The sequence below is a fragment of the Dermochelys coriacea genome, chromosome 28, assembly GCF_009764565.3.
Source record: "Dermochelys coriacea isolate rDerCor1 chromosome 28, rDerCor1.pri.v4, whole genome shotgun sequence".
NCBI classification, from domain to species: Eukaryota; Metazoa; Chordata; order Testudines; family Dermochelyidae; genus Dermochelys; species Dermochelys coriacea.
In genome coordinates, this window is record NC_050095.1 from 1,564,705 (window position 1) to 1,632,194 (window position 67,490).

The 67,490-nt window shown below is 59.0% G+C and overlaps 5 protein-coding genes across 5 annotated transcripts in view; 2 read left to right on the forward strand and 3 right to left on the reverse strand.

Moving 5' to 3' along the window:
- Positions 1–311: 311 nt before the first annotated feature.
- Positions 312–6,670, reverse strand: LOC119849278 (thialysine N-epsilon-acetyltransferase-like). The gene is made up of 6 exons (XM_038386140.2): positions 6,540–6,670; positions 6,169–6,220; positions 5,826–5,909; positions 5,241–5,339; positions 3,366–3,406; positions 312–638 (listed from the first exon to the last, which is right to left on the reverse strand). Exons 1-6 carry the CDS (start codon positions 6,600–6,602, stop codon positions 465–467), a joined length of 513 nt encoding a protein of 170 aa, XP_038242068.1. The 5' UTR covers positions 6,603–6,670; the 3' UTR covers positions 312–464.
- Positions 6,671–15,014: 8,344 nt separating this feature from the next.
- LOC119849276 (thialysine N-epsilon-acetyltransferase-like) lies at positions 15,015–20,042 on the reverse strand. The gene is made up of 6 exons (XM_043503903.1): positions 19,587–20,042; positions 18,493–18,544; positions 18,149–18,232; positions 17,565–17,663; positions 16,876–16,916; positions 15,015–15,313 (listed from the first exon to the last, which is right to left on the reverse strand). The coding sequence occupies exons 1-6, from the start codon at positions 19,647–19,649 to the stop codon at positions 15,140–15,142; spliced, it is 513 nt and encodes a 170-aa protein (XP_043359838.1). The 5' UTR covers positions 19,650–20,042; the 3' UTR covers positions 15,015–15,139.
- A 357-nt stretch (positions 20,043–20,399) lies between these two features.
- On the forward strand, positions 20,400–34,389 carry TP53 (tumor protein p53). Its single transcript, XM_038386130.2, has 11 exons — positions 20,400–20,555; positions 27,443–27,528; positions 27,799–27,850; positions 28,287–28,505; positions 28,768–28,954; positions 29,157–29,269; positions 29,426–29,535; positions 29,885–30,036; positions 31,339–31,418; positions 31,694–31,806; positions 33,980–34,389. The coding sequence occupies exons 1-11, from the start codon at positions 20,415–20,417 to the stop codon at positions 34,065–34,067; spliced, it is 1,341 nt and encodes a 446-aa protein (XP_038242058.2). The 5' UTR covers positions 20,400–20,414; the 3' UTR covers positions 34,068–34,389.
- A 7,720-nt stretch (positions 34,390–42,109) lies between these two features.
- ATP1B2 (ATPase Na+/K+ transporting subunit beta 2) lies at positions 42,110–53,220 on the reverse strand. Its single transcript, XM_038386139.1, has 7 exons — positions 52,829–53,220; positions 47,388–47,516; positions 46,895–46,999; positions 45,902–46,107; positions 45,736–45,792; positions 44,726–44,824; positions 42,110–44,221 (listed from the first exon to the last, which is right to left on the reverse strand). Exons 1-7 carry the CDS (start codon positions 53,211–53,213, stop codon positions 44,057–44,059), a joined length of 1,146 nt encoding a protein of 381 aa, XP_038242067.1. The 5' UTR covers positions 53,214–53,220; the 3' UTR covers positions 42,110–44,056.
- Positions 53,221–62,226: 9,006 nt separating this feature from the next.
- The window catches only part of GRK1 (G protein-coupled receptor kinase 1), a 14,974-nt gene continuing 9,710 nt past the window's right edge, over positions 62,227–67,490 (forward strand). Inside the window, exons 1-2 of the mRNA XM_038386122.2 lie at positions 62,227–62,536; positions 65,032–65,746. Of these exons, the coding sequence (XP_038242050.1) occupies positions 65,048–65,746 (699 nt within the window). The 5' untranslated portion in view covers positions 62,227–62,536; positions 65,032–65,047. The remainder of the gene's footprint in view (positions 62,537–65,031; positions 65,747–67,490) is intronic.

Genomic DNA, 67,490 nt, shown 5'->3' on the forward strand with positions numbered 1-67,490 from the left:
TGGAGAGCTGTGGGGGATGGATGGAGGGATGGAAGGAGAGATGGATGGAGGGCTGTGGGGGATGGAGGGAGGGATGGATAGATGGAGAGCTGTGGGGGATGGAGGGATGGATGGAGGGCTGTGTGGGATGCAAGGATGGATAGAGGGCTATGGGGGATGGAAGGAGGGATGGAGGGCTGTGGGGGATGGAGGGATGGAAGGAGAGATGGATGGAGGGATGGAAGGAGAGATGGATGGAGGGCTGTGGGGGATGGAGGGAGGGATGGATAGATGGATGGATGGAGAGCTGTGGGGGATGGAGGGATGGATGGAGGGCTGTGTGGGATGCAAGGATGGATAGAGGGCTATGGGGGATGGAAGGAGGGATGGAGGGCTGTGGGGGGCAGACGCAGGACACCGTGAGGCCTGGAGGACTCTGGCTGGTTTAGCTCCGAGGCCCCAGCCCGGCTGCCCATGGCCCCGAATCACCGTCCATCCCCTGCCAGCCTGCGCAGGGCCTCGGGCCCCAGCTCGAAGCAGTGCCAGTCATTTGCCTCCGTCTTGTCCTGGGCCCCGAGGTGCCGGTACCACGCCAGGGCCTGGCTGTTCCACGCTGCCACCGTGAACTTCATCTCAGTGCAGCCGCGGGCCAGCACCACCTGCAGTGATGGGGGTGGGGCGGGTTACTGACCGGGGGAGGAGACGGGGGGGCTGGCTCTTGTTCAGAGGGAAGGCGCATCCATGCATGGACTAATCCCACCTTCCTAATCCAGTCCCAGACAATCCCAATCCAGACCAGAATAGAAAAATTCTCATAAATCAGTCCCTCCTAATCCTAGTCCAAATCCAGATAATCCTAATCACAGCCAGCATATATGCTTTCTCATAATCCAGTCCTCTCTAGTCCTAATCCAGACTCCCAATCCATTTCTAGACTCTAATCTCACTGTAATCCTTATCCAGATGTCCCAGTTCCCGCACTCAACCTGTCCTAGTTGATTCTACCCTCTAATCCTAATTCAGACTCATTGTCTCCTTGCCCTAATCCAGATTCCACAGTCTAAACCTAATCCTCACTTGACCTCTAACCCTAATCCAGATTCCACCCTTTCCACCTGATGGTGACTCCTCCTCTAACCCTAATCCAGATTCCCCCATCTCCACTTTATCCAGATTCCCCCAGATAACACTAGCCTTAATCCACTCTCCACTTAATCCACTCTCTATCCCTTATACCAATCCAGATTAGTTTCCTAATGAGCCCTGTCATCTGAATCACGACTACAGCTTGTGACGAAATTGGGGATTTTTGGAGCGCCTCAGTTTCCCTGTGAGCTGCCTGTTAACAAGGTTGTGAGAAAGGGTATGTGTTACTGGGACCCCCAGACAACAGCCTAGAGATGGGGGTTGCTAGGCCCGAGGGCCCTGTGCTGGGTTCAGACGCTCAATAAACCCTCCTGTTTTTCGGTGGCTGGGAGTCCAACGCAACATCAAGGATCTACAACCTATCCTGAAGGATGACCCATCCCTCTCACAGATCTTGGGGAACAGGCCAGTCCTTGCCCCCCAACCTGAAGCAAATACTCGCCAGCAACCACACACTGCACAATAGAACCACTAACGCAGGAACCTATCCTTGCAACAAAGCCCGTTGCCAACTCTGCCCACATATCTATTCAGGGGATACCATCATAGGGCCTAATCTCATCAGCCACACCATCAGAGGCTCGTTCACCTGCGCATCTACCAATGTGATCTATGCCATCGTGTGCCAGCAATGCCCCTCTGCCATGTACATTGGCCAAACTGGACAGTCTCTACGTAAAAGAATGAATGGACACAAATCAGACGTCAAGAATTATAACATTCAAAAACCAGTCGGAGAACACTTCAATCTCTCCGGTCACACGATTACAGACCTAAAAGTGGCTATCCTTCAACAAAAAAACTTCAAAAACAGACTCCAGCGAGAGACTGCTGAATTGGAATTAATTTGCAAACTGGATGCAATTAATTTAGGCTTGAATAGAGACTGGGAATGGATGGGTCATTACACAAAGTAAAACTATTTCCCCCTCCAACCCCCCCCCCCCCCGTTCCTCAGACGTTCTTGTCAACTGCTGGAAATGGCCCACCTTGATTATCACCACAAAAGGTTTTCCTCCTTCCCCCCCTTCCTGCTGGAGATGGCTCATTTTAAGTGATCACTCTCCTTACAGTGTGTATGATAAACCCATTGTTTCATGTTCTCTGTGTGTGTATATCAATCTCCCCACTGTATTTTCCACCGAATGCATCCAATGAAGTGAGCTGTAGCTCACAAAAGCTTATGCTCAAATAAATTTTAGTCTCTAAGGTGCCACAAGTCCTCCTTTTCTTTTAATCCAGATAGTGTTTATCTAAACCTAACCCCAATTCTAATTCAATCCATTTTATTTAACCCGACATTATCTAGCCCAAATCCCAAACCAGACCGTTTACTCTATCCACAATCTACCCCTAACATCAATCCAGACTGTTTAATCAATCATGGTCTGACTCATATCCCAATCCAGACTCCACAATCCCAATCCAGACTCCTCAATCTATCCCCAGTCTACCACAATCCAGAATGTTTAATCTATTCCCATTCAACTCCTAATCCCTTTCCAGATGGTTTAATCTCTCCCCAATCTATCCCTAATCCCAACCTTGACTGATTAATATATCACCAATCTACCCCTAATCTCAATCCAGACTGATTAATCTATTCCCAATCAACCCATAATCTCAGTACAGACTTTTAATCTATACCCAATCTACCCCATTACCGATCCAGATTGATTAATCTATCCCCAATCTATCCTCATTCCCAATCCATATTAATTAATCTATCACAACGCATGCTTCAATCCCAATCCAAAATGATTAATCTAACCCCTAATCCCAATACAGGCTCTTTAATATATCACCAATCTACCCCTACTCCCAGTACTCACCGCTTAATCTATACCAGTCTGCCCCAATCCCAATCCATACCACTTAATCTATCCCCAACCTACCTTCAATCCCAATCCAGACTGCTTACTCTACACCAATACAGGGTAACTCTATTTGCCCCTAATCCAAATACAGACATATTAATCCATCCCAGACTCCCTTAATCCAGATCTACTGAGAGTGGCACCTTGATTGTATGTCCCCTAGGGCCCCCTGCTGATCCCAGTGGGGGCCCGCCCCACCCCTCTGGGATGGGGTGGGTGGGGTAAAGGAGAAGGGGGCGGGGTTTGTGCCTAATCACCTGACACTCCAGCCCAAATCCCGTGTGCCAATCCCTTCCCCTCATGGGGGTGGGCTGGGGGGAGAACCTCGGAGGTGGAGCAGAGAGAGAGGGGGTAAAATCTTACCTTAGCCATTTCACTCAGCAGCTTCTTCCCGATCCCCCGGCCTAGGGAGCCAAAGCCCGGCAAAGGGGGGTTACAGCTTGTTTGGGTCCAGATGGGCACTGCCCTCCCCCCCACAATCAGCATCCATAGTCTCCTCCCCTTCTCTCCCTCCTCAAAACTGGGGTGAATGAGAAGGGAACCAGCCCTGTGAACGCCAGCGGAGTGACTCCTGATTGACTCTGGATTGAACGAGTGGGGAACCGGCCCTGTGAACGCCAGGGGAGTGACTCCTGATTGACTCTGGATTGAACGAGAGGGGAACCGGCCCTGTGAACGCCAGCGGAGCGACTCCGGATTGACAGCTTTAGTTCACATTAAGAGGACACAGCTATCATAGAATCTTAGAAGATCAGGGTTGGAAGGGACCTCAGGAGGTGTCTAGTCCAACCCCCTGCTCAAAGCAGGACCGACCCCAACTAAATCACCCCAGCCAGGGCTTTGTCAAGCCTGACCTTAAAAACCTCTAAGGAAGGAGATTCCACCACCTCCCTGGGGAACCCATTGGGGTTCACCACCCTCCTCGTGAAATAGTGTTTCCTAATATCCAACCTAGACCCCCCCCCCACTGCAATGTGAGACCATTGCTCCTTGTTCTGTCATCTGCCACCACTGAGACCAGCCGAGCTCCAGCCTCTTTGGGACCCCCCTTCAGATAGTTGAAGGCTGCGATCAAATCCCCCCTCACTCTTCTCTTCTGCAGACGAAACAACCCCAGATCCCTCAGCCTCTCCTCGTAAGTCCTGTGCCCCAGCCCACTAATCATTTTCGTTGCCCTCAGCTGAACTCGCTCCAATTTTTCCACATCCTTCTTGTAGTGGGGGGCCCCAAACTGGACGCAGTACTCCAGATGAGGCCTCACCAGTGCCGAATAGAGGGGAACGATCACGTCCCTCGATCTGCTGGCAATGCCCCTACTTATACAGCCCAAAATGCCGTTGGCCTTCTTGGCAACAAGGGCACACTGCTGACTCCTAGCCAGCTTCTCGTCCACTGTAACCCCTAGGTCCTTTTCTGCAGAACTGCTGCCGAGCCGTTCGGTCCCTAGTCTGTAGCGGTGCATGGGATTCTTCCATCCTAAATGCAGGACTCTGCACTTGTTCTTGTTGAACCTCATCAGATTTCTTTTGGCCCAATCCTCCAATTTGTCTAGGGCCCTCTGTATCCTATCCCTACCCTCCGGCGTATCTACCTCTCCTCCCAGTTTAGTGTCATCTGTGAACTTGCTGAGGGTGCAATTCACACCATCCTCCAGATCATTAATGAAGATATTGAACAAAACCGGCCCCAGGTCTGATCTCTGGGTCACTCTGCTTGATACCGGCTGCCAACTAGACATGGAGCCATTGATCACTCCCCGTTGAGCCCGACAATCTAGCCAGCTTCCTATCCACCTTATCGTCCATTCATCCAGCCCAGACTTCTTTAACTGGGCGACGTCATATTCCCCCCGCTTTGTTTTCCACATCCCTGTCGCCTGGCTCGTTAACCATTGACAGACTCGGCGGTGCAGATTATCACCATGATCTGAACAGACGGGGTGAAGCCTTCTGGGGCCGTCATCCTGAGCAGGCGGCCTTGACCCTTGGCTGAGCAATCCTTGCTTCTGGAACAAACAGTTACGAAACTCACCGGCAGAAGTTCTTCCTTCTCTCTTGACTGCAAGGCTGACTCCTGCTCTACACTCCACTCTGGAGTAAATCAGGAATCACTCTGGAGTCAATCAGGAGTCACTCCACTGGAGTCACACTGGGGCTGATTTTGTCTCTCACTCCCCCTGCTCCCCATCCTCTCCCCCAGCGCGGCTCTTTCCCCAAAGGACGCAGCATGGCACCCTACCTCTGAACTCAGAGACCACATATAGATTCTCCAAGTAGACGATGCGGCCGGTGTTCACACTATAGCCAAAGAAGAATAAGGCGTAGCCAATTAGGTGACCTGGGGAGAGAGAAGGATCAAACAGGGGCCAGCCACTGTGGGGTAGGGATGGACTTGGGGGAAGGGGGGCACCACACAGGAGCTGGGGTCCAGGTCTGGATCCAGCAAGAGAGGCGGGTTTGGATCTGGGTTAAGATGGGGATAAAGCCGCAGACTCAGAACTATTCTGGGTTCACACCAGTTCAGGATCCAGATCGCTGGCTCCAATGGAGTGACTCTTGATTAACCTGGGAGTGAATGAGACGGGAATTGTCCCCATGGACTCCACTGGAGTGACTCCTGATAGATACCAGAGTGAGCAAGAGGGGAATCGGACCTATTGACTCCAGCCTGACAACTGAGTGAGCAAGAGGGAAAATAGCCGTGTGAACTACAGTAGAATGACTCCTGATTGACACCGGAGTGAGCTAGAGGGGAAGCAGTCCTGTGCACTCCAGTAGAGTGACTCCTGATTGACACCGGAGCGAGGATTATGAATTTATGTACCTTGCTTGTCTTCTTGCTTCGGGGCCAATTCTGCTACGAGACATTGGTAGAAGGGGTCCCCTCCAAACCCGTCAGCCCTCAACACTACAGGGAGAAATGGAGCAGACAGACAACAGGTGTGGGAAGGAGTTTGGGGTGGTGGTGGGAAGGATGGGGAGGGTCAGAGGGCTTGGGGAAAACTGGGAGTTCGGGGGAAGTTTGAGGGGAAGGTCAGGAGGGGTCTAGAGGGGTGAATTTGGGGGAGATTTCTGGGGAAGGTTGGGAGGTCAAAGTGAGTGGGGGGGATCAGGCTGAGTTTGGGGGTGTCCCCTCCCCATGCCCAGCCCCCCACTGTCTGGCTCACCCTGGGAGTTGATTGTCACCTCATCCAGCAGGTTATGATACTCGGCAATCTCCTGGGGGGAACAAACAGAGTCAGAGACCCCGGGAACGAGCGAGACTCAGGGTGGGTGGGGGAAACCCCAACACTGTGGAGCTAGATAGACAGACTGTGGGGTGTGTCTGGGGATGGAGAGATAAGATTAGCCATGTAGGAAAGGACGGATGGGGAAGGCATTGATGAATTAACAGAACATGGATTGTTCTCCACCTCTGGGGAAACTGAGGCACAGAATGTTTCCGGGGGGGGCAAAGTCACTCAGGAAGGGAACCCCGGCTTCCTGATGCCCCCAGCAGCCCCCAGCCAGCCCCCGCCCCTGCCCCTCGGCAGCTCACACGGATCATGCCCATGACGTGGTCGCAGTCGGTGCTCTGGGCCGGGCGGACGACGCACTCCATGGCTACCCGGGGCCGGCGGGCGATGGGGCTGGGTGTGGCCTTCCGGCCTGCCACCTACGATTTATATAGCGCAGGGATTTACAGCTGTCCACGCCCCCCCCGCCCGCTCCCCAGCTGGGCGGGATCTGGCTGCCGAGTCGGATCGGGACGGGGGGGGGGGCGGGAATTCCCAAGTCTGGGAAGCCGGCGGCTCGGATCAAACCACACGCTGCGGGATGGGAAGACAAGCGAGCTGGGCACCGAGCCAGGGGTGAAAGATCCCATGTGAAGCCCTTATTTCCGCCCCCTGCCGCCGGGTCCCGAGAAGTCACTGGCAGCTGGGGTGGTAACGGGGGCACCCACCCCTCACACCGGGGAATCAGAGCTCTGAGAGCTACCTCCAGCCTGGGGATAATTCCCACTGGGGTGGGGGAGTCCCAGCCACGCCCTGTTCTAACCACCAGGCCAGACTCCCCTCCCAGAGCCGGGGAGAGAACCAGGAATCCTGGCTTCCAGCACCCCCCCCCATTGTCGTTCTGGGAGAGGAGTGGGGGCTGGTGGGTTAAAGCGGGGGGCGGGCTAGGAGCCAGGACTCCTGGGTTCTCTCCCCAGCTTTGAGTGGGGTTTCGCGGGGCCCTTTATGGAACCAACTTTGCTCTCTCCCTCCCTGTGATGAAATGGGAATGTTCTTAATGGTTTCTCTGAATACTGGGTGGGTGCCTCAGTTTCCCCTAGGCAGTTCTTAAGTATCTAGGTGGTGGGATAAGGGTGTATGATTGTCGCAGAGCCCTAGAAGGCAGGTGGGTGCAGGGGTCTGGACACAGAGAATGGCCGACACCCTATTTCCTGGCCACTGATGGCCTGGGCTCTTCCCCCCTGCAAGGTGAGAGCTAAAGGGTTGGAGAACAAAGGGATCAGGTGGCCTCCTGGCCCGGGAAAGAGACAAAGGCTGGAGGAGGAGCCGGGGGAGACAGCTGCAGAGAGTTGGAGTGGAGGGCGGACTGGGGAAACGGTGGGAGGGCCAGATGGGGCTCTGGCCTCCCCATCCCCCAAAGATGGACCTGACTTGGGGTCCTCATCTCTGCACCTACAAGCTCTGTGTTAGACTATGTCCCTGTCGTCTAATAAACCAACCTTCTGTGTTACTGGCTGGCTGAGAGTCAACGTCTGACTGTGGAGTTGGGGGTTGTTAGGATATAGATATTCAGGCCTGTCTGCTTCAGAGTAGCAGCCGTGTTAGTCTGTATTCGCAAAAAAAGAAAAGGAGGACTTGTGGCACCTTAGAGACTAACAAATTTATTTGAGCATAAGCTTTCGTGAGCGACCTTGCATCCGATGAAGTGAGCTGTAGCTCGCGAAAGCTTATGCTCAAATAAATTTGTTAGTCTCTAAGGTGCCACAAGTCCCTCCTTTTCTTTTTTTGCGAATCCAGACTTACTCGGCTGCTACTCCGAAACCTGTTATCGCTTTGTCGTTATAATCTCTCTCTGGTTCTGTGATTGTTCCTGTCTGCTGTATAATTAATTTTGCTGGGTGTAAACTAATTAAGGTGGTGGCATATAATTGGTTACATAATCATGTTACAATATGTTAGGATTGGTTAGTTAAATTTCAGGAAACTGATTGATTAAGTAAAGGAGTACTTGTGGCACCTTAGAGACTAACAAATTTATTAGAGCATAAGCTTTCGTGAGCTACAGCTCACTTGAAGTGAGCTGTAGCTCACGAAAGCTTATGCTCTAATAAATTTGTTAGTCTCTAAGGTGCCACAAGTCCTCCTTTTCTTTTTGCGAATACGGACTAACACGGCTGCTACTCTGAAACCTGATTGATTAAGGTATAGCTAAGCAGAACTCAAGTGTTACTATATAGTCTGCCGTCAATCAGGAAGTGGGTGGGTGGGAAATGGGAACAGGGAATGGGGGTGGGGAAATTGGAATCATGTTTTGCTAAGTGGGGGGCAAGGGGAACAGGGACACAGGTAAGGCTGTGTGGTGTCAGAGCTGGGAAGGGGGACACTAAGGAAGGAAACTGGAATCATGCTTGCTGGAAGTTCATCCCAATAAACATTGAATTGTTTGCACCTTTGGACTTCGGGTATTGTTGCTCTCTGTTCATGCGAGAAGGACCAGGGAAGTAAGTGGGTGAAGGAATAAGCCCCCTAACGGGGGGGGGGGGGCAGGGCCTCTGGCTTCCCCAGGACCCTCGCTGTGGGAAGTGCACAGAGGGGTAGAGGAAGCTGGATGCTTCAAGGTCACACCCAGGAAGGTGGAAGCTGGGTGAGCTTTTTTGCCCTGGAGACAGGCTGCTCAGAGAGAGGAGGCTCCCGCAGAGTCCTGTCTGGCTTCGTAGGGAGCAGTTCCAGAGCATCGCCTGGGGACTCCGTGACAACTGGTGGCAGCGGTGGGATATACTGCATCCCGTGGACAGAGCATCCAGCAGTAAGCGACTGGGGAGCAGTAAAACGAAGGGGGGCCTACGAGAACCAGTGTGCTGAAGGCTCAGAGTGGGGCGGTTTCAGGGGGCAAAGGAGCTACGCTTAACCCCTGGGAGTGTGTGACCAGCGAGAAGGACTGTTGCAGTAATGGGATCCCCCTGGGGACTGCGGTGAGCAGTCTCGGGGCGGAGGAGTCTGTGGCTCAATCCTGGCAAAGAGGTGGTGACCTCGAGCAGGGCTGGCACACGAGGGGTTCTCCCTGGAAACCGTGGGGAGCTGAGAGCACACAGGCCTGTGAGTCCACAACAACCTGGGAACAGCGGAGTGAGGGCCTGTCACCATCTCCTTAAGAAGGACATTGTCACCCTGAGCAAAAAGAGAGGGTTGGGCATTGGAAAGTTCACCAAGGCACAGTTAATCGTGCAGCTGGAGGAGGAGGATCGCTCTAAAGACCAGATTCCTGACCCCAAATGGGGCTACAGCAGGATCTGGGAGCAGCTGGAGTAGTAGCCAGGCATCCCCAAGACTCCTGTCCCCGACCAGATGGGGGTCTTCACGATCGGGTTCCCCATCGGGGTATCGGAGACGGACGGGATTGGAGCTGAGTCCGAGAGAGCGAGAGGACTGTGAGAGACAGCGAGAGCCCGAGAAGGAGCTGTGGAAGCAGCAGCAGCATGAACTGGCGATGGTGGAGCGGAGAGGCAGAGGGGACCTCCCAGGGGTGAGTGGGGCTAGACCCCGGGGTGCCAGTTCCGCAGGGAACCTCGAGACCAAATTGCTGCCCCTGGTTAAGGAGGGGGGGATGTGGATGCCCCCTCACTGCCTTTGAGCAGGTTGGAGATTTGAACCAGGGGGACGCTGCGGAAAAGCCCCAGTGTCCAGCTCCCTTGCTAGGTCCCAAGGCCATAGATGCCCTCAGCCAGATGGGTGGGGAGGTGGACAGGCTCCCATTCCTGACCCCAACCTATATCTCTGTGTGGAGTCTCCTGGGCTCAGGCCCCTTGGACCCCCAGTGGGAGCGGAAGGTGATGGTCGATGGGGAGACATTCGCGAGACCCTGGGACAGAGAGAACGGTTGTCAGGCCCCGGATGGTGCAGCCCCACCAGATGCTGAGGGGCTGTGTGAGCTGGGTGAGGGTCCCAGGGATGAAGCCCCTCGCCCTGCCTCTGGCCCAGATCCCTGTGCAGACCCAGGTGGGGTCGGGCTGGCTGGTCGTTGGGGTTCTCCAGGCTGAGACCCTGTTGGGGGGTGACTGTGTCTCTTTGGGACAGGATCCAGGCCTTGCTCCTGTAACGGCCGAGGGTTTGAATTTGAATCCAGGGAAGAAATGAGCTGAGATGGAAACGGTCAGTGAAAATGCAGATGACCAGGCTGGCAGGGGGGAGAAGCTGAGGGAACTTGCTGGCCACAGCGCTGCAAACCCCCTTAGGGAAGGCTGCAGGAACAGATTCCCATGGGAGAAGGGGTTCCTGTACCAGGAATGGGTTCCCCAAGGGGAAGCAGAACTGTGGGGGATCAGGAGGCGTCTGATGGTGCCCCAGAAGTATCACCGCCGGCTGTCGTACCTGGCCCATGATGTCCCTCTCTCGGGACACCAGGGGATCCAGCGAACTTTGACTGGCCCAGAGTCTGTGATGCAGCCCGGCAGGACTGCGGGTCCGGCGACCCCGGCCTGAGGGTGGGGGAGTCCCGGGATAAGGCCTAAGCCCCCTTGAGACCCCTGCCCATCATAGAGGACCCTTTCCAGAAGGTGGCTGTGGACACAGTGGGGCCCCTCAGCCAGGAAATACGTGGTGGTGGTGATGGATCTTGCTACCCAGAGGTGGGGGCTCTGTCCTCCACTGAGGCAGACACCGTGACAGGGGGTCCCCAGCGAGGTCCTTACAGAGCAGGGGTCCACTGTCCTATCAGCCGGGCTCCGGGGCTGGTGGGAGAAATGGGGGGTCTGTCCCAGCTGGGCCTCGGCAGGTCACCCTCCGTCCCACGGGCTGGTGGAGAGTCTGATGATGCTAAGGATTTATCCGCAGGACGGGGACAAGGACCTGCCCACCTGCGGTACGGGGAAGTGCCCCAGGAATCCACCGGGTTCTTCCCTTTGGAGCTGCTGGATGGGAGGAGAGTGAAGGGACCCCCGGACCTGGTAAGGGACGGTTGAGAGGAGAACGGGGAAGACCCCCCTGGTGGGTCTCTCCCCGAAGCGGGAGCCAATCCTCCCATCAGGTGTCCCCCGTTCAGAGTCACTTGGAAAACAGCCCAGAACCTGGAGAGGTAGGTCAAGGTCATGCTGGCTTTAGAGGTGATCCAGCCATTCCACAGCCCATGTGCCTCACCCGTGGGGCTGGTCCCCAAGAAAGACGGGTCGATCCGATTCTGTGGGGACTATCGGAAGCTTAATGCCATCACCATGTCCATGCCTAGGCCCGGTGAGGTTCTAGACAAGCTGAGGGGGGTGGAGAACTTGGCCCTGGCGACTATTGATGACGTCTGGGTCTTTAGCCCGACCTGGGAGGAACACGTGTCCCCGGTGAAGAGGGTGCTGGGCTGCCCCAAGGAGGCAGGACCGATGGTAAAAGCTGGAAGGTGCAAGGTGGGGATGGCAGAGGCGTTGTACTTGGGCCACAAGGTGGGGAGCGAGCCAAAGCCCAGAGCTGGCCCAGGTCTCTTAACCAAGAGAGCCCGAATTGCAGCCCTCCAGGCTGGAGCGCTGGGAGAAGACCCGATCTCAGTTTGAACCCCAGGGGTTTTGGGGTGGCAAAAGGGCACCGGCCGCATCGACCTTCCCACGTGCGGCCTGCAAGTGCCATCGGGCACAGCCGACCTAAGGGAGGGCGTGAAACAGGAAGGGCCTGGTGTAACTCCCACCAAGGAATGGGAGACATGCTGGGGCATCCATGGTGGGTTCGAACTTCCCCAGGACACCGGCTGAAGTGACCCCGCTCAGTTCGGTCTCGAAGGGGGGACAGATGTGATGAAGCGGGGCTGTTCTTAATGTTTCCTCTGAATGTTCTAGGGGTGCCTCAGTTTCCCCTAGGCACTTCTTAAGTCTCTAGGAGGTGGGATAAGGGGGTGTGATTGTTGCAGAGCCGTAGAGGGCCAGTGTGAGCTGTAGTGGCAGAGAACAGCCGAGGCCCTGTCTCCTGATGGCCTGGGCCCCTCCTCTGCAAAGGTGCCAACTGAAGGGGTTGGAGAACAAAGGGATCAGGTGGCCTCCTGGCCCAGCTGGAGAAGGAGCCGGCGGGGGGAGACGGCTGGAGAGAGTTGGGGTGGAGAGCAGCCTGGGGAAATGGAGGGAGGGCCAGATGGGGCTCTGGCCTCCTGGCCCCCCGAAGATGGACCTGACTGAGGGGTCCTAGTCTCTGCACCTACAAGCTCTGTTTTGGACCGTGTCCCTGTCGTCTAATAAGCCTTCTGTTTTACTAGCCGGCTGAGAGTCACGTCTGACCGCGGAGTTGGGGGGCAGGGCCCCCCAAGGAGCCCCACCCGGGGCAGCCTCGCTGCGGGAAGTGCACGGCGGGGCAGGGGAGGCTGGATGCTCTGAGATCAGCTCCAGGAAGGTGGAAGCGTCTTGCCCCGGGGACAGTCGGGTCCCCACAGTCCTGCCTGGCTTCGTAGGGAGCACTTCCAGGGCATGGCCCGGGCAGTCCGTGACACGCCCCAATGGCGGGTGACCCCTCACTGCCCCCCCCTTCAACACCCTCAATTCTGGTGCTGGGAGGGTTAACGGGCCTCGGCCCAGCCGGGGGCTCCCCCCCCACCCCCCTGACCTTTCAGCTGTTGACTATTAAACATGATGAGTTTTTCCTTAATTTCTCTGGGGGGTCTGGGAGCCAGGACTCCTGGGTTCTCTCCCCAGCTGTGGGAGGGAAGTGGGATCTAGTGGTTAGAACAGGGGGCTGGGAGCCAGGACTCCTGGGTTCTCTCCCTGGCTCTGGGAGGGGAGTGGCGTGGGGGCCCTGATCAATAGGCGGGAGAGGGGGCCCTCCCCGGCGCTGGAGAAAGGAAAAGATGTGCAGAGGAGAGAGATGCAAGGCTCCCCCCTTCACCCTTCCCCCCCCAACCCAGCAATGATGGATCAGAGCTGGCACCTGTGACCTGCTCACACCAGAAACTGGAGAGTGGCTGCAGGCAGGGGGGCTGTGGACTCCCCCCCAACACACTGTCAGAGCTCAGCACCAGCTGTGCCCCCCACCACTGCTCCCACTGCCCCCCACTGCTAATGGGTCTTCCAGCCACCCTCCCTGCAGGGACTGAGTCACACCAGCAACAATGGGACTGGGGGCTGGGAGCCAGGACTCCTGGGTTCTCTCCCCGGCTCTGGGAGGGGAGTGGGGGCTAGTGGTTAGTTTCAGGTTCCCCATCTCACACAGGGAGCTGATGACACTCCCCGCAGGTGACCATGGTCGTCCCCCCGTCTGGCCCGTGTTTATTGGTGTCGCGAGCCACTTCGTCGCGTGGTTGTACTGGGGCTGCAGGGCGGGGTATGGAGGGATGGAGGGCACTTGGGAGAAATAGATGGATGGCTGGAGGAAGGACTGTGTGGGATGGAGGGAGGGAGGGAGAGAAGAAGGGATATGGGAGATGGATGGACGGAGGAAGGGCTGTGTGGGATGGATGGATGGAGAGAGGGAGGGATATGGGATAGGGATGGATGTGGGAGATGAATGGATGGAGGGCTGTGTGGGATGGATGGATGGATGAGGGAGGGAGGGAGCGATGAATGGATAGAGGAAGGATGGGCTGTGGGGGATGGATGGAGGGCTGTGGGGCTATGGGGGATGGAAGGAGGGATGGATAGATGGAGGGCTGTGTGGGATGGAAGGAGGGATGGATAGAGGGAGGGCTGTGTGGGATGGAGGCATGGATGGAGGAAGGGCTGTGTGGGATGGAGAGGGGGGGATATGGGAGAGGGATGGATGTGGGAGATGAATGGCTGGAGGGCTGTGTGGGATGGATGAGGGAGGGAGGGAGCGATGAATGGATAGAGGAAGGATGGGCTGTGGGGGATGGATGGAGGACTGTGGGGGAAGGAGAGATGGATGGAGGGCTGTAAGGGAAGGAGGGATGAATGGAGGGCTGTGGGGCTATGGGGGATGGAAGGAGGGATGGATAGATGGAGGGCTGTAGGGCTATGGGGGATGGAAGGAGGGATGGATAGATGGAGGGCTGTGTGGGATGGAAGGAGGGATGGATGGATGGAGGGCTGTGTGGGATGGAAGGAGGGATGGATGGAGGGAGGGCTGTGTGGGATGGAGGCATGGATGGAGGAAGGGCTGTGTGGGATGGAGGGATGGAGAGGGGGGATATGGGAGAGGGATGGATGTGGGAGATGAATGGCTGGAGGGCTGTGTGGGATGGATGAGGGAGGGAGGGAGCGATGAATGGATAGAGGAAGGATGGGCTGTGGGGGATGGATGGAGGACTGTGGGGGAAGGAGAGATGGATGGAGGGCTGTAAGGGAAGGAGGGATGAATGGAGGGCTGTGGGGCTATGGGGGATGGAAGGAGGGATGGATAGATGGAGGGCTGTAGGGCTATGGGGGATGGAAGGAGGGATGGATAGATGGAGGGCTGTGTGGGATGGAAGGAGGGATGGATGGATGGAGGGCTGTGTGGGATGGAAGGAGGGATGGATGGAGGGAGGGCTGTGTGGGATGGAGGCATGGATGGAGGAAGGGCTGTGTGGGATGGAGGGATGGAGAGGGGGGATATGGGAGAGGGATGGATGTGGGAGATGAATGGCTGGAGGGCTGTGTGGGATGGATGAGGGAGGGAGGGAGCGATGAATGGATAGAGGAAGGATGGGCTATGGGGGATGGATGGAGGACTGTGGGGGAAGGAGAGATGGATGGAGGGCTGTAAGGGAAGGAGAGATGAATGGAGGGCTGTGGGGCTATGGGGGATGGAAGGAGGGATGGATAGATGGAGGGCTGTAGGGCTATGGGGGATGGAAGGAGGGATGGATAGATGGAGGGCTGTGTGGGATGAAAGGAGGGATGGATGGAGGGCGGTGGGGTGCAGATGCAGGACTCCATGGGGCCCGGAGGGCTCCAGCTGGTTTAGCTCCGTGGCCTCTGCCCCTGGACCGGTGGCCGCATCCAGCCCGGCTTCCCATGGCCCCAGATCACTGTCCGTCCCCTGCCAGCCTGCGCAAGGCCTTGGCCCCCAGCTCGAAGCCATGCCAGTCGCTCGCCTCCATCTTGTCCTGGGCTCCGAGGTGCCGGTACCACGCCAGGGCCTGGCTGTTCCACGCCGCCACCATGAACTTCATCTCGGTGCAGACCCGGGCCAGCACCGCCTGCAGCGACGGGGGAGGGGCAGGTCACCGCACGGGGGAGGAGACAGGTCAGAGGGAGGACGCATCCATGCATGGACAAATCTCACCAACCTAATCCATCCCCATATAATCCTAATCCCAATCCAGGCCCGCCTAGTCCAAATCTAGATACCAATCTAACCCTAATCCTAATACAGATCTACAAAGTCCGACACTCAACCAAGATCAAATGATTCTGCTCTCTAATCCTAATCCAGACTCATTGTGTTTTTATCCTAGTCCAGATTCCACCATCTAAACCTAATCCTTACTCAACCTCTAACACTAATCCAGATTCCACCCTCTCCACTTGATGCTGACTTTTCCTCTAACCCTAATCCAGATTCCCCCATCTCCACCTAATCCAGATTCCCCCAGATAACACTAGCCTTAATCCACTCTCCACTTAATCCACTCTCTGTCTCTTATACCTATTGAGCCCCATCATCCAAATCCCGACTACAGCTTGTGACGAAATAGGGGATTTTTGGAGTGCCTGTGTGTTGCCTGTTTAATAAGATGGTGGGAAATGCGGGAGGACCACATGTGACCTCCCCTGTGAGCCGGGACCCCCAGACAACAGCCTAGAGATGGGGGTTGCTAGGCCCGAGGGCCCTGCGCTGGGTTCAGACGCTCAATAAACCCTCCTGTTTTACGCCAGCTAAGAGTCGCTCCGGTCCAGAGAACAGGGTTTGGGTGTGGAGGTCCCAGGGTCCAGAGTGAGGGGACTCCCTGAGGGGGCCCACAGCGAGAGACAGGTATGCTAAGGTTCAGAGAGGTGTGGTTCCAGGAGGTGGAGGGGCTTAACCCCGAGAGAGAGTGGATCCCCAAGAAGGGTTGTCCCAGGGACTATGCGGGGCCAAGAGTGGGCGCGACATTTGAATCCATGACACGGCCATATAAATATATTCCAAAACCAGGGTACCTTTATCTAACTATCCATAATCCAAATCAAGAAAAAAAAATCACGTCCTAATATTAATCCAGATTGTGTTTATCTAAACCTAACCCCAATTCTAATTCAGTCCATTTTATTTAACCCGACATTATCTAGCCTGATTCCCAAACCAGACCTCTTAATCTGACCCTAAACCCAATCCAGACTCTTTAATCTGTCCCCAATCTACCCCAATCCCAAACCAGACATCTTAATCTATATCTAATCTGCCCCAATCCAAATCCAGGCTCTTTTATATATCTGCAATCTACTATAATCCAAATCCAGATTGCTTAATCTATACATGTCTGTCCCTAATCCCAATCCATACCTCATAATTATTCCCCAACCTAACATTAATCCCAATCCAGACTACTTAATCTACACCAATACAGGGTAACTCATTTGCCCCAATCCCAATCCAGACATATTAATCCATCCTAGTCGCCCCAATCCAGCTCTACTGAGAGTGGCAACTTGAGAGCATCTCCCCAGGGGCCCACTGCTGACCCTAGTGGGGGGCCACACCACCCCCTCATTGGGTTGGCTGGGGGCTGGGCGGAGAACCTGAGGGGGTGGGGCAGAGGGAGAGGGGGTAAAATCTTACTTTACCGATTTCACTCAGCAGCTTCTTTCCGATCCCCCGGCCTAGGGAGCCAAAGCCTGGCAAAGGGGGGTTACAGCTCGTTCGGGTCCATATGGGCACTGCCCTCCCCCCGCCCCCCATCAGAATCCATAGTCTCCTCCCCTTCTCTCCCTCCTCAAACCCGGAGTGAATGAGAGGGGAACCAGCCCTGTGAACTCCAGCAGAGTGACTCCTGATTGACTGTGGGGTGAGCGAGAGAACTGGCCCTGTGAATGCCAGCGGAGTGACTCCGGATTGACAGCGTTAGTTCACATTAAGAGGACACAGCTATCCTACTGGGCGACGTCACATTTCCCCTGCTCTGTTTTCCACATCCCTGTTGCCTGGCTCGTTAACCATTGATGGACTCGGCGGTGCAGATTATCGCCATGGCCTGAACAGAGGGGGTGGAGTCTTCTGGGGCCGTCATCCTGAGCGGGCAGCCTTGACCCTTGGCTGAGCAATCCTGGCTCCTGGAACAGTTACGAAACGCACTGGCAGAAGCTCTTCATTCTCTCTTGACTGCAAGGCTGATTCCTGCTGTTCACTCCACTCCGGAGTCAATCAGGAGTCACTCCACTGGAGTCACACTGGGGCTGATTTTGCCTCCTGCTCCCCATCCTCTCCCCCGCCGTGGCTCATTCCCCAAAGGACGTAGCATGGCACCCTACCTCTGAATTCAGAGACCACATATAGATTCTCCACGTAGACAATGCGGCCGGAGTTCATACTGTAGCCGAAGAAGAATAAGACATAGCCGATTAGGTGACCTGGGGGAGAGAGAGGGATCAAACAGGTGCCAGCCACTGTGGGGTAGGGATGGACTTGGGGGAAGGGGGGCACCACACGGGAGCTGGGGTCCAGGTCTGGATCCAGCAAGAGAGGCGGGTTTGGATCTGGGTTAAGATGGGGATAAAGCCGCAGACTCAGAACTACTCTGGGTTCACACCAGTTCAGGATCCAGATCTCTGGCTCCAATGGAGTGACTCTTGATTGACCCCGGAGTGAATGAGATGGGAATGGTCCCCATTGACTCCACTGGAGTGACTCCTGATAGACACCGGAGTGAGCGATAGGGGAATTGGACCTATTGATTCCAGTCTGACAAAAGTGAGCAAGAGGGGAAATGGCCATGTGTACTCCAGAGGAGTGACTCCTGATTGACACCGGAATGAGCGAGAGGCAAATCAGCTCTGTGCACTCCAGTAGAGTGACTCCTGATTGACACTGGAGTGAGAGCTATGAATTTACGTACCTTGCTTGTCTTCTTGCTCCGGGGCCAGTTCTGCTATGAGACATTGGTAGAAGGGGTCCCCTCCAAATCCGTCATCCCTCAACACTACAGGAAGAAATGGAGCAGACAACAGGTGTGTGGAGGAGTTTGGGGTGGTGGTGGGAAGGATTGGTGGGGCGTCAGGGATGAGACTGGGGAAAACTGTGAGTTCGGGGGAAGTTTGGGGGGAAGGCCAGGAGGCAGCTATAGGGGTGAATTTGAGGGAGGTTTCCAGGGAAGGTTGGGAGGTCAAAGTGAGTGGGGGGGATCAGGCTGAGTTTGGGGGTGTCTCCTCCCCATGCCCAACCCTCCACTGTCTGGCTCACCCTGGGAGTTGATTGTCACCTCGTCCAGCAGGTTATGATATTCGGCAATCTCCTGGGGGGAACAAACAGAGTCAGAGTGTGATGAAGCGGAACTGTTCTTCATGTTCCTCTGAATAGTGTAGGGGTGCCTCAGTTTCCCCTAAGCAGTTCTTACTCATCTAGGGGGTGGGGTACGGGTGTATGATCATTGCAGAGCCCTAGAGGGCAGGTGCGTGCAGGGGTCTGGACACAGAGAATGGCCGACACCCTGTTTCCTGGCCACTGATGGCCTGGCCCTTCCCCCTGCAAGGTGAGAGCTAAAGGGTTGGAGAACAAAGGAATCAGGTGCCCTCCTGGCCCGGGAAAGGGACAAAGGCCAGAAGAGGGGGGGCTGGAGAGAGTTTCAGTTTGGGGATGGCTGGGGACATGGAGTGAAGTGGTTGTCTGGCTCACTGCCCCCCAAAATGGACCCAGCTGAGGGGTCCTGTTCTCTGCACCTACAAGCTCCGTGTTAGACCGTGTTCCTGTTATCTAATAAACCTTCTGTGTTACTGGCTGGCTGAGAGTCCCGTCTGACTGCGGAGTTGGGGGGCAGGACCCTCTGGCTTCCCCAAGACCCCGCCTGGGTGGACTCGCTGTGGGAAGCGCACGGAGGGGCACAGGAGGCTGGATGCTCCGAGGTCAGACCCAGGAAGGGGGAAGCCGGGTGAGCTGTGTGTCCTGCTGACAGGCTGCTCCCAGAAAGGAGACTCCCCAGGGTCCTGCCTGGCTTCATGGGGAGCAGCTCCAGAGCATCGCCTAGGGACTCCATGACACAGAGACCCCGGGAACAAGCAAGACTCAGGGACAGCGGGGGAAACCCCAACACTGTGGGACTAGATAGACAGACTGTGTAGTGCGTCTGGGGATGGAGAGATACAATTAGCTGTGTAGGAACGGACGGATGGGGAAGGCATTGATGAATTAACAGAGCATGGATTGTTCTCCGCCTCTGGGGAAACTGAGGCACAGAACGTTTCCGGGGGGGGGGCAAAGTCACTCAGGAAGGGAACCCCGGCATCCTGATGCCCCCAGCAGCCCCTGGCCGTCCCCCATCCCAGCCTGCGGCAGCTCACACGGATCATGCCCATGACGTGGTCACAGTCGGTGCTCTGGGCCGGGCGGACAACGCACTCCATGGCTACCCGGGGCCGGCGGGCGATGGGGCTGGGTGTGGCCTTCCGGCCTGCCACCTACGATCTATATAGCGCAGGGATTTACAGCTGTCCACGCCCCCCCCCCCACGCCCGCTCCCCACAAGTTCAGGATCTGGCTGCTGAGCCGGATCTGGGGAGGGGGGAGCAATTCCCAAGTCTGGGAAGCTGGCGGCTCGGATCAAACCACACGCTGGGGGATGGGAAGACAAGCGAGCTGGGCACCGAGCCAGGGGTGAAAGATCCCGTGTGAACCCCTTATTTCCGCCTCCTGCCGCCGGGCCCTGATAAGCCACTGGCAGCTGGGGTGGTAACGGGGGCACCCACCCCCCACACCGGGGAATCAGAGCTCTGAGAGCTACCTCTGGCCTGGGGATAATTCCCACTGGGATGGGGGAGTCCCAGCCACGCCCTGTTCTAACCACCAGGCCCCACTCCCCTCCCAGAGCCGGGGAGAGAACCAGGAGTCCTGGCTCCCAGCCCCCCCTGCTCTGACCACTAGCCCCCACTCCCCTCCCAGAGCTGGGGAGAGAACCCAGGAGTCCTGGCTCCCAGCCCCCCCTGCTCTAACCACCAGCCCCCACTGCCCTCCCAGACCTGGGGAGAGAACCCAGGAGTCCTGGCTCCCAGCCCCCCCTGCTCTAACCCACCAGTCACCGCTCCCCTCCCAGACTGGGGAGAGAACCCAGGAGTCCGGGATCCCAGAAACCAGCACTGCCCAGCCACTTTTTTTTTTTGTCCACAGTAAAGATGGCGGCTATGGCCTCACCGTGCCTGCGGTCACGTGGCCAAGGCCACGGCGCAATGCATCCTGGGCCGCCGGGAAATCCCCAACTCGTGCATGTGGATGCAAAGTGCCTGGGAGAGACGGGAGTGGAGATCTCCGCGGAGGTGACTTTTGGGGGGCTGGGAAGGGGCTCGGTGCGGGGTGGCGATGGTGCCGGACGCCCCCCTCCCCCGACCGACCGGAGTCAGGCAGGGGGCGGGGGGAGGCCGTGAAGTTGGCCAGAGAGCTGAGCCGAGCCGGGCTGGGATGAAGCTGTAAGGTTATGAATCAGGGTCTGAGTCATGAAAGAACTTCTGGTCTGGCTCTGGTTCAAAAGGGGGGAAGCGGAATACCCCGGGGGCGCTGAGATCCGCGGGGGTCCGGTCGGTAGAACGTTGAGATCTGCGAGGTTCCGATCGGTGGAATGTTGAGATCCGCAGGGTTCCAGGCCCATGGAATGTTGAGATCCGCAGGGTTCCAATCGGTGGAATGTTGAGATCCGCGGGGTTCCAGCCCCTAGAACGTTGAGGTTCCCCACTGAGGGTTCTGATCCGTGGAGCACTGAGCTCTGCGAGGATTGGGTCCGTGGAATAACGAGGTTCCGGTCTGTGGAACGTCGAGGTCCACGGGGTTCCGGTCTGTGGAATGTCGAGGTCCACGGGGTTCCGGTCTGTGGAACGTCGAGATCTTGCGGAGTTCTGATCCATTAAACGTTGAGATCCAATGAGGGTTCTGATCCGTGGAGCATTGAGCTCCATGGTGTTCCAGTCCCTGGAACGTTGAGATCCGTGGGGTTCCGGTCCCTGTAACTTCGAGATCTGTGGGGTTCCGGTCCCTGTAACTTCGAGATCTGTGGGGTTCCGGTCCATGGAACGTTGAGATCCGCGGGGTTCCGGTCCCTGGAACGATGAGATCCGCGGGGTTCCGGTCCCTGGAACGATGAGATCCGCGGGGTTCCGGTCCCTGGAACGATGAGATCCACTGAGGGTTCCGATCCATTGAACATCAAGATCCCCATGGGTGGGGAATTGACTCGGCCCATGGCACATCGGGGTGGCGGGGTTCTGGCCATGGAATGTTGAGGTCTGCCGGGGGGGAAAGGGGAGGTGTCCTGATCTGTGGAACTTCCAGCTCCGCAGGGTTCCGACGCAACGTTCTGATCCGCGGGGGTCCTGACCCCTGGAACGCTGCGATCTGCGGGGTTTGGGTCCCCTCCGAACTTCGAGATCGGGGTGGGGGAGACAGCGGAGGGAAAGGGAGGGAATCTCCCGCCAAGCCCCCCCGCCCCGGCCATCCTGGAAGCTGACCGGAGGACTTGGGCCGATGATTAATTCTTCCTCCTTATTTGTATTGCGACAGGGCCTGCGTTGGGCCCAGTCTTGGACCGGGCCCCGACCGCGCCAGGTGCTGTACGAATCCAGAACACAGAGATGCTCCCTGCTGCCCCCCCTCCCCAGTCTAAGTGTCGGACAAGAGACAGAGACAGACAGTCTGGGGAGTGGGGAGACAAGGAAACAATGAAACAATCTTGCCACCCACTGTCCAGTTTTTCTGTAGGGCCTGGGGGGGCATATCCTGAGGCTGGCAGGTCATCTCCGTAGCCCATGAGGGTGGAGAGGTGTCCCCCAAGGGGGACCCCCGAGTGTATGTGTGGGGGTGGGGAGGTGTGGGGGGAGGGATATGGAATCCCAGGGTCCGGGGTGGGGGGCGGTAAGGAGGGAGAGTCTTAAATGAGGTGGAGGGTTTGTGCAGAATTTTGGCATGATGAAGGGTGGGGTGTGCGGGTCCCTGGCAAACCGGGGGTGGGGTGGGGGGTGTCTACATTTTGAGGGGATGCAGGAGGGTCCTGGACAGGGCAGTGTACTGGGGGGATTATTTGGGGGGGTGTCTGGGGAATTGGGGGCTGCATGAGGCCCTGGCTGGAGCGGTGGGCGGTGCATGGGGGCCTGGCTGGGGGTGGGGCAATGGGATGGGGGTGCATAAGGGACCTGGCTGGAGCAGTGGGGAGGGTGCATGGAACCCTGGGTGGGGGTGGGGCAATGGGATGGGGGTGCATAGGGGCTCTGGCTGGAGCAGTGGGGGGTGCATGGGGGAAGGCAGCAGAAAGGGCTAAACCATGCAGCGCCAGCCTCTCTCTCTCTGGAGCTATTTTGGTTTCTCCCGAGGGGAGGGGGCGTGTCTCAGCCAGGAAGGAGTTTGGCTCCACCCTCCCTTCCTCCGTTCCAGTCTTGGTTCATCCTGGACCAGCCCATTGTATCTCAATGGAGGGGGAGCGCTATATTTTTTGAGGGGGGGGCCTTGTTCCCCCCCGTCCTGAGCAGTTCCCCTCCCTGCTTGTTGCCTGTCTGTATTCCATTAGGGATGGGTCTGTTCCCCCCATTTCGAAAGGATTTGACCCGTTTTTTCAAGCACACACACCCCCTTCCCTGTTTCCAGAATGGTAGGGCCTGCCTGCCCTCTCTTACCCTTGCCATTGGAAGGCACGATTATGCGAAATGGGGGGGGCAGACAAAGTGTGTGTGGGGGGAGGGTGTTTACAGGGTTGAAGGCGCCAGGTACACAGCGGGAAGGGGAGGGGGGCTTCCCACCCAAGCTCCGTGCACGAGAGCGGGGGCGGGGGGTGCGCGTTAAACCTTGAGCTATTGGGAGGGTCTTGAAGGCGTCCCCCCCCCTCGGTAGGAATGGTATGGCCCCCCCCAGTGCCTCTCCCTCCCTGGGGCTGCCTGGAACGTTCTGAGAACGTCGAGTGGGCGGGGCGAGAAGCTGGGGGGGGGAGAGAGGGGGGCACAGGCAGGGGGAGGGAGGAGTGGGGGGAGGGAAGAGAGGGGGGCACAGGCAGGGGGAGGAGGGAGCGAGGGAAGAGGGGGGGCACAGGCAGGGGGTGGGGGGAGCGAGGGAAGAGAGGGGGCACAGGCAGGGGGAGGGAGGAGTGGGGGGGCAAGGGAAGAGAGGGGGCACAGGCAGAGGGAGGGAGGAGTGGGGGGGCGAGGGAAGAGGGGGCACAGGCAGGGGGAGGGAGGAGTGGGGGGCAAGGGAAGAGAGGGGGCCACAGGCAGGGGGGAGGGAGGAGTGGGGGGGCGAGGGAAGAGAGGGCCACAGGCAGGGGGAGGGAGGAGTGGGGGGGAGGGAAGAGAGGGCCACAGGCAGGGGGAGGGAGGAGTGGGGGGTGAGGGAAGAGAGGGGGCACAGGCAGGGGGAGGGAGGAGTGGGGGGAGGGAAGAGAGGGCCACAGGCAGGGGGAGGGAGGAGTGGGGGGGCGAGGGAAGAGGGGGCACAGGCAGGGGGAGGGAGGGGTGGGGGGCAAGGGAAGAGAGGGGGCCACAGGCAGGGGGAGGGAGGAGTGGGGGGGGCGAGGGAAGAGGGGGCACAGGCAGGGGGAGGGAGGAGTGGGGGGAGGGAAGAGGGGCCACAGGCAGGGGGAGGGAGGAGTGGGGGGAGGGAAGAGAGGGCCACAGGCAGGGGGAGGGAGGAGTGGGGGGAGGGAAGAGAGGGCCACAGGCAGGGGGAGGGAGGAGTGGGGGGGCGAGGGAAGAGAGGGGGCACAGGCAGGGGGAGGGAGGAGTGGGGGGGCGAGGGAAGAGAGGGGGCACAGGCAGGGGGAGGGAGGAGTGGGGGGGCGAGGGAAGAGAGGGGGCCACAGGCAGGGGGAGGGAGGAGTGGGGGGCACTGGGGTGAGGGAAGAGAGGAGGGACAGGCGGGGGGGCAGTGGGGTGAGGGAAGGGAGATGGGGGAGGGAGCAGTGGGGGGCACAGGCAGGGGAAGAGAGGGGGCAAACGGGCAAGGGAGAAGTGGGGGGGGCAGGGGGAGCGAGGGGAAGGAGCAAGTGAGGGGAGGGAGGAGAGGGGGAGACATGCAGGGAGAGGGTGGGAAGGTGTGGGAGGGAGGAGTGGGGGCCAGGCGGGGGAGGAGTTGGGGGGGCACAAGCAGGGGGAGGGAGGAGTGGGGGGACAGGAGGAGGAGCAGGTTAGGGGAGGGAGGAGTGGGAGAGATAGGCAGGGACAGGGTGGGAACCGAGTGGGGGGAGAGGGGGAGGAGCAGGTGAGGCGAGGGAGGAGTGGGGGGGAAAGAGGGAGGAGCAGGGGAAGGAAAGGGGACTCAGTGACCCCCCAGGGCCCCTCCAGCCCCATGTTCCTTGCACAAAGGCCCAGTCCCAAGCCTCCCCCTGTGTCTGCGCCAAACCCCACTCTGATGTGGGAGGGGAAAGTAGCAGAGACTTTCACTTCCAGCCCGCCTCTCCCCCCCCGCTCTAACCATCAGACCCCACTCCCCTCCCAGAGCCATGAATAGAACCCAGGAGTCCTGGCTCCCAGCCCCCCTGCTCTAACCACTAGCTGGTATTTTTCTAACAAGCAGTATTGCACCCACCGCGAGGGGTCTCTATTTTGGACTTCGCTATGATGAACAAAGATGAATTAATCTCTGGCCTGGAAACTGGTGGTTGCCTAGGGACCCATGTTTGTAACCTGGTTATATTCGATATGGGCAAACAGATGATGCTCCTCATCAGTAAGTTGCACAATTAAGTGCTGCTCATTTCCCAAAGCGGAGGAAAATTCTGAGCTGGGAGGAAAAGTGTAGACAGAAAAATGTGAATGAGAATTGGGAGTTCTTTAAAAATCCACAAAAGCTGCAAGCAAGAGACAGAAATAAATTTGACTAAATGCCCATCCTGTGTCAGCAATGAAGGCAGCCATTAGAAATAAACAAACGCAATGTACAGGAAATGGGGAAAAAAGGGGGGGAAATAGGTTGCAATCAATTAGAAGTTATGACATGTAGGAAATTGCTAAGGGAAGCTAAAGACGAGAGGAAAAAAGCTGGCAGGGTGAAGGACAATAAGGAGCATTTTAAAGTATATATTAGGAGCAGAAGAAATTGTAGACGCAAAGAGTAAAGCTAGATGCAAAGAGTAAAACAGTTAATGATGCAAAGACGGGCAAAGCGATCAATAAACATTGGTGTTCTGTGTTTGGGAAGGAGCAGGATGATGTATCCAAGTCACATGAGGCTGATGAGGTACTTTCTGGCCTGTTACTAACCAAGTAGGTTATTTGATATTAACCATCATCCACTCCAGATCAGCATTTTTAAATCAGCAGGCCGGAATAACTGGTATCCAAGAGTTCCCATCGAGTTGGCCGAGGGAGGTCTCTGGCTCGCCAATGTTAATACATAATAAATCTTGCAAGGCTGGAGAAATTCCAGAATAGTGCTGATGTTGTACCGAAAGGGGGATGCCCCAGATGTAGGCCCGTTAGCTGCTACAGGATTCATAGATTCATAGATACTAAGGTCAGAAGGGACCATTCTGATCATCTAGTCCGACCTCCTGCACAGCGCAGGCCACAGAATCTCACCCACCCACTCCTATGAAAAACCTCACCCATGTCTGAGCTATTGAAGTCCTTAAATCATGGTTCAAATACTTCAAGGAGCAGAGAAGCCTCCCTCAAGTCAACCATGCCCCATACTACAGAGGAAGGCGAAAAACCTCCAGGGCCTCTCCAGTCTGCCCTGGAGGAAAATTCCTTCCCGACCCCAAATATGGCAATCAGCTAAACCCTGAGCATATGGGCAAGATTCACCAGCCAGATACCCAGGAAAGAATTTTCTATAGTAACTCAGATCCCATCCATCTAATATCCCATCTCAGGGGATTTGGCCTATTTACCCTGAATATTTAAAGATCAATTACTTACCAAAATCCCATTATACTATCTCCTCCATAAACTTATCGAGTAGAATCTTCAAGCCAGATAGATCTTTTGCCCCCACTGCTTCCCTTGGAAGGCTATTCCAAAACTTCACTCCTCTGATGGTTAAAAACCTTCGTCTGATTTCAAGTCTAAACTTCCTGGTGGCCAGTTTATACCCATTTGTTCTTGTGTCCACATTGGTGCTGAGGTTAAATAATTCCTCTCCCTCTCCTGTATTTATTCCTCTGATATATTTATAGAGAGCAATCATATCTCCCCTCAACCTTCTTTTAGTTAGGCTAAACAAGCCAAGCTCCTTAAGTCTCCTTTCATAAGACAAGTTTTCCATTCCTCGGATCATCCTAGTAGCCCTAGGGCTAGAGATTTAATTAAAGCCCGTCAATGGGGCTTTATGGGAAATGGGCTTTGTCAAACAAACCTATTGCAAGTCAGGTTGGTAAAGGTCACTGGAGTTGGGATTCAAAATAGCACAACGCCGTTATGAATAGCGTTCCCTGGCGGACAGACCTGGCCCCCGGTGGAAGCATGTTCAAATTGGGGGAGTTCCCAAGCGGGGTCCTGCAGAGATCTGGGCCCAACGCTGTGCAGAGTTTTTCTCAATGGGTCTGGACGGTTGTGTGACACTGCGGCAGGCAGGAGATTGGCAGAGTGGGAAATAGAGAGGGGGCCGGGGTCGGGGCCAGCCTACAGAGCAACTTGGGAAGCTGGGTGTACAAAATGTTTGTTTAATCCAGCCAGATTCATACCTCTAGGAACAAGAGGGGTAACTCGAACCCTGCTACCCCTCTCCAAGCCCTGACCCCTCTCACCCACCCTTGCCTTCAGCCTAACCCTTATCTCTAATTTGACCCTAACTTTCAATTTCACCCTAACCTTGATCTCTGATTTCACCGAACCCTTATCTCTAATTTCACCTTAACCCTTATCTCTGATTTCACCCTGACCTTCAATTTCATCCTAACCCTAACTTTCAGTTTCACCCTAACCTTTATCTCTGATTTCACCTTAACCCTTATCTGTGATTTCACCCGAACCCTAACCTTCAATTTCACCTTAACCCTTACCTCTGATTTCACCCTAACCCTTATCTCTGATTTCACCCTAACCTTAACCTTGAATTTCACCTTAATCCTTATCTCTGATTTCACCCTAACCCTCAATTTTATCCTAACCCTACCCTTCAATTTCATCCTAACCCTTACCTCTGATTTCACCTTAACCATTATTATCTCTAATTTCAACCCAACTTTCAATTTCACCTTAACCCTTCTTTCTGATTGTCACCCTACCTCTAGGGAAAAGCTAGAATGGAGTCGATGTTGGACCCCGGGCTGGAGCCACCCCTGAGCCAGGAGAGCTTCTCTGATTGGTGGAGCATGATGTAAGTGTCGGGGGGACCCCCTCGTTCCTTGCCCCCTCCACCCAGATTGTTAGCTCCCCCTGGGCTTCACCCCGCCTTCCCTAACATAATCATCCCCCCTTTCCCTTCTCAGTACCTGCCCCTGCATGCCCCAAACCCCTGGTAATTTAGGTGTGGTGAGCTCAGAGAGGGGCAGAGCAGAGCTGGGTTCTGCTTGCATGATGCAGGGGGGAGGGAGGGGACAGCTGGGTCCCCCCCCCACATTTTTACCTTTCCTGTCTCTTTCAATAGGCTGCAGCCCACCAATGTGGATCCCACAGCACTGGAGAACCAGGAGCTGTTTGTAAGTGCTGGGTGCCAGTGGGGAATAGAACCCAGGAGTCCTGTCCCTCAGCCGTGTCCCCACCCCCTTGGCCACACTCCCCTCCCAGAGCCGGGGAGAGAACCCAGGAGTCCTGGCTCCCAGCCCCCCCTGCTCTAACCCACCAGCCCCCATTCCCCTCCCAGAATCAGGGACACAACCCAGGAGTCCTGGCTCCCAGCTCCCCCTGCTCTAACCCAGCAGGGTGGACTCGGGGGGCTGGAGGGCAGTGGGGGGACTATGGGTGCAGTGGAACATGGGGAAACAGCAGGGGTATGATGAGGGGCTGGCTGGATCCAAGGTAGAAGGCAAGGTTGGGGGGGGCAGTGGATTCTGTGGGGGGCTGAGGTCGATCGGGGGTGTGGGGGGGAGCCTGGGCTGTGGCATTAACCCTTCGCTCACCGTGTCTCCCCCACAGAGCCTCCCGGACCCAGACCTGGGCCTGTCTGACTCGGCGGACCCCTCCCTCCTGCTTCCGCAGGCTGGGGGGAGCGACGAGGGCTGGGAGCTCCCCGGGCCGGCCCCAGAGCCACCTCCCACCTCTTCTACCGTCCCCTCCACCGAGGATTACGCTGGGGAGCACGGATTCGAGCTGACCTTCCAGCAGTCGGGGACCGCCAAGTCCGTCACCTGCACCGTACGGACCTAGCAGGGGGGAAGCGGCATTCCAGGGAGGACTGGGGGGCAAGCAACCCAGCTGAGCCCCCGCCTTGCTCCCTGCCCCACAACGCCCTCTAGCGCCACCCTGGAGCCAGCCCTGCCTGCCAGGGGAGGACACCCCCTGCTGAGCCCCCTGCCCCATTCCCTGCCCCACCGTGCCCCCTAGTGCCGCCCTGGGGCCAGCCCTGCCTGCCAGGGGAAAGCGCCCCCTGCTGACCTCAGTCTCCGTACCCCCACAGTACTCCCCGGAGCTGAACAAGCTCTTCTGCCAGCTGGCGAAGACCTGCCCCGTGCAGATCAAGATGGCCAGCCAGCCCCCGCCCGGCTCCATCGTCCGGGCCACGGCCGTCTACAAGAAATCGGAGCACGTGGCTGAGGTGGTGAGACGCTGCCCCCACCACGAGCGCTGCTTGGAGTACAGCGATGGTGAGGGGCTTGGCTGGGGAGGGTGACGACCTGTGGAACTCCCTGCTGCAGGGGTGTATGTGTGTGAAATCCAGCTTCAGGGACCTTGGGGTGGAGAGTACTGGCTCTGATCTGCCGGAGGAGAAGGCTGGATGTCAGGGAGGGGGGGAAATGGGGCCCAGAGGTGTCCCCCCTTGAGCAGCCCCCTCGTCTCTCGTGACAGGGGTTGCCCCAGCCCGCCACCTGATCCGGATCGAGGGGAACCAGCAGGCGCATTACCACGACGACGAAAACACCAAGCGCCAGAGTGTCACAGTGCCCTACGAAATGCCCCAGGTACCTGGACATGGGGCCTGTCCCCTCCAGGGGGCACCGGCTCCCATCCTGCCCCAGGGCGGGGACTGGCTGGCTCATGGGAGTGGGGAATGGGGCATGGGGCCTGTCCCCTCTAGGGGTCCCCGGCATCATTGCAATTCCCTCTCTGCCCTGCAGGTGGGGTCCGATTGCACCACCGTGCTGTATAACTTCATGTGCAACAGTTCCTGCATGGGGGGCATGAACCGGCGCCCCATCCTGGCCATCATCACTCTGGAGGGCAAGCAGTAAGTGCCCCCCCCACCAGCCCTCCACGGGCCCCCGCCTCGTAGCCCCCTGCCGGAGCTGGAGTTGCCTCCCCTCGGGGACCAGCACTTGGGAGAAAACTGACCACCCCCCACAACCTGTGTACCCCCATTCAGCCATTGGGGAGCTGTTGGGTTGGGAGGCAGGACTCCTGGATTCTATCCCCAGCTCCAGTAGGGGAGTGAGATTGGGGGGTGCTATGGAGCCAGGACTCCTGGGTTCTATCCCCGGCTTCAGGAGGGGATTGAGATTGGAGAGGGGAGGGCTGGGACCCAGGACTCCTGGGTTCCTGTCTGTGTCTAACATCTGTTCTCTACCCTTCCGACGCAGCGGGCAGCTCCTGGGGCGCCGATGTTTCGAGGTTCGAGTCTGCGCCTGCCCCGGACGGGACCGCAGGACAGAGGAGGAGAATTTCCACAAGAAATTGACCGGCAGGGTCCTTAGCGGGTCCGGGACCCTCAAAGGGGCCAGAGCCAAGAGGGGTGAGTGCGGTGGCGGGCACAGGGACTGAGAGGAGTTTGGGGCTGGGATCTGAGCGGGCAGGTGGAAGGGGAAGTGTGAGGTTCTGAGGGGGCAGAGCCAAAGGCGAGTGTGAAGGGAGGGGCCAAGAGCAGTGGGGGTGGGGCTCCTGAGGAGATGGGGCCAATAGGGACTTACCCAAATGGGAGTCAATGTCCTTAATTCAGTACCAGCTAGACATCGAAGCTGAAATCGACCCAACTTGATTGGCCAGTCTGACGTGCATTAGTGCTTAGCAATTCCACCTGGGAATAATAGAAATTTCACCAAGATTTTTTATTCCATTTACCGATAACCATCAATGATCCATTCTTCCGTCGGTCGGACCCATTGATCACACTTCTCCTATAACCATCAATGATCCATTCTTCCATCAATTGGACCCACTGATCACACTTCTCCTACAACCATCAATGATCCATTCTTCCATCAGTCGGACCCACTGATCACACTTCTCCTACAACCATCGGTGATCCATTCTTCCATCAGTCGGACCCACTGGTCACCCTTCTCCTACAATCATCAATGATCCATTCTTCCATCAGTCGGACCCACTGATCACACTTCTCCTACAACCATCAATGATCCATTCTTCCATCAGTCGGACCCACTGATCACACTTCTCCTACAACCATCAATGATCCATTCTTCCAACAGTCGGACCCACTGATCACACTTCTCCTACAACCATCAATGATCCATTCTTCCATCAGTCGGACCCATTGATCACACTTCTCCTATAACTGTCAATGATCCATTCTTCCATCAGTCGGACCCATTGATCACATTTCTCCTACAACCATCAACGATCCATTCTTCCATCGGTCGGACCCATTGATCACACTTCTCCTACAACCATCAATGATCCATTTTTCTGTCATTGTAATCTATTTATGAGCTTGGAAGGAGTAAATTTTTATCGGGAAATGTCAGTAAACATCCATTCCCCTCGCCCACGCAAGCCAATGACCAAATATTTCCATCAACAGTAGAAATTGGCAGATAGGCAAACTAAAGTCAATATTCTTCAATCAAACACGAATAAATGCTCCAACAGGACCGATGCTCTTGCGATCTCTTGAGAGTAGGATTGAGGATATTTACTTGGTAATATTTTTGACTGGCGCTGAGGACAATTTGGGGGTTTTGGCGGTTATAAAGCTTTAACTTTTTGAAGCTCGTTCAATACTTATTCCCCAGAATAGGGCAGCATGACTTTCCCAGGGAGTGAAGGGCTTGACTTGTGCTTTTCCTACCCCCCGCAGCTCTCCAGACCACCATGGAAACAGCTGAGAACCCCAAGAAGCGGGTGGTGTCCCCCGAGAAAGAGGTCTTCCTCCTCGAGGTGAGTCCTGGTGGGGAAATTGGGGGTTCAGGACTCCTGGGTTCTCTCCCTGGCTCTGGGAGCGGAGTGGGCTCTAGCGGTTAGAGCAGGGAGGGCTGGGAGCCAGGACTCCTGGGTTCTGTCCCCAGCTCTGGCAGGCGAGTGTGGTCCATCCATCCTGTATGCAGTTTGTGGGAATCTGGGATTGTAGGGCACTGGAGGGGAGTTGGCCTGTCCTTTGGGGGAGGGGAGTCTGACCTCCCCCCTCCCGCCTCTTTCTTTCTCTCCCCCACCAGGTTCACGGGCGCAAACGATACATGATGCTGAAGGAAATCAATGACGCCCTGGAGATGGCGTCCGCCAAGCAGCAGGAGGAGCCGGAGAGTCACCGGAACCCCACACCCACTAGGTAGAAAGGGGGCAGGGCCCTGGCTGGGAAGGGGGGGGAGCGGCCTGCCTCCGGGGCAGGGCGGGCCTAGCTGTACCACAGGAAGCTCCCCGCTCTGATGGAAGGAGACGGGGCTTAGCTGCAAAGGGGGAGGGGGCTAAGGTCCTCTCAGGGCTGGGGGCTCAGTGCCCCAGGAGAGGTTCCCCCCACTCTTCATGGAAAGAGGGTGGAGCCTGGCTTGACCCCTAACAGCGTGGTCCCTGCTGGTAAAGGAACAGGGTTTAGTTACATCCTTGGGTGTGGGACCTGCAGGGTTCTCTCCCCGGCTCTGGGAGGGGAGCAGGGGCTGGTGGCGTAGAGCAGGGGGGGCTGGGAGCCAGGACTCTGGGTTCTCTCCCTGACTCTGGGAAGGGAGTGGGGGCTGGTGGGTTAGAGCAGGGGGGGCTGGGAGCCAGGACTCCTGGGTTAGAATCATAGACTCCTAGAATATTAGGGTTGGAAGGGACCTCAGGAGGTGTCTAGTCCAACCCCCTGCTCAAAGCAGGACCGACCCCAACTGAATCACCCCAGCCGGGGCTTTGTCAAGCCGGGCCTTAAAAACCTCTAAGGATGGAGATTCCACCACCTCCCTGGGGAACCCATTCCAGTGCTTCACCCCCCTCCTCGTGAAATAGTGTTTCCTAATATCCAACCTAGATCTCCCCCCCACCCACTGCAACGTGAGACCATTGCTTCTCCTTCTGTCATCTGCTACCACTAAGGACAGTCTAGATCCATCCTCTTTGGATCCCCCTTTCAGGTAGTTGAAAGCAGCTATCAAATCCCCCCCCTCATTCTTCTCTTCCACAGACTAAACAAGCCCAGTTCCCTCAGCCTCTCCTCATAAGTCCAGCCCCCTAATCATTTTTGTTGCCCTCCGCTGGACGCTTTTCAATTTTTCCACATCCTTCTTGTAGTGTGGGGCCCCAAACTGGACACAGTACTCCAGATGAGTTCTCACCAATTTCGAATAGAGGGGGAATGATCACGTCCCTCGATCTGCTGGCAATGCCCCTACTTATACATCCCAAAATGCTGTTGGCCTTCTTGGCAACATGGGGACACTGCTGACTCCTAGCCAGCTTCTCGTCCACTGTAACCCCAGGTCCTTTTCTGCAGAACTGCTGCCGAGCCGTTCGGTCCCTAGTCTGTAGCGGTGCCTGGGATTCCTCCGTCCTGAGTGCAGGACTCTGCACTTGTCCTTGTTGAACCTCATCAGATTTCTTTTGGCCCAATCCTCCAATTTGTCTAGGGCCCTCTGTATCCTATCCCTACCCTCCATCATCTGCAAACTTGCTGAGGGTGCAATTCACACCATCCTCCAGATCATTAATGAAGATATTGAAGAAAATCGGCCCGAGGACCGACCCCGGGTCACTCCGCTTGATACCGGCTGCCAACTAGACATGGAGCCATTGATCACTCCCCGTTGAGCCCGACAATCTAGCCAGCTTCCTATCCACCTTATCGTCCATTCATCCAGCCCAGACTTCTTTAACTTGCTGGCAAGAATACTGTGGAAGATCGTGTCAAAAGCTTTGCTAAAGTCAAGGAACAACACGTCCGCTGCTTTCCCCTCATCCACAGAGCCAGTTATCTCATCCTAGAAGGCAATTAGATTAGTCAGGCATGACTTGCCCTTGGTGGATCCATGCTGACTGTTCCTGATCACTTTCCTCGCCTCTAAGTGCTTCAGAATTGATTCCTTGAGGACCTGCTCCATGATTTTTCCAGGGACTGAGGTGAGGCTGACTGGCCTGTAGTTCCCAGGATCCTCCTTGTTCCCTTTTTTAAAGAGGGGCCCTACATTCGCCTTTTCCAGTGGTCCGGGACCTCCCCCGATCACCGTGAGTTTTCAAAGATAATGGCCAATGGCTCTGCAATCGCATCCGCCAGCTCCTTTAGCACTCTTGGATGCAGCGCGTCTGGCCCCATGGACTTGTGCTCGTCCAGCTTTTCTAAATAGTCCCCGGCTCTGGGAGGGGAGTGGGGGCTGGTGCTTAGAGCAGGGGGTCTGGGAGCCAGGACTCCTGGGTTCTCTCCCCAGCTCTGGGAGGGGAGTGGGGGCTGGTAGGTTAGAGCAGAGGGGGCTGGGCACCAGGACTCCTGGGTTCTCTCCCCGGCTCTGAATCTCTTCCTCCTCTCCCTGGGGCAGGTTGCTGAAGACCCGGAAGGAGCCAGGGGATGGGCTGCTGCCTCGGAGCGGAAAGAGGCTGCTGGTGAAGGAGGAGGATTCTGAATAATCCCGCCCCCCCTCTGGACCCCGCCACCCTGTCCTGTCTTGCACTAAGCTAGTTTCCACTGCCAGCTTTTTACCAAGTCCCTCTCTCCCCCAGGGGCAGGAGGGGGCAAGGTCAGCCCTACAATTCCTTTCCCCCTCCAGCCCTCACTTCTCAGGACAGGGGCGGGGGAGGAAGATTTGTTCCCATCCTACTTGGGACCCCACCCCCTTCTGGGGCCCCGCCCCCTGGTCCCGTGACCCCACCCCCACGCCGCTCTGTGCCCCCGCCCCTTCTGGCAAACTTTTATATCAACTTTTTATACAATAAATCCAAGTGTTTCTTAGCTGCCACCTCCCCATCCTTGTGTGTGAGGGTGGGGGTGGGGGGCGTCAAGGGCCAGTTAGCTGCAGGGACTGAGTTAATTAACATTGAATGGGCTGGGAAGGGGGACTTGGCCTCGAAGGGGCGCGGTGCCAGTTGGGATCCGGGTCTTAGGCCCCGGTGGGATTAACTCTCGGTGGGGAGGGGTCGCGAACCCCCAGCTTGGTGGTTCGGCGTAAGAGGCAACGTGTAGACAAGAATGTGGAGCAGGAAGGTTATTTGACCTCTGGATTCGGCCCGCGGCTGGAGCCCAGGGTCCAATTCTGTTGTCAATGAATCAAATAGGGGGTGAGGTCAGGGGTGAGGTCTCCGGTAGCTCACCAATTAAGGAAGATTAGGTGGGTGAGGCATTTGAACAGAGCACCACAGGGCTCCTATGAATAGGGGCAGCCAGGGGGCTTCACATGCTGCCCCCGCCCCAAGCGCCACCCCCACAGCTCCCATTGGCCGAGAACCGTGGCCAATGGGAGCTGCAGGGGCGTCACCTGCGGACGGGGCAGCACGCAGAGCCGCCTGGCCGCGCCTCCGTGTAGGAGCCGGGGGACATGATGCTGCTTCCAGGAGCTGCTTGAGGAAAGGGCTACCCGGAGCCTGCACCTCTGACCCCCTCCTGCACCTCAATGCCCTGCCCCAGCCCTGATCCCCATCCCACTCTCCGAACCCCTCGATCCCAGCCCGAAGCACCCTCCTGCACCTCCAACCCCTCATCCCCAGCCCCACCCCAGAGCCTGCACCCCCAGGCAGAGCCTGGACCCCTTTCCGCACCCCTTGCCCCAGCCCAGAGCCCTCTCCTGCACCCTGAACTCATTTCTGGCCCCACCTCAGAGCCCTCATCCCCATCCCACACCCCAACCCCCCAATTTCATGAGCATTCATGGCCCACCATACAATTTCCATACCCAGATGTGGCCCTTGGGCCAAAAAGTTTGCCCAGCCCTGGTTTAAGCCATCTAAGACAGACGGCCGTCCAGCCGCCTTTCGAAACCCTCCAGCGAAGATGCTCCCCAAAACATAACCATCTAACGGAAACATCCCAAGACCTGGTAGTAATGGAGGGACTTCAAGTACCCGGACGTGTGTTGAAAAATTAACGGGGTCGGTCCTGGGGCTGGTTTTGTTCAACATCTTTATCAATGATCTGGATGACGGGGTTAACTGCACCCTCAGCAAGTTCACAGATGACACTAGGCTGGGGGGAGAGGTAGACACGCCGGAGGGTAGGGATAGGATACAGAGGGCCCTAGACAAATTAGAGGATTGAGCCAAAAGAAATCTGATGAGGTTCAACAAGAACAAGTGCAGCGTCCTGCACTCAGGACGGAGGAATCCCAGGCACCGCTACAGACTAGGGACCGAACGGCTCGGCGGCAGTTCTGCAGAAAAGGACCTGGGGTTACAGTGGACGAGAAGCTGGCTAGGAGTCAGCAGTGTGCCCTTGTTGCCAAGAAGGCCAACGGCATTTTGGGCTGTATAAGTAGGGGCATTGCCAGCAGATCGAGGGACGTGATCGTTCCCCTCTATTCGGCACTGGTGAGGCCTCATCTGGAGTACTGCGTCCAGTTTGGGGCCCCACACTACAAGAACGATGTGGAAAAATTGGAAAGAGTCCAGCGGAGGGCAACGGAAATGATCAGGGGTCTGGGGCACAGGACTTACGAAGAGAGGCAGCAGGATCTGGGGTTGTTTCGTCTGCAGAAGAGAAGAGTGAGGGGGGATTTGATCGCAGCCTTCAACTACCTGAAAGGGGGGTCCCAAAGAGGCTGGAGCTCGGTTGGTCTCAGTGGTGGCAGATGACAGAACAAGGAGCAATGGTCTCACGTTGCAGTGGGGGGGGTCTAGGTTGGATATTAGGAAACACTATTTCACGAGGAGGATGGTGAACCCCAATGGGTTCCCCAGGGAGGTGGTGGAATCTCCTTCCTTCGAGGTTTTTAGGGCCCGGCTTGAACCCCAGCAGGGATGATTTAGTTGGGGATTGATCCTGCTTTGAGCAGGGGGTTGGACTAGACACCTCCTGAGGTCCCTTCCGACCCTGATCTTCGATGAGTCTATGAAAACACCCAACGTCCGAGAAGGGCTTGGGATGACTTTTTGGTCCCGAAAGCAGAAGCAAGGAGGGACGAAGAGCGTGGGCCAGGGTGGGGGAGGAGGAGAGAGCCCGGCGAGGAGCAATGGAAATGAGGCGAGGTTTAGAAACCCCCCCCCCCCACGTACAAAACCAAAACGGGGCGTGGGTCATTTGGGGAAGACTCTAGATCGGCTCAGAGGCCCAGGGGACGGGTTCTCCATGGCCGCCGAAGGCCAGGGAAGGTGGAACGGGCTTTGTCCACGCCGGCGGAGATGGGAGGAGAACCCTGTTCCCTTTCAGGGGCGCTCGGCGGTAGGTTTAGCGCCCCGGGGGCGGGGGGCAAAAAGTGGAGGTTTTTTGTGAACAAGTTGGGCCAACCCTGGGTTGACTTGTCCAGGTTGACGTGTCCTGCTTGAGCCCCCCCCCCCCGCTCCTCCCCCAATTCTCCTGCCTGTCTTCCCCCATGGGCTGGATCTGGCCCAGGGGTGCCCTCATCTGAGGGGGTCTGTTAGACAAAGGGGGGACCCTGACTCCCCGCTCCTGCTTCCCACGGGTTCTGAGCCCACCGGGTGCAGCAGTGACGGGCTCTGGTGGGAAGGGCCAGGAAATGGGGGGGGGCAAAGGCTGGGATAGCGGGGGAGGCTGCGGGAGCCCACCTGTTTCCATCCCCCCCCTGCATATACCTTGTTTTTGCCCCCTGTCGTTCCCCGATTTGCCACAGGGGGGCAGCACCGCACCACCGCTCCCCCCCCCCATCCCCTCGCCCCACTCAACACAGGGACCTGGCTTTATGAATGGGGCGGGGGGGGGGTGGAGCTGCCATTGTGTCCCTGTATCGCATCCTCTTCAAAGCAGGGACATGCCCCCCCCCGACAGTCTGTGTGGGGGAGGGGGCAGGTTCTCAAGGGCCTGAGTGGGCAGGGAAGGGCTGGATGATGGAGGGGTGCCCCTGGGGCAGGGAGGGGGCAGATATCTGACTCCCCCCTTCCCCCTATCTGTAGGCACAGGCTTAATGAGCTTGTCTCTGTGCGGGGGGCGGGGGCACCAGTACAAACCCAACTCCCCCCCCCCATGGCACAGTCTGAATGGGGTGATGGAACTGCCTGGCCAGCTGGGTTGAGGCCCCGCCTCACACTTTGTGTGTGTGGGGGGGAACAAGGGATGAATGAGCTCAACCCCCCCCCAGCTCCTCTCCCCCCCTTCCCGACCCCCAGCGCCTGCCAAGTCCCTCATCTCTGCCAGGAGGGGACTGGAAATTTCCTCCGTCCCCTTCCACTGACCTTGAGCCGGATCCTACTGCTGCCACCAGGTGGCGCGGAGACAAGATGCGGGGGTGGGGGGTCGGGGGGGGGCTCAGAGCTATGCTTTTCCCCCAGCTGCTGTCTCAGCCTCCCACAGGAGATAGAACCCAGGAGTCCTAGCTCCCAGCATTCCCCCCCGCTCTAACCAGTAGCCCCCACTCCCCTCCTAGAGCCGGGGAGAGAACCCAGGAGTCCTGGCCCCCAGCATTCCCCCCCCCCGCTCTAGTCACTAGCCCCGACTCCCCTCCCAGAGCTGGGGAGAGAACCCAGGAGTCCTGGCTCCAAAGATGGTACTCTGTGGATCTTGATGCAAGGTTGACCTCCAGAATGACACTGTTGCAACTAATTGTCTATAAGGCAACCATGCTTGTGCTGGGGGGGGGGGGCAGTGGGTGGGGTTCCGCTGCAGTCCCCCCATTCAGAGCTCAGAGGTTATGGGGGGGGTCATGAAAGTGACTGGCAGGTGCTGCCGGCCCCTGGCAGCCTTAGCCCCCCCGCCGCCCCCCATGGCGCTGTGGTCTATGGGGCAGCAACATCCCCCCATCCCCCCCACAAGAGTGTTGGGGTGGGGCTCCTCCATTGCCAGCAGAGATGGTGGGGTGTCCGGGGTGGGGATTGGCTGGATGGGGGGAGCATTGGGCCAGCCCCACACACACCCTCCCTCCAGCCATCTGCCCCCACGACCCCCCTCCCATCAAGCCAGCTCTGGCCCCCCCAGCACCTTCCTCACCTCCACATTGTTGCAACCCCTGTTCTACCCCGCACCTGCCCTGGAACCAGCCGCAGCTGGGGCTGAGGCCTTGGGGATCCTGCCCCCCCCCACCGCTGCCCACGTGGGGGGTGGGAAGCAGCAGCTGCATAGGGCGGGGGGGAGACACAAAATCCCCTGTCCCCCCCATCCAGGCTAGATCTCCCCCGCCCACGAAATCCCATAAGCTTCTGCCTTTTGCACTTCCTCTGGCCTTCCAGGGGCTTAGCCTGCCGGCCTGGGTTAACCCTTCAGGCGCTGCAGAGCCAGGGGCGGGGGCTGCTCCTGGGGGGTCGCAGAAGAGCGGGGATAGGGCTGTTTAGCAAACTGCACCCACGGGGTGGGGGATGAAACCGCATCCCCCCCTCCACACACAGACACACTGTGGTTCTTGGGCGGGGGGGATTTGGGAAAGGGGTGCAAAGGAGTTGGAGGTAGCGATGGTGAGGAGTGGGGGGAGCAGGGGAAGTGGGGGGGCCAGACAGGGAGCTCATGGGGGGAGGAGGCACAGGGGGACTGCTGGGATGGGGGGGCTGGTGGGCGGGCAGGCAGGGTGTGGGGGAGACACGGGACTGGCAGGATTAGGGGTAAGGAGGGGGCAATCGGGGGCAAAGGGGAGCTTGTGGGGGAGGAGCCAAGAGGAGCTGGGGAGATTGGGGGCCATGGGGGGCTAGTGGGTGGGAAGGGGGGCAGAGAGGGCTGAAGGGATTGGGGGAAGGGAGGGGAGGGGAGGGAGTGAGCCAGGGAGCCCCCTGTGTGGAGGGGCCATGACCCACATACTGATGAGCTGGGCTCTGTGCCAGCCCCCCTAAGTAGCCCCCCCTTTGCTGCTGGCCCAGAACGCTCTGTTCCCCTGGCCCTGACTGTGTGTGTGTGTGTGTGTCTGTCTGGTTAGTGTGGTTTTGAATGTGTGTATCCACTGAGATTGTGAAGAGAGCGTGGAAATCCATTGTGATTGTGTGCGCGTGCGCTGCAGAGTGTGTGCATGTGTCCAGGGTGCTTGTATTGCAGTGTGTGTAGCCATTGTGGTTGTGTGTATATGTAGTGCAGAGGGTATGCGGCTGGAGTATGTATCCACTATGGTTGTGTTTTTATTTATATCCGTTGTGGGTTTGTGTACGTGTTGCAGTGTGTGTGTTACCAGGGACTGGTGTCTCTGTGTGTCACAGTGTATCTGTCACCAGGGACCCGTGTGTGTGTGTTGCATTGTATGGGTGTGTGTGACCAGGGACACGTGTGTGTGTGTGTGTGTGTGTGTGTGTGTGGCATTGTATCTGTGTGTATGTGTTGCAGTGTCTGTGTGTCACCAAGAATCTCTGTGTGTGTGTGTGTGTGAGTGTGTTGCATTGTATCTGTGTTTACATGTGTGTTGCAGTGGGGGTGTCCAGCCCAGGTGTGTGTGTGGTGTGTGCTGTGATTCCCTGGAACCTGAGCTCCCTCCCTGCCCATCCGTCCATCCATGCACCCCCACCCCGAGATAACTCCCCCCCACACTATGGATCCGTATCGACTGGGAATTAGGGCACTTTACACCCCATTGATCGAAGGGGGGCCCCTTCCTGGCAGATGGGGGGGAGGGGCAGAGCCAGACTGGGGGAGGGGAGCAGAGGGGGCAGGGGTAGGCTGTGGGGGGCGGCAGGCCGGGCGTCCATCCAGGGGCAGCGCTGGGGGCACATGATGCTGCATCCCTCCCCCTTGCCATGGGCACAATGCGCCCCCCAGGCAGCCAGCCCAGACACCCCCACACACACCCCCACATGCTGGGAACAACCCCCCCGCCACTGTGTGTGGCACCAGCCAACCCCAGAGGGTGGGGAGTCAGGGGCCCCGGGCACAGTGGGGCTGAGCGCTAGGAGTCCTGGCTCCCAGCCCCACCCCCCCAACCACTAGCCCCCACTCCCCTCCCAGACCTGGGGAAAGAACCCAGAAGTCCTGGCTCCCAGCCCCCCCGCTCTCATCCACCAGCCCCCACTCCCCTCCCAGAGCCAGGGAGAGAACCCAGGAGTCCTGGCTCCCAGCCCCTCCTGCTCTAACCCACCAGCCCCCACTCCCCTCCCAGAGCCAGGGAGAGAACCCAGGAGTCCGGGCTCCCAGCCCCCCCACTCTCACTCACCAGCCCCCACTCCCCTCCCAGAGCTGGGGAGAGAACCCAGGAGTCCTGGCTCCCAGCCCCTGCAGGAGGGACTGACTCTCACTGTTTCCATGCAGCACTGGGGGGGGGGGGGCTACAGGGGTAAGGAAGATCCCTTTCCCGCGTGGGGGGGGCAGGACCCCCAGCTCCAGGACCCCACCCCTCGGATCCAGCCCCACCCCGCCCCCTGCAAGGGATTGAGCAGTGCAGGACGATTAACGCAGGACAATCTGTCAGGCCTGGCCCAGACGCAGTAATGGGGGGGGGGTTAAAATGATCGGGGGGGAATTAAATTCACCCAAGGGGAAAAAATTATGTAGGTTACTCGGGGAGAAAATTCTTCCCAGGATGCTGAGGGAAAGCCCCCCCCCCAAAAAAACAGGGTCTTGGGAAATAGATAGGAGGGGCCCCCCCCGGGGAGGGGATGATGTCCATTCCCCCCACCCCCGCCACTGGATCTGTCCCTGGTCCTGTAGTGACCTCCTCCCCTCCCTCGCAGAGCCAGGGAGAGAACCCAGGAGTCCTGGCTCCCAGCCCCCGCCTTGTGTGGAAGAACAAGACAGCATCCCCCTCCCTCTCCATCAGGGCAGCCCGGCCCTCAAAAAAGGCCATAATGAGAAGAACAGGACACACCCTTCTCCTGTGTTGCCCCGCCCCCTATAGCTGGCCCCACCCATTGCCACAGATGGCCCCTCCCCCATCAATATTGCAGCCCCACCCCCCAATTAGTAACAGCACATCTGTCTCCTGTGCCAGGGGACATTGGTGGGAGAAGTGGGATCTCCAATATTTGCCCCAGCAATTTCTGCGTTGGGGGGGGAGGGAAAGCTGCGGGGGGACACCACAGTGGCTCCAGTCTGGCTCTTGGGGGAAACTGAGGTATGGAAAGGGTAAAAATGATTAGTCCCTCTGTCCAATGGGGATCATATCCTCCCTACCTCACGGGAAGACAAACCAATTGAAGACCACAAAGTGCCCAGAGACTCTGGTAACAGTCGCGGGCACTGTAATTTCTTAATTATTTTAATTAGTGATCCCTCGCTCTGCTCAACAGCCAATCTCAAAGTGCTTTACAAAAGGGGCTCCAGGATCGGTATCCTCATTGTAATGCTGGAGAAACTGAGGCACGTAGACTGAAAGTGACTTGCCTAGTCACAGATCCAGGACTAGGCCTCAACTAGGCCACACTGCCTCCCTACCTAGGGACAAATTACACTGGGCTCCAACTTAAGCGCAGTTGTAATAAGTGCACATGGGTTTTTATATCCCATCCGTGACCTCCGTACCTTGTTGCGGTGAATTCCACTGGCTAGAACACACTCCACTGCCATCTATAGCTTTCAATATCCCATTCGTGACCTCCGTACCTTGTTGCGGTGAGTTCCACCGGCTATAAAACATTCCACGTTGAAAATTAAACACTGTTACCATCTATAGTTTTTAAGGGTGGTTTGTTTTTTATTTCTCCTCATCTTTTACAGTAGATCCGATACAGGCAATTAAATAATTCTGCAAATAAAAACAAACCAGCATAATAAAAAAAAAAAAGGTTAAAAAGCAAAAGGAGTTAAGTTATTTCATTCATACAGCGATCTCAAGGATGCAACATCAGGAAAATGGGCTGGGAGAAAAGAGGGATTTAATTATTTTTAAAAAATTACTTCCAGTTCCAAATGAAAAGGAATGGTTTCTCTCGTGGTTTACAGACCGCCGCAGAGAAGACGAGAGACCAGGCAGGAATCTAATACAGGCAAAGTTTCATCAGCTGTTTCAAGGGCAGAGTTAAGGGGACGCAAGGGATTTCCCAGGATGCTGAAGGGGGGGGGACAAGTCTTGTCTCAGTGCATATGTCGTGTGAAGCGAAAAGACAGATTAAAAATAACTGTACATTAAAAGAGGAAGACAGACCCTAAGATGAGGAAAGGGGTCACATGGGTAGGGAGCCGGGGTACGACTCAGAAGGTGCTAGAAAGGTTACAGCACAATATGGCGGCCTCAGCTCTGTAGGCCAGGAATCCAAGATGGCCGCCATTGCACAGCCCAACATGGCAGCCATTAGCCACGGAGGCCAGGAATCCAAGATGGCCACCTTTCCACAGCCAAGATTTTGACCATGAATACCAAGACTCAAAATGGAGACCATTCCTCAGAGGCTAGGTCAAGCCTATGACTACAGCGGCCATTTTGTTTCTTCACAGAGCCAAACGTAGGCCAAAAATGGCGGCCATTTGTCTTTCCTGGCCCACGTGCCCCAGTCAAGTTGGCCAGACTTTTTGCCGCAGAGGCTAAGAAACAAAACGGCCACTTTTCCTCAGCCGACGGCAGCCATTTTGATTCCAGGCCTACCCAGACAATGGCCGCCACGTCTCTTTTCCAGGGCAGGGGGTCAAAATGGCTGACATTCCGCAGCTATTGTCCAGCCATTTTGATTCCCCGTCTACACAGTCGATGGCAGCCATGTCGTTGGCTACGGAATGGCGGCCATTTTGATTGCCGGTCTACACAGACAACGGCTGCTATTCCACAATAGGGCCGCCACAGTTCAGCCATTTTGTTTTCTAACCTACCAGGACAATGGCCGCTGTACGGTTGGCCACGGTACTGGGGTCATTCCAATTCCCGCCCTACCTCCCTCAACTCAACCCCCGGCACCTACTCGGCCAGGGAAACAAAATGGCCACCGGCTCAAGACAATGCACCAAATCTCAACGTCTACTGTAGGGGTGTGTGGGGGGTGGGGGATGGAAAACAGGGAGTGGGCAGAAGTGTGCGGGGTGGGGGGGGTACACGGGGGGGGGAAATAGAGGTCTCGGCCGTACCTTAATTTTTAATATATATATATAAAAAATATCTATATACATTTATTATTATATTAGGAAACATCTCAATGGGATTTCAAAGGGCAGGAGAAAGGGGGGGGTGTCACAGGCTCTGAGCGGCCCCCCCCAAAAAAGGGGGGAGAAGGGGCATTAGAAGAGATCAAAGCGACGTAGCATTCCAAAGGTTTGGGGGTGCGGGGGTGCAGGGTGGTACCAGACCCTTCAGTGTAATCAGCACGTTTCGGGGTGGGGGGCAGAACTGAGGGGTGGGGTGCACCACGGGGAAGGTCACTAAAACAGTCTAAGAGCCAGGTTAGTCATCCTAGGATTTTCAGCAGGACGATTTCAAGAGCAACCCCCCCACCCCAAAATAAAATAAAATCCCAGGGGGTTCCCCCCCCTACAATGAAATAGGCTCCTCCTACTCCTCCATCAAGCCCCGCCCAGGATGTACCGGGGCGCCTCCCCTTATGAAATTGGCTCCTCCTCCTCCATTAAGCCCTGCCCATTTGGGGGTGGAGCCCCAGGAAAGTGGGGGGGGGGAAGGGAGGGGAGGTGGGGCTCAGTCCCTGTTGACCCGGATCTTGAAGGCCACGCGGCCGGCGAACTTGTCCCGCTCGTCGGTGGTGGCGATGTTCACCGCGTTGATTTTACACTCCACGTTGTGGTCCATGTTGACCTCCAGGCTCAGGAACTTGACGGCCACGATGGGCTGGGTGTAGTTCACCTAAAGGGGGGGGGGGTCAGGAACCGAGGATGGGACCCCACCCCCCTCCCAGAGCCAGGGAGAGAACCCAGGAGTCCTGGCTCCCAGCCTGCCCTGCTCTAAGCCACCAGCCCCGCACTCCCTTCCCAGAGCCGGGGAGAGAACCCAGGAGTCCTGGCTCCCAGCCTGCCCTGCTCTAACCAGCTGACCCCACTCCCCTCCCAGAGCCGGGGAGAGAACCCAGGAGTCCTGGCTCCCAGCCTGCCCTGCTCTAACCCACCAGCCCCACCACTACCTGCCCAGAGCTGGGGAGAGAACCCAGGAGTCCTGGCTCCCAGCCTGCCCTGCTCTAACCACCTGACCCCACTCCCCTCCCAGACTTGAGGAGAGAACCCAGGAGTCCTGGCTCCCAGCCCCCCTGATCTAACCCACTAGATCCCACTCCCCTCCCCCAGCAGAGATCAGGGACCCCCCAATCCTGCAGAGCCCCCCAGCTGAGACCAGTCCCACCCCCACGTTACTCACATGGACTTTCTTGCCATAGTAGGGGAAGTACATGAGGTCGATGTGACCATTCGGGGGGAACATGACCATCTCCCCCAGCTTCTGCGCGTCCTCCTCTTTCTGGCGGTGGGGGCAGGGAGGAGGAGAGAGAGAGGTCAGGGGTTACCCAGAACCCCCCCAGCCGTCCCCCACCACCCTATCCCCTTGCGTGTTCCCATTGGGGTCTTCCCCTCTCCACCCCCCGAAAAAAACCCTCCCCCAGCTCCCTCGTCATCCCTCCAGCCTTAGCCCCTCCCATCCACCCTGCCTGCCCCCCAGCTTCCCACCCCCATCCTCAGAGCCCCCCACTCCCCTAACCTCCCCTCCAGCATGTCCCCCCGCTTCATTTTCCTAGCTACCCGTCTACCCCCACCACTGAGCCCCCCCATTTCCTGTCCTTACTGCGCGCTCCATCTCGAGGTTCAGCTGCCCGGAAAGCGGAGGAGAGCGAGATGAAATGAGTGAATAAGTGGCCGAGAGGGAGAGGTAGCGAGAAGAGACATCAATAGCCAGGGAATTTGTGGGGGGGGCAGCTCGAATCGGGGTGCAGTTGGGAGAATCTGCTCAACTCGGGGTGCCGGTTTGGTGGGGATCAGCGAAGCCACTTACTGCTCTGGGGCTGGGAGAGGCAGGGCTAAGGTGAATTTGGGGGGGCATCTAAAATAGAGGTGCAAGCAGAAATCATCTAACCTCAGGGTACGAGTCATGGGGACCCATTCAGCCAACCAGTGGCTCCCCCAGGTCCTATGGGATTGGGATGGGAGTGCTATAAGCTGGGGGGAAGGGGTGTATATGTTTTGGGGATCCCCCCAGACACCCGCACCCGAGGGGGGGGTTCCCAGTTGCCCGGACACATCCCTTACCGCCTGGAGTTTGGAAATGGGCCTCTGTGGGCGGGAGGAGCCAGAGAGAGACAAGGAAGGCAAGTTAATGGAGAGAAAAGGGGGTGATGGAAGTGGGGGGGCAGCAGGGTGGGGGGCAGAGGGGCTGACCTTCGCAGCACAGGTGACGTTCATGGTCTGGTTGGCCCCCGCAAAGAAGTTGATGACCTGGAAGGAGGAAGGGGGGGTCACAAAAGTGCAGGGGAGACCCCCCAAAATTTGGGGGGCACAAAACCCAGGCCGGGCTCCCCCACCACCCCATGCTGGCCTCACCTACCCGGTTCATCTTGATGAGGATGCAGGGCCGGCCGTCAGCGTAGCCGTAGTGGGTGGGGTCGTTCAGCCCGGAGCAGGCGCCCAGCGCCGTGCGGTTGAACTGGCAGGCCCGCTTGGGGTAATTCAGCACCCCATTGTCCGGCTGCTCGTTGTAGCGGCCCGGGCGGCAAGCATCGTTGGTGGCCACCTGGATGGAGTCGTTGTAGGCTGGGGGGGGGGCGGGGAAGTTAGCAGGTGAGTGCCAAGGAGCTACCAGAGTTACAGCCCTGAGGAAAATCCTCTGGCGGGGAGTTCCGCAGGTTAACAATGTCCGGCTGGGGAAGGTTGTGGGCTCTGCTGACAGCCACCAGGGGGCAGCAGCAGTCTGCCTTTCACCTGCAGCCTGCCATTCACTGGCGTCCTCCCTCTGTCCAGGCAGCCATGGCTATGGACCCCCCCCCTCCACTGCCCCCCCCCGGTCCGTCAGGCACAACTGAGCTAATGCATGATGTGGTGGGGAGGGGGCGGTTTGCAGGGGGCAGATGCAATGCCGGGAAGGGAGAGGGGACCTGGGTCAGCAACAGCTAAGCACGTTGGGGTCCCCAGTGGGGTGGGGGTCATGACCCCTCCAAAATCTGGCTCTCCCTTCCCCCACATCCACACAACCCCTCCAAAAAAAATATTTTTTTAAATCTACCCTTGCCCCATACCCAAAATCCTCCTCCCCCTTCTCTCCCATCGCACCCCCAAATCTTCTCCTCCAACCCCCACATGTCCCAAGATCCAGCCCCCCTGCATGCCCCACCTGCCCCTTCTCCCACCCCCAATTGCCCCTCCAAATGTCTTTCCCCCCCTTTTCCCCATGCTCAGACACCCCCCTCTTTTCCCCCACAGCCGCCCTGCAGCCTGGAGGGACCCCAGAACTAGAAGCCACCATCCCCTTCCCAACCCCCTTCCTACCCCAATGGGGGTTAATCTGGGGGGACCCCCCCCCGTTTGCCCCATCCCAACTCACGCTCCAGGAAGTCATTCAGCATCTTGACGTGATGGTCCCAGGTCTCAGTGTTGCTGACGTTAAAAGTCACGTCCAGGGCATCTGTTTTGGGGCGGATCATCATCCCTGGGGGGGGCAGGGGGAGAGATGTATGGGGGGCTCTACTTTAGGGGAGCAATACTAGCCCTCTCAGCGCCGCCCCTCCTGCCCCGATTGTGCCAATGCAGCCGGGCGCACGTGATGAGAAGGATCCACCAGGAGAGGCGTGTGTGAGAGTGTGCGCGGCCAGCACACATGGGCGTGCAAAAAAAAAAAAAAGGGGTGGTGCACAAGAGGGTGCCCCCGGGCCCGCCCTCCCACGATGGCCCCAGCCAGGGACCGTGGCCAAGGAACCCAGGCCGGAGGCAGGGTGGCAAGTGGGTGTGCGTGCGATGGGCGTGCGAGCGACAGGCAATGCAGGCGCAGTGGGGCACGCTGCCCCCCCCGGTGCCCCTCCCCACGCACGAGGCCTTACCAGGCACGGAGAGGCGGTCCTGGTACTTGGGGATATAGGGGTCCACCGTCTGCAGCATGACCCACATGGTGAGCGTGAAGAGTGCCGTGAGAAAGCCGTAGAAGACCAGGTAGAAGAACAGGATCATGGCTGGGGGGGGGGGGGGAAGAAGAGAACAAAATGGGGAGGGAGGATCAAGGAGAGCCCCCACATGGGAGAGGGGAGCCCTCCTGTGTCCCCCAAACCCTGCCCCTCTGCAGCCCCCGCAAACTTCCCCTACCTCAGTCTTCGATCTCACCCCCACCCCATCTCATTCCACCCCCCCCCCCACAGGCGGATACCCGGACCCCTTCCACTCTGCCCCACAAGCCAACAGCTCCCCCCACACACCTGCCCCCCTCCTCAGGCTGCAACCCCCCCCACCACGGACCCCCCCCCCTTCGTCCAGCACGCAGGCTGGGAGGCCCAATGCGCCCCCCCTCACATTCCTATGCTGGCCCTGTTCCAGTTAATTAGACAGGAGATGAAGGGAATTGTGGGGGGGGGAAGTTACCCCTCCTCCCAACACATGGCCTAACCCCCCCCCCCCCGCGACAAACCTTGTGCAGGAGGGAGGGGGTTGGGCACATACCCCCCAAATAGGGGGTTTCCAGGGGGGAATTTGGATGTGTCCCCCAGCTCACAAAGGAAGTGGGGGGCACATGGCTTTCCCTCCAGACATGGGGGTCTGCACTCCCCTCTGCTGGGTGCCTGGGTGGGGGGGTTCAGCCAATTGGGGACCCCTCCCCAGACTAAATGGGGGGGAAGGGGCCAGATCCCTCAATCTTTCCCCTCAGATCCACCCCAACCCCTGCACCCCCAAATGCACCCCTCCCCCAGCCAGGGTACCCCAACATCCCTCCCCTGCACCCCCAGATTTACCCCTCCCCCACTGCACCCCAGCCAGGGTACCCCCATGCACCCCTCCCCACACCCCAGATCCATCCCTTTCCCAAAAGCCCTCCAAATCTCCAGATACCCCCCAATACCCTCAGACCCAACCCCCCCCATACACCCCTAAACAGTACAGCCCCACACTTCACCTAGGCCACATGTCCCTGCAGAACAAACTCTGGGGCCGTTCTGGGGACTCCTGCACAGAGCCCCATGGATTGGGGGGGAGGGAATCGGGACACGGGAAAAGCCCTGGGGGAGACGGGGATCCCCTGATCCCCACCCCCAACGCTCCCCTCCCCTGATCCCCAGCACAGCCCCAAGGCTAGCCAGCGACACCGCTCTGCCCTCGGGGCTCGCAGGTCGGCTCCCCACTTGGGAGAAAGGCCCGGAGGAGCACAGGAGGAAACCCAAAGGTGAGAGAACAGAGTAGCTCTGAGCTACTCCCAGGTGTAAACCCAGAGTAACCCCGGTGTAAACCTAAAGGGGGCGGCCATCAGCCCCTCTACTCCCCAGCTATTCCCTGGTTTAAATCCAGATTAATACCAGTGTAAATGTAAAGGGATTGGCCATCAGCTCCTTTACTCCACAACTACTCCCTGGTGTAAAGCCAGAGTAACCCTGGTGTAAACCTAAAGGGGGTGGCAATCAGCCCCTCTACTCCCCAGCTATTCCCTGGTTTAAACCCAGTTTAATACCAGTGTAAACCTAAAGGGGTTGGCCATCAACTCCTCTAGTCCACAGCTTCTCCCTGGTGTAAACCCAGAGTAACCCTGGTGTAAACCTAAAGAGGGTGGCCATCAGCCCCTCTATTCCCCAGCTAATTCTTGGTGCAAATTCAGAGTAATCCCGGTGTAAACCTAAAGGGGATGGAGATTAGCCCCTGTGCTCCCCCAGGAGCAAACCCAAAGGTGAGGGAGAACAGAGTAGGTCTGGCCTACAGCCTGATGTAACCCCAGTGTAAACCTAACAGGGATGGTGATTGACCCCTCTGCTCCTTCCTGGTGCAAATCCTGAGTAACCCAGCTGCAAACTTGAAATTGGAGGCATGGGAGAGCTGCCCTTGGTTATTCCCATTGTAAATCCAGACTAACCCTTTTGTAAATCTACAGGTGTCTGTCTACACAGAACTGACCCCCTCAGCCTGCAACTACTCCTTCATGGAAATGCACCTAACCCAACTTCCCAGCTCCTTTGGAGCACCTGAGCATGGGAGGGATGTAAATCCAGATGAACAGGTGTAAACCTGTAGTAACCCTAGTGCAAGACAAAAGGTGACTGTAAGCAAAGCGTAGCCCCTCTACTTAGAGTGTAGATTCAGAGTAAGCAATGTCACTCCAAAGGCAGCGGAGATTGGAGAGTGATCCATTGCTCCCAGGTGTAAATCCGGAGTAACCCAAATGCAAGGGGGAAATCAGAGCAATGCTTTGCTCCAGGTGTCAATCCGGAGTAACCCAAATGCAAGGGGGAAATCAGAGCAATGCTTTGCTCCAGGTGTCAATTCGGAGTACTCTGCTCCAGGTGTCAATCCGGAGTAACCCAAATGCAAGGGGGGCAAACAGAGAAGTGCATTGAACCCAGCTACTACCCAGTTAAATCTAGAGCAACCCCATTGGTCTCCAATGCCTTATGGGTTGCAGGGAATGACCCACCGCTCCCAGCTACTCCCAGGTGTCAATCCGGAGTAACCCCCACTGCAATCAGTGCAATGCTCCTAGCTACCCCCCTGCCCACACCCTAACCCCAGCGCTTCTGGGGAGGACGGCAGGGTAGAGGGGCTCCCCCCAGCCCAAGAAACAAAGCCCTTGGCCAGCACATTGGCTGGTTCAAAGCCCCTAAGCCCAAGGACTGGTAGAGGCAGGTCACACACATGTACCAGTGGGGCCCCCCACAGGCCCTGGACCCGGCTGTGATCTGGGGAAAGGACAGGGGAGGGGTTCATGTGGCCCCACATCTTGCCCTCCACCAGCCCCCTCCCCAGAGCCTCCCCCACCATGCTTCCCAGCCCCCCCAACCCCTACAAGCTCAGTCAGCCCCCCTCCATTCCCATCTCCCCACTCTGCCACCTGCCCCCCACATCCCCCCAGCCTCCCCACTCTACCACATCTACCTGACCCCCAGCTCCCCCCACTCCACCACCTGCCCCCATATCCCCACAGCTTCCCCCACATCTATCTGGCCCACCTCACCTGCCCCCCACATCCCCCCTTTTTCACCAGCCCTGCATATCCCGCACCAGCTCCTCATATCCCCCCACTCCAACAGCCCCCCCAGCTCCCTGCCAGTCCCTCCCCACTCCTTCACCCACCCCGACCTCCCTGCTCTAAGTCCCCTCCCCACACTGTCCCCCCAGATCTCTCCCCCCGCACCACACTCCCGCCCTCCGCCAGCCCAATCCAGTCCGCCAGCTTCTCCGCAACGCAACAAGCCAAGACATTATCCCCCAGCCAGAGCAAGATGGGAACCCAGTCCCCCCCCACACAAGTGTCATCGCCAGCCCCCCCTCCCCCTGACCTGCTGCAGTGAAGGGGCGGGGGGGACGCTGCCTTCTGCAGTGAATCTAAGCCGGGATTAATGGTGAATCCCCAGCCTACCGTTCCCCCCCACACACTTAAAAAAACCCTGGACAAAGCAAAGGGCAATTAATCCAGACGGGGTGGGGGGTCCCTGTTCTGGGGGCCCCTCCATACAGCTCCCCCATAGCTGGGTTCCCTCCTTCTATCCAACCCCTTCCCACTCCCAAAGATGGGGGGGCAATGGTGTCAGGCCACAGGGGGTACGTGCAGGAGGAAAAGGGGGGGGCCTGCAAAGTGTGAGGGGGAGGGAGAGGGACTGGACAGAGGGGCAAAATCTGGGGGGGGAGTAGGAGGGGGGAGGATAAAGAGTGCTAATTTTGGATGTAGAGGGCTAATGCCAGATGGGGGGGGGGGGGCTGATCCTGAATTTTTTCTTACTTCCTTACAAAAATACCCCCCTTCCAAGTCCCCCTCAGCATGGGGCGGGGGCTGTGTTGACAGATCGGGGAGGGGGCTAAGACTCACCCAGCTCCTACAGAAAGCTGACCTACTTTTCCCAGCCCTGTCCACCGCAGCACTGTGAAACGGGGGGGGCGGGGGGATTGATAGAGACAGGGCATGGGGGGCATTACCCCCCCAGCCTCTGCCCCATATATAGCCCTGTCTCTGCCCCACATCAATCTCAGAGGCCAACCTCTTCTCTTCCCCCATCACCACAGCCCCCCATCCCTCCACTCCAGCCCCCCCCAATACTGCATAGATAAGGGCAGCAGAATTTTTTTTGAGGGGGACGGGTAACATAGCCCCCCCATTTTTCTTATTCACCCCCCCATGTAATGTGTTCATTTACCTGCCCCATGAAACACACCAAAACATTATGAGAAGGGCTTCAATCCTAGCCCCTCCCAATAATCCCCCCCACTTTAAGGCACATAGCCCCCCCCAAAAAATACACCCCAGGGATCACCCAATGACTCCACTTTCTACAGGGATTTGGGTCATGACACTGCCCATCCTCCTAGAGAACTGTGCCCCCAAACAGCCCCCCCCCCAAATCCACCTCCTTTTCGGACTCTTCAAGGACACCCCAATAACCCCCCCCAACAACCTGCTCCTGACACCCCCGGTTATTGCCCCTAGGTAGGAGGAGGGTTAAGGGCATCTGCTAACGACACCCCAAATTTTCCCCATATTAGCCTCCCCCTGCCCCCTCCTTTTAAGGGCACCTGCTAGCGACCCTCCAAATTTCCCCCATATTAGCCTCCCCCTGCCCCCTCCTTTTAAGGGCTCCTGCTAGCGACACCCCAAATTTCCCCCATATTAACCACCCCTTGTCCCCCTCCTTTTAAGAGCTCCTGCTAACGACACCCCAAATTTCCCCCATATTAACCTCCCCCTTACTCCCTCCTTTTAAGGGCTCCTGCTAGCGACACCCCAAATTTCCCCCATATTAACCACCCCTCGTCCTCCTCCTTTTAAGAGCTCCTGCTAACGACACCCCAAATTTCCCCCATATTAACCTCCCCCTTACTCCCTCCTTTTAAGGGCTCCTGCTAGCGACACCCCAAATTTCCCCCATATTAACCTCCCCCTTACTCCCTCCTTTTAAGGGCTCCTGCTAGCGACACCCCAAATTTCCCCCATATTAACCACCCCTCGTCCTCCTCCTTTTAAGAGCTCTTGCTAACGACACCCCAAATTTCCCCCATATTAACCTCCCCCCTCCTTTTAAGGGCTCCTGCTAGCGACCCACCACATTTTCCCCATATTAACCACCCCTCGTCCCCCTCCTTTTAAGAGCTCCTGCTAGCGACACCCCAACTTCTCCCCCTAGATCAACCTCCCCCCTCCTTTTAAGGGCATTAGCTAGCGGCACCCCAAATTCTCCCCCTAGATCAGCGCCCCCCCCAAAAAACCCCAAACGTCTCCTGCTTTTCAAAGGCTAACACGCCAATCACTGCCCCCCGCGGCTCTGCCCCAGAGCCAGCCCCCCCACCAAGGCCAGCCACGTACCCCAACTGCTACCGGTGCGCCCCATAAATTGGCGGGTGCGCGGGTTCCAGATGGCTTCTCGCCACTCCGCCATGACTTGCCCGCAGGTTTTCTTCTCCTTCTCGATAGCCATGGTGGTGGTGGGGGGGGGATGCAGAACTGGGGGGGGGCTGGAGCAAGGAACCCTAGATCCCCTGGCGGAGGAAGGAGCTGGGGGGCTGGCGGCGGCGGGGTGGGGGGGCGCGCTGGATACGTAGCTACACCCGGGAGATGCTGCCCCAGCACCGGCTCCGCAGCTGATGGTGACCAGAGCAAGGCAGCGTAACGGGGGGGGTGGTGAGGGGTGCGGGGGGGGGTATTTTATTCCGCTCAGCCCTCCCCAGGGCCCGCCCCACCGGGCGTTCATGCATATGCAAATGAGCCCGCCCAGGGGGCGGGGCGGCTCATTCAGGTTTTGCGGCCGGCCCGGGGAGGGGCTTCAAGAGACGGGGCGGGGGGAGTCTCCCCAGAAGGGATGGATGGATGGGTGGGTGGGTGTATGAACAGATGGGTGGGGGGTGTATGGATGAAGGGATGGATGGATGGGTCAGTGAGTGGATGAAGGGATGAATGGATAGGTGGACGGGTGGACACAGGGTTTTGCCCGGGGACAGAGGGATGGATGGGTGGGTGGGTGGGTGGGTGGACACACGGTTCTGCCCGGGGACGGAGGGGTGGGCGGGAGGGTGGGTGGACGAAGGGATGGATGGATGGGTCAGTGGGTGGATGGACAGATGGGTGAGTGGGCGGATGGATGGATTGGTGGGTGGGTGGGTGGATGAAGGGATGGGTGAGTGGGTGGGTGGACGAAGGGATGGACGGATGGGTGAGTGGGCAGATGGATGGATTGGTGGGTGGGTGGGTGGATGAAGGGCTCTGCTCAGGGATGGATGGATGGATGGATGGGTGGGTGGATGAAGGGAGGGATGGATGGGTCAGTGGGTGGGTGGGTGGATGCAGGGTTCTGCCCGGGGACGGAGGGATGGGTGGGTGGACGAAGGGATGGATGGATGGGTCAGTGGGTGGGCGGATGGATGGATGGGTGGGTGCGTGGATGGACGAAGGGATGGACGGATGTGTCAGTGGGCAGATGGATGGATGGGTGGGTGGGTGGATGGACGAAGGGATGGACGGATGGATGAAGGGATGGACGGATGGGTCAGTGGGCGGATGGATGGATTGGTGGGTGGGTGGGTGGATGAAGGGCTCTGCTCAGGGATGGATGGATGGATGGATGGGTGGGTGGATGAAGGGAGGGATGGATGGGTCAGTGGGTGGGTGGGTGGATGCAGGGTTCTGCCCGGGGACGGAGGGATGGGTGGGTGGACGAAGGGATGGATGGATGGGTCAGTGGGTGGGCGGATGGATGGATGGGTGGGTGCGTGGATGGACGAAGGGATGGACGGATGTGTCAGTGGGCAGATGGATGGATGGGTGGGTGGGTGGATGGACGAAGGGATGGACGGATGGATGAAGGGATGGACGGATGGGTCAGTGGGCGGATGGATGGATTGGTGGGTGGGTGGGTGGATGAAGGGCTCTGCTCAGGGATGGATGGATGGATGGATGGGTGGGTGGATGAAGGGAGGGATGGATGAGTCAGTGGGTGGGTGGATGAAGGGAGGGATGGATGGGTCAGTGGGTGGGTGGGTGGATGCAGGGTTCTGCCCGGGGACGGAGGGATGGGTGGGTGGACGAAGGGATGGATGGATGGGTCAGTGGGTGGGCGGATGGATGGATGGGTGGGTGCGTGGATGGACGAAGGGATGGACGGATGTGTCAGTGGGCAGATGGATGGATGGGTGGGTGGGTGGATGGACGAAGGGATGGACGGATGGATGAAGGGATGGACGGATGGGTCAGTGGGCGGATGGATGGATGGGTGGGTGGGTGGATGGACAAAGGGATGGACGGATGGGTCAGTGGACGGATGGGTGGGTGGGTGGGTGGACAAAGGGATGGACGGATGCGTCAGTGGGCAGATGAATGGATGGGTGGGTGGGTGGGTGGATGGAGGAAGGGATGGACGGATGGGTCAGTGGACGGATGTGGGACCTGGATGGAGGGGGGGCCGCATGTGGGGCTGAGTGGATGGACAGGTGGATGGGGGGCTCGGCGGAGGGGGGGCTGCATGTGGGGCTGGGTGGATGGATGGGGTATAGAGGGGGGCTGGGCGGGGGGGCCACATGTGGGGGTGGGTGGATGGACAGGCGGATGGGAGGGCTGAGTGGAGTGGGGGCTGGGAGGATGGGGGGCTGGACGGAGGGGGGCTGCTTATGGGGCTGAGTGGGTTGATGGGATATAGAGGGCTGGGTGGAGGGGGGCCACATGTGGGGCTGGGTGGATGGATGGGCGGATGGGGGGAGCTGAGTGGAGTGGGGGCTGGGAGGATGTGGGCCTGGATGGAGGGGGGCTGCGTGTGGGGCTGGGTGCATGAACCGTTTGGCCACACCAAACAGCACAGTTTGTGGTGTCAGTGCCCCCCGGCCCTTGGCCCAGGACCCCTTTTCCCCCCGGCAGGGTCCGAGCCCCCCCCAGCCCTGACCCCAGGCTCACCCCAGGTCTGTCCTTGAGGCCTGGCCCGTGGCCAGCTGTCGGCTAACGAGCAGGTGTGGACAGAGCCGGGCCGATAAGATCGGGGGGGCTGGGACACACGGGGCCCATTCAGCCCTGAAGGACGCGACCCACGGAGCGGAACGGTTCCCCTGGCCTCCATGCAGAGCCTCCCCTTAGATTTCACCAGGGACCCCATAGCGTAACCAGGATCTTCCCAAGCGACCCCTCCACCCCTCGCCAGGGTCCCCCCCCACAGAACGAAGCCACCGCTCGCCCCCCATCTCCCATTCAGGGTGGGGACGCCCGTGGGAGCTGGGGAGGGAGGGAGGGGGTTGGGGTACCACCAGAGGACATGGGGCTCCTTCTGCTCAGAGGGCGGGGCCTTAAGGTGTCTGGGCGTGGCCTAGGGACAGGGTGTGGCCTTGTCTGATAGGAGGCGTGGCCAGAGAAAAGGTGAAACTGGGGCAAAGGTTTATCATTAAGGTCAGGGAGGGAGTTAACTCTGACACCCCCACTCCCCTCCCAGAGCCGGGGAGAGAACCCAGGAGTCCTGGCTCCCAGCCTCCCCTGCTCTGACCCACCAGACCCCACTCCCCTCCCGGAGCCGGGGAGAGAACCCAGGAGTCCTGGCTCCCAGCCTTTGTGTGTGGAAATGCATGGGAGCTAAGGTGGTATGGAAGGGGGGGGCTGGTGCAGAGGGAATCTATGGGGTGTTAGGCCCCCCATGGTAGAAGGCCGGGGCAAACCCGGCTGAAGAATCCAGGAACTGCTCAGCACCCCCTTCCTGGTACCAAACTCGTTGAACTGGTCCAGCCTGCTGCTGCGTAGCCATGGGGCAAACGCACCCTCATCTTCCTCTGTCCCCTTCCCTCCTCCCCAGCCTTCCCCCCATGGCCCCCACTCCCCTCCCAGAGCTGGGGAGAGAACCCAGGAGTTCTGGCTGCCAGTCCCCCCACTCTAACCGCTAGCCCCCACTCCCCTCCCAGAGCCGGGGAGAGAACCCAGGAGTCCTGGCTCCCACTGTGAACCCCCCAACCTGGCACAGGATCAAGGGGGATTGGAGCACCATGGCTTTCACGCCCATGCACCCTGCTCCACCAGGGAAGGGGGCAGGAAGGCCCGTTTGCCAGGCACCCAACCTTTGCGGAGTGTATCCCTCCCCAGCCACCCCCATCTCTGCAGGGGGAGGGGGCATAGGACCCCAGTGTCCGGGAGAGGGGCGGGGACGGGGCGACAAACCCAGGCGTCCGGGGAGGTGAAGGAGAGAGGCAAAGTACCCAGAGCAGGGTGCAGAGCCCCAGATCTGGAGGTGTGGGTGCAGGGGAGGGAAAGGACCCAGGCATCCGGAGGGAGGGGATAGAAGGTAGAGGTCCATGATATGGGGGAGGAGGAGATAGAACCCAGGAATCTGGGTTACATGATAAAACACAGCTGCAGGGGCTAGTGGTTGGAGCGGGGGGGGGGGGCTGGGAGCCAGGACGCCTGGGTTCTATCCTGTCTCCGAGAAGGGAGTGGGCCCAGAGGGTGCCTTCTAAACCCCATGGTGGTCCCTCATGAGCCACTGCGGCACCCAGCAGGGGGTGCGGGACGAGCACCGGCTGGTCTGAGTCACGGGGAATCAGCCACTCGGCATTTGACCCAGTTGTGTGGGGAGGAAACTCACCTGCCCTGTAAGTGGCTTTGGGATCACTCCTGGGGACAGGGGGGAACTGGGTCAGCCCATCCTATGCTGTGCTATGTGATGTAATGGTGGGGGTTGGGCATCAGGACTCCTGGGTTCTCTCCCTGCCTATGGGAGGGGAGTGGGGGCTAGTGGGTAGAGCAGGAGGGGCTGAGAGCCAGAACTCCTGGGTTCTCTCCCTGGCTCCGGAAGGGGAGTGGGGTGGGGTCTGGTGGGTCAGAGCACGAGGGGCTGGGAGCCAGGACTCCTGGGTTCTCCTCCCGGCTCTGGGAGGCGAGTGGGGTCTGGTGGGTCAGAGCAGGGGGGGCTGGAAGCCAGAATTCCTGGGTTCTCTCCCTAGCTCTGGGAGGGGATTGGGGTCTAGTGGGTACAGCAGGCAGGCCTGGGAGCCCGGACTCCTGGTTTCTAATCCCAGCTGCATAACCCCGACTCAGCTGCATAACCTTGGCCATGTCTCACCCTTTCCCTGTGCCTCAGTTTCCCCACCTGCGAAACTGGGCTAATGAGAGGCTGCCTGAAGGCGACTCATCTTTTCCATGCGTACCCGCCCCGCGGCCGGCTCCCTGGGAGGGGCCGGCTCCGGCCCCACAACCCCGACCCACCGATACCAGCAAGCAAGACAAGTGACACCGCACCCCCCCTCCCCACCGGTGTGATTCAGCCGGCTGGAAATAGCTGGTTTATGGAGGAAGACGGGGCCCGCCTCGATCAGTCGCATTCCACCGGGACAAACAAGTTTGGCCTAGATTCCCAGGACATGGGCCGGGCACGCAGCTGACAAGGGACTGGGGGGTAGGGGGTGCAGCTGAAGTTTTGGGGTCCAGGGCCTGGGGGTTTGCTCTGGGTTTCGGGAGGTTAAAGGGGGCGAGCTTCAGATTGGGGGCTGAAGGGTCAGGAAGGTTGGTGGTGTTGCGGGGGGGTATCACATTTCAGCTGAAGATTTGGAGTGTGGGGTTGGGGTTGATTCAGGGTTTGAGTGGAAAGGGCAGAAGGAGTTTGGGGGCAGTTTGGGGTGGGTTCCACTGCAGTTTTGGGGGAGAGGTGCTGGCCTGATTTGGAGGGATGTTGGGGGACTGGGGGGAATTCACTTAACACCTTGGTGGGGCTAAATTTTAAGGGGGTGAAGGGTCAGTCTGGGAGCAAGATTGTGGGGGACGGACCATGGGTTGGGGCATACGTTTGGGGGGGAGAGTCAGGAGGGAAAGGAGCAAGTTTTGGGAACAGATTTTCAGGGGTGCCTGGGGGGAAAGGTTTGGGGGACTGGGGGTGAATTGGGGGGATGGTTCTGGGAGGGTTGGAACAAGTTTGGGGGGAAGGCTCAGGAGACTAAGGGGGGTTGGCCGTGGGGGGAAGATTGGGGGTGAGTTTGGGGGAGATTTCAGGGGTCACTGGGTGGGTGCAGGTTCAGAGGGATAGGTTGGGGAGGGGTTTGGGGGGCTGGGTGAGTTTGCAGGAGAAGGCTTTGGGGACTGAGAAGGTTGGCTGTGGGTAGAGGGTTGTGGGTGAGTTTGGGGGAGCTTTTGGGGGTCAGTGGATGAGTTTGGGGGCAGGCTCAGAGGGATAGGTTGGGGGAGGGTTTGGGGGGGTCTGGGTGACTTTGGGGGGCTTTCCAGGAGTGTGTGGATATGGCGGAAGAAGTTCAGCATACTGGGGGAATTTGGGGGTCACTGTTAGGCAGTGGGGACACCCCAATGGTGGGGGGGGTGGTCATACAGGCCAGCACCCCACACAGGGCCCAGCAGGTGGTTCCCATAGACCCAGGGGACCCCCCCACCCGCACATACACCAAGAAAACCCTGAACAACAAAGCCACAATAAATGGCCCAATGACGCAACACTGGGTGTGTGTCCGAGGGACGGGCCCAGTGGCCTCTGGATTAAGTGGGGTAAAGTCCAGTCCGTCTCTGCCATGGGTCAGCCCGGGCTGGGAGGAGGGGAGTGGGGGCTGGTGGGTCAGAGCGGGGGAGGGAGGGGCTGGGAGCCAGGACTCCTGGGTTCTCTCCCCAGCTCTGGGAGAGGAGTGGGGGCTGGTGGTTAGAGCGGGGGGGCCTGGGAGCCCGGACTCCTGGGTTCTCTCCCCAGCTCTGGGAGGGGAGTGGGGGCTGGTGGGTCACAGCAGGGTTGGGGCTGGGAGCCAGGACTCCTGGGTTCTCTCTCCGGCTCTGGGAGAGGAGTGGGGGCTGGTGGTTAGAGTGGGGGGGCCTGGGAGCCCGGACTCCTGGGTTCTCTCCCCAGCTCTGGGAGGGGAGTGGGGGCTGGTGGGTCAGAGCGGGGGAGGGAGGGGCTGGGAGCCAGGACTCCTGGGTTCTCTCCCCGGCTCTGGGAGGGGAGTGGGGGCTGGTGGTTAGAGCGGGGGGGCCTGGGAGCCCGGACTCCTGGGTTCTCTCCCCAGCTCTGGGAGGGGAGTGGGGGCTGGTGGGTCACAGCAGGGTTGGGGCTGGGAGCCAGGACTCCTGGGTTCTCTCTCCGGCTCTGGGAGAGGAGTGGGGGCTGGTGGTTAGAGCGGGGGGGCCTGGGAGCCCGGACTCCTGGGTTCTCTCCCCAGCTCTGGGAGGGGAGTGGGGGCTGGTGGGTCACAGCAGGGTTGGGGCTGGGAGCCAGGACTCCTGGCTTCTCTCCCCGGCTCTGGGAGGGGAGTGGGGGCTGGTGGTTAGAGCGGGGGGGCCTGGGAGCCCGGACTCCTGGGTTCTCTCCCCAGCTCTGGGAGGGGAGTGGGGGCTGGTGGGTCACAGCAGGGTTGGGGCTGGGAGCCAGGACTCCTGGCTTCTCTCCCCGGCTCTGGGAGGGGAGTGGGGTCTGCAGGGGGAGGGCCTCGCACCGGACGGGCCAGCTTGGTTGAGCCCACGGTGCCGGGAGCGGAGGCCGGACGAGAGGGATAAAACCAGCTGGATCCCAGCACCTCGCCCGCCGCCCTGCGCCCGGGTCACCGGCAGGCTCGGGCTGGAGCTGCCTCCTCCGGGCCCAGCCCGCTCTGGATTCCTCGCACCAGATCCGGATTGCGGGAGGTCTGGCCCCGAGCCCTGGCGCTGAAGGGCAGTCCCACAGGGCTGGGAATGACAAACAGAGCATGCCCCAGCCTGGGACCGGAGCTGATACGCCCTGGTGTAAACCAGGAGTCCCTCCACTGGGGCCGGTTCCCCCCCGCTAACCCCAAGGCCAATCCAGAGTCACTCCACTGGGGCCGGTTCCCCTCACTAACAACAGTGCCAATCTGGAGTCACTGCACTGGGGCCGGTTCCCCCTCACTAGGCCCAGTGCCAGTTGGGAGTCACTCCGGTGTCACTCCACTGGGGCCAGTTCCCCCTCACTAACCCCACTGTGCCGATCAGGAGTCCCTCCACTGGGGCCGGTACCCCCTCGCTAACCCCATTGTGCCAAGCGGGAGTCACTCCACTGGGGCCGGTTCCCTCTCCTAACCCCAGTGCCAATCCGGAGTCACTCCACTGCGGCCAGTTCCACCTCGCTAACTCCAGTGCCAATCCAGAGTCACTCCACTGAGGCTGGTTTCCCCTTGCTAACCCCAGTGTCAAATGGGAGTCACTCCAATGGGGCCAGTTCCCCCTCACTAACCGCAGTGCCAAGCGGGAGTCACTCCTCTGGGGCCGGTTCCCACACACTCACCCAGGTGTCAATCTGGAGTCACTCCCCTGGGGTCGTTGTGTTGCCCACAGATACAGGTTCAGGCCCTGAGAGTCTAGGTGATGGTTTTCCCACAAAACTCTAGGAGGGGAGTGGGGGCTGGCGGGTTAGAGCAGGGGGGGCTGGGAGCCAGGACTCCTGGGTTCCCTCCCCGGCTCTGGGAGGGGAGTGGGGGCTGGTGGGTTAGAGCAGGGGGGGCTGGGAGCCAGGACTCCTGGGTTCTCTCCCCGGCTCTGGGAGGGGAGTGGGGGCTGGTGGGTTAGAGCAGGGGGGGCTGGGAGCCAGGACTCCTGGGTTCTCTCCCCAGCTCTGGGACGGAAGTGGGGGCTGGTGTGGGAGCCAGGACTCCTGGGTTCTCTCCCCAGCTCTGGGAGGGAAGTGGGGGCTGGTGTGGGAGCCAGGACTCCTGGGTTCTCTCCCTGGCTCTGGGAGGGGAGTGGGGGTTGGTGGGTTAGAGCAGGGGGGGCTGGGAGCCAGGACTCCTGGGTTCTCTCCCCAGCTCTGGGAGGGAAGTGGGGGCTGGTGTGGGAGCCAGGACTCCTGGGTTCTCTCCCCAGCTCTGGGAGGGAAGTGGGGGCTGGTGTGGGAGCCAGGACTCCTGGGTTCTCTCCCCAGCTCTGGGAGGGAAGTGGGGGCTGGTGTGGGAGCCAGGACTCCTGGGTTCCATGGGGACAGCTGGGGGGGAGGAGGGGGGAGGCTGTGACATGCCCTCCCGGCTCCCAGGTAACCAGCTGCTTTTCTTAGCGCTGGTTGTTTGCTCTTGAAACAGGGCCAGTCCCGGGGGCCCCGGGGCCAGCTGCCCCCCCCCGCCCCCGAGGCCCAGGCCCCCCTCCCCATCAGCGGGGGCCGCCTTGGCTTGGCAGGTGCATTGTGCGGCGGGTAGGGATCAAGCTCCCCCTAGCGGCAGAGGGCGGAACTGCGCCCAGTCCCGGCTGGTGGGGGGGGGGGTTGACAGGTGTGAGGGGTTGGGGGAGGGGGTGACACCTCCCCCCCACCAGTCAGAGCAAAGGGGGGACCCCCAAATCTTCCCTCTCCTGTCATGGCCGCAGCCGGCTCTGCCCCCTTCCCGGACACTCATGGGCAAAGCGAGCGGGGTCAAATGGTTAGAGCGGGGGGGGCTGAGAGCCAGGACTCCTGGGTTCTCTCCCCGGCTCTGGGAGGGGAGTGGGGGCTGATGGGTTAGAGCAGGGGGCTGGGAGCCAGGACTCCTAGGTTCTCTCCCTGGCTCTAGGAGAGGAGTGGGGGCTGGGGGGTTAGAGCAGGGGGGGTTGGGAGCCAGGACTCCTGGGTTCTCTCCCCGGCTCAGGGAGAGGAGTGGGGGCTGATGGGTTAGAGCAGGGGGCTGGGAGCCAGGACTTCTGGGTTCTCTCCCCGGCTCTGGAAGGGGAGTGGGGGCTGATGGGTTAGAGCAGGGGGCTGGCAGCCAGGACTCCTGGGTTCTCTCCCGGGCTCTGGGAGGGGAGTGGGGGGCTGGTGGGCTAGAGCAGGGGGGACTTGGAGCCAGGACTCCTGGGTTCTCTCCCTCGCTTACCACCCCCTGCAGGGCTGGCCAATGCCCTTTGATTCCCCAAAGCTGGCCAGAAGGGATTTGGCTAATGGCCTTTGACAGGCCCCGGGGCCCGCAGGAGCTAATCTGGGGGGCTAATGTAGCCCTGGGTGGATTGCCTGGCCCCTGAGCTAATTCCTGGAGGGAGAAGAGATGCCCGAGATGCCCAGCATTCAGGGCCGGCCGACCAGCGTGGAGTGAACCCCTGGGGGGCAGCCAGAACCCTGCCCCGGACGGAGCCCCCTCCCTCTTCAGCTGATCCTCCTCCGTAAGTCCCGTGGGGAGGGGGGACCCTGGGGTGGGACGGTGAGCCAGGGTGTGTGCGTCACTGTCTCCCCCTTCCACGACACATTGGGGTGCTCCTTTAAGAGAGGGTCAGAGGAGGAGGGTCAGTTGGGGGGAAGGTAGGGGGTGGCTGGAAAGGTAGGGGAGGGGGGATGAAGGGGTGAATTGGACAATGTGCGGGGGGGGGAAACCAGGGCATGGAAGGGGGCCATAGGGAGTGTGGGGGGGGAGTAAAGATGGGATGAGGATCTGGGGGTGTTAGGTAGAGGGGCAGTGGGGGAGGGGAAGTGGCTATGGGGGAACGAGGGTGGTGGGGGAAGGGAGACGTGGTTGAGAGGGACTGGGGGAGGGGTCGATGTCTGTGGGGGGAGGAGGAGGGGTTGGGGATATTTGGGGGAGGGGTTGCTATGGGGGAGCAGGTGTGGGGGTAGCTGTGTTGTGGGGTAGAAGCAGTAGGCGTGGATGTGGGGTGAGAGGTGGGGAAAGGGAGGGGAGGAGTCAGCAGGGTGGGGCAGGTCTCTGGGGGGGAGGGGGATGCTGTGGGGCAGGCACAGGAGGGGAGGTGGCTCTGAGGGGATGGGAGTAGGGAGGTCTCTGTAGGGGGAAGGCTGTGGGGCAGGCACAGGATGGGAGGTGCTGTGAGGGGGTGGGCATGGGGGAGGTTTTTATGGGGAGTGGATGAGGAGGCTGTGGGGCAGGCACAGGAGGGGAGGTGGCACTGAGGGGATGGGAGTGGGGTGGTCTCTGTAGGGGGGAGGCTGTGGGGCAGGCACAGGAGGGGAGGTGCTGTGAGGGGGTGGGCATGGGGAAGGTTGCTCGGGGGGGGATGAGGAGGCTGTGGGGCAAAGGACTCTAGGAGAAGTTGCGCAGGGTTTTGAGAGATACCCCATAACGTTATCTCTGGATTGTGGGGCGCGGGGGCGGGGGGGGGGGACACAGTGCTGCTCCGGGCCCCCGCCGATGTGACCCCTCCAAGCTGTCAGGCCAGGGGAGGGGGGGCCCCTAGTGCAAGTCGCACTAGTGGCCGTGAAATCGGCTTACACGCCGCACAGATTAACAGAGCTTTGGATTCCCCCCTCCCTGAGATCGGCCAGGTCCCTGGGTGACACCCAGAGCCGGGGGCTGGGGGGGGCTGGCCAGGCCACAGGGAATTCTGGGAGCTCTGGGCCTAGTCGCCCCTCCACACACACACACACACAACCCAGCCTTCGTTTGGCTCAAGGAGGTTTTGGGGGTGCACGGTGTGATGGGGGTGTCGGGAAAGGCTGAGGCTCTCTGATAAATGTTCACACGCGTGTGCTGAATATGGCCGGGCCCCGGCGTGGGCATCCACGCCGTAAATAGCGTCACGCTGCACACGAGTGTGTCCTCACAAGGATACACACACTCAAGCCAAGCCCACTCCTGCAGTCTGCAAAGCCGGACCCATGCTACCACACGGCAGGCGTGCACAGAGACACATGAGTGTGCAAACACAGGCATGCGCACGTGCGCGTGCGTACAGACCTGTGGACCCATAGGGAAAGACGCCAACACTCCACACACACGCAATCTCACGTGCAAATGACACACACGTACAAGCCTATAGCAATACTAGCCGTGCCAACCCGGGCGCGTGTGAGCACACGCACAGCCCCAGAAAACACATGCGTGCCCCACGCTCACCCACACAAGCAAAACCAATATATTGATCTAGCAATATGTGTATTGCCAGGCCAGGTGCACACGTACGCTTTCCCTAAACACAAACACTCGTGCAAGCAGGCGTGCAAACACAAGCGTGCCCACAGCCACTTTAACCTGCACAATCTGGAAGACACAAAGCACACACACGTGCTCAGTCGTGAACTCACAGTCACGAGCTGCTGATCGGCTTTCCCTTGCCACCCCCACATTCCCCAGCTAATTTCTTCACCGGGCTGAGGGGGAGAGTGAAAACACCATGGGGGATGAGGGGGCACGAACCTCTGCCATAGTGCAAGGGTATAGAGTCCCTAGTGCAAAGGGAGCCCCCGTGCACAGCTGGGATTGCTGTCCCCACAGAAGTGGGGCTTGTGGGGGAAAGAGGTCTGGCTGACCATGCCAGACCCACTTGGGCCCAAATGAGTGGGGATCCCTTGGCCCTCCAGATATGGGAGTAGAGATGGATCAGGCTGTCCAGATGTGGGGCAGGGTTGGAGGAGGGGTGTCCAGATGTGCGGGGCACCTGGGTCCCGCGGAGGCCACCTCGCCAGATGTCGGGGGGGGGGACGACACACCTGCGGCCATCTGCGGGGGGGGGGAGCTGCCCAGATGTGTCAGCGGCAGGGGTGGCGCCGTGTCCAGATGTGCCCAGGTCTCTCAGGGACCAGCTGAGACGAGGTCTCCAGATGTGCCCAGAGGTGGGGCTTTGCCCCCTCCCGGCCTCACCTCATCCCCCTGCCCCCACCTCACGCTCCCGGCTTCCTCGCCCACTTCTCCCCGCGCTCCCCCTCCCAGGTGACCGGCCACCGCCATGGACATCGGGGGCCTGGAGACGGTGGTGGCCAACTCGGCCTACGTCTCGGCCCGGGGCAGCGTGGACGCCAGCGCCGCCTCCACCATGCGGGACAAGAAGATGCGGGCCAAGCTCAAGCTGCCCCACATCTCCCAGTGCGAGCACCTGAGGGCCCAGCTGGAGCTGGACTTCCAGAGCATCTGCCTCCGGCAACCCATCGGCAAGCGGCTCTTCCAGCAGTTCCTGGAGGAGCAAGAGGCCTTCCGGGCGGCCGGCGGGCTGTGGAGGAGCGTGGAGGCGTACGCCACGGCCGAGGAGGGCGAGCGGCCCCACAAGGCCCAGCAGACCGTCAACCGGTTCTTCGACTCGGCCTCCAAGACCTTCTGCCCCTTCCTGGAGGAGAAGGCCATCATGCGGGTCAAGGAGGACGCCAGGCACGGGCGGGCGGACCTCTTCAAGGAGGCCGAGGCGCAGCTCCTCCAGCACCTGGAGGAGCGGGCCCTGGCCGGGTACACGGGCAGCTTGTTCTTCTCCCGCTTCCTGCAGTTCAAGTGGCTGGAGGGGCAGAGCGTGACCGAGGAGTGGTTCCTGGATTTCCGGGTGCTGGGCAAAGGCGGGTTCGGGGAGGTCTGCGCCTGCCAGATGAAGGCCACCGGCAAGATGTACGCCAACAAGAAGCTCAACAAGAAGCGGCTCAAGAAGCGCAACGGATACGAGGCGAGAGCGGGGCGGCGGGGGGGCGGGGAGGGGGACAGGCCCCGGGGGTGGGAGCCAGGACGCCAGGGTTCTCGCCCCGGCTCTGGGAGGGGAGCGGGGGGCTGGTGGTTAGAGCAGGGGGGGCTGGGATCCCGGACTCCTGGGTTCTCTCCCCGGCTCTGGAAGACGAGTGGGGGCTGGTGGTTAGAGCAGGGGGGGGGCTGGGAGCCAGGACTCCTGGGTTCTCTCCCTGGCCCCGGAAGGGGAGCGGGGACTCATGGGTTAGAGCAGGGGGGACTGGGAGCCAGGATTCCTGGGTTCTCGCCCCAGCTCTGGGAGGGGAGCGGGGGGTTGGTGGGTTAGAGCACGGGATGCTGGGAGCCAGGACTCCTGGGTTCTCTCCCCAGGTCTGGCAGGGGAGTGGGGGTTGGAGGTTAGAGCAGGGGATGCTGGGAGCCAGGACTCCTGGGTTCTCGCCCCAGGTCTGGCAGGGGAGTGGGGGTTGGAGGTTAGAGCAGGGGGGCCTGGGAGCCAGGACTCCTGGGTTCTCTCCCCAGGTCTGGGAGGGGAGCAGGGGGCTGGTGGGTTAGAGCACAGGGGGCTGGGAGCCAGGACTCCCGGGTTCTCTCCTCAGGTCTGGGAGGGGAGCGGGGGGCTGGTGGGTTAGAGAAGGGGGGGCTGGGAGCCAGGACTCTTGGGTTCTCTCCCCAGGTCAGGGAGAGGAGAGGGGGCTGGTGGGTTAGAGCAGGGGGGGCTGGGAGCCAGGACTCCTGGGTTCTCGCCCTGGCTCTGGGAGGGGAGTGGGAGCTGGTGGGTTAGAGCAGGGGGGGCTGGGAGCCAGGACTCCTGGGTTCTCTCGCTGGCTCTGGGAGGGGAGTGGGGGCTCATGGGTTAGAGCAGGGGGGGCTGGGAGCCAGGACTGTCTCTCCCTGTGTGTTTGTGCATCACCCGGCACCATGCCACTTTCAGAGCCTGAGGATTTCAGTGGTTTGATGAGTGTGTGTGTGTGTGTGTGAGTGTGTGTGTGTGTGAGTGTGAGAGAGATCCCCGCTTAGCCGGCCAGTGGAAGCCCTGGAATTAGACTCATTCCCCCCCTCCACACACACACACAGAGCCTCACACACACACACACACACACTCACACAGAGTGTCACACACACACACTCACACAGAGCCTGACCTTCGCCCCCGTTCCCCAGGATAACCTCCCCTCCCCCCCGCCCCCACGCCCCCCCCCCGCACCGAGTTATTTCGGTCCTAGCAAATTAGCGCCGCTGATCCGGCCGCGATTCCCTGGAAGGAGGCTCGGGGGAGTCGGGGCTCATGGGCCGGGGGTCAGGCAGGGTCACCGTCAGCGCCGGCATGGGGGGGAATCAGGCCTCCCCCGTCCATCCCCCTTCAGCCGTCCCCCAGCCGTGCCCCCCACACCCCTCCATCCCTCCATCCCCCCAGACCCCTGCATCCCTCCTTCAATCCCTACACACCTCTCCATCCACCCCCCCACTCCTCCATCCCTCCACATTCCCTCCCTCCCCCCACACCCGTCCGTCACTCCCTCCATCCCTACACACCCCTCCATCCCCCACACTCCCTCCATACACCCCTCCATCCCTCCACCCCACACACCTCTCCCTCCCCACACTCCCTCCATCCATCTCCCCACACCCCTCCATCCCTCCCTCCATCCTTCCACACTTCCTCCATCCCCCCACACCCCTCCATCCAACTCCTCCATCCCTACACACTCCCTCCATCCACCCCATCC

Bases quoted from the DNA above. Each gene is read 5' to 3' on its own strand.
- LOC119849278 (XM_038386140.2), bottom strand. From the start codon at position 6,602: ATGGAGTGCGTCGTCCGCCCGGCCCAGAGCACCGACTGCGACCACGTC. The intron at 5,340-5,825 runs GTACATAAATTC...CTCTCTCCCCAG, and splicing joins GAAGCAAGAAGACAAGCAAG to GTCACCTAATTGGCTACGCC. The intron at 639-3,365 runs GTAAGATTTTAC...CCATCACTGCAG, and splicing joins TGCTGAGTGAAATGGCTAAG to GTGGTGCTGGCCCGCGGCTG.
- LOC119849276 (XM_043503903.1), bottom strand. From the start codon at position 19,649: ATGGAGTGCGTTGTCCGCCCGGCCCAGAGCACCGACTGTGACCACGTC. The intron at 18,233-18,492 runs GTGAGCCAGACA...TTCTTCCTGTAG, and splicing joins GGTGACAATCAACTCCCAGG to TGTTGAGGGATGACGGATTT. The intron at 17,664-18,148 runs GTACGTAAATTC...TCTCTCCCCCAG, and splicing joins GGAGCAAGAAGACAAGCAAG to GTCACCTAATCGGCTATGTC.
- TP53 (XM_038386130.2), top strand. From the start codon at position 20,415: ATGGCGGCTATGGCCTCACCGTGCCTGCGGTCACGTGGCCAAGGCCAC. The intron at 29,270-29,425 runs GTACCTGGACAT...TCTGCCCTGCAG, and splicing joins TGCCCTACGAAATGCCCCAG to GTGGGGTCCGATTGCACCAC. The intron at 31,419-31,693 runs GTGAGTCCTGGT...CTCCCCCACCAG, and splicing joins AAGAGGTCTTCCTCCTCGAG to GTTCACGGGCGCAAACGATA.
- ATP1B2 (XM_038386139.1), bottom strand. From the start codon at position 53,213: ATGAACGCCCGGTGGGGCGGGCCCTGGGGAGGGCTGAGCGGAATAAAA. The intron at 46,108-46,894 runs GTGAGTTGGGAT...CCCCCCCCCCAG, and splicing joins GCTGAATGACTTCCTGGAGC to CCTACAACGACTCCATCCAG. The intron at 44,825-45,735 runs GTCAGCCCCTCT...CCCCACCGCCAG, and splicing joins ACGTCACCTGTGCTGCGAAG to AAAGAGGAGGACGCGCAGAA.